We start from the raw sequence: 72089 nt of genomic DNA on the forward strand, positions 1-72089 counted from the left end.
AATTATATATGTGTGTGTATTATCGCTGAGAATGAACACTTTTTGTGGGCATATAAATATTGTTTAGTTATTTTCACAAGTACCTCTTAAATATAGTGATGATTCGCACTTTGCCCTCAGATTCGCACTTTGCATGGCTTATTTTGCCCGTTTAACATTAAAAATGTAGTCCACACTACTAATATTTCAAATAATCTCACTTTACACTTTCCATTCAACTCTTAGTCTTCCTCCATACTACTAATGTAGTAAGTAAAAAGAAATATATATATATATATATATATATATTCTCAGCTTATGAAGTTGATTTTCCATTTTTCACGAATAATGAGTATTTCTAAAATATATATTACTCGTTTAGTAGTTTACTTTTTGCAATTTTTGAAATATATATTTATGTATTATCACTTGACGGCTAGAATTTAATTTCATCAATTAATTTTTCTTGTTCCAAAATTTTTAATTAAGATAAATAAATCATATACTCTTATAATTTATGCAATCTCAGTTAACAAGAAAAACTTAATTGATGAATTGATGGAGATTTTAGCCGAGCTCTAGTTGAATTTCCTATTTTCTTTGGATTAATAAGACTAGAATAATGCTAGTAACACCAAGTCTAATTTCAATTCTTATGTACTAATTAATGTGACATGTGAAATGTCATTTTTACATTAGTATATATTTAAAACATTGTTACGTCAATTAATAATAAGAGATTGCATCTACAATAAAAGGATAAAAGAATGATGGTACACATCAATTATAATTTAAGCTAGTATCCTTAGCATTATTCATATATAATGCTTATATATATATATATAAAAGAGCTTAGAGTATCATTTTTTTGTTTGGCAGAAGGCATTCAGTGTTATTTAGTCATTGAAAATACGTAAATCTTCGAATAACTTGATGGAGACTATCATCTAAACCCACCTTTTAAATTTCAACACTTTGGGATCGTTTATTTTGTTGATTCAAGTTTTTAATTCGAGTTGAGATGTGACTTTATGTTAGAACTTTTTACTGTAGCAAAAAAGTTAGATGTGATTATTTCTGAGAGTTTTTTTAAGTAGCAAAACTCGAATTCTAAACTTTAATCAGTAAAATGAACGGGGCCAAGTCGTTATTAAACAAATTCAAAATAATATTTTGAGAATAAATTACTTTTTAATAGAAATAAAGAGAAACTCGCTAACTAACTAACCTGCACAAAGATCACGGCAATTGGCCATACATATTTCCGCAGGTGATGATAGTTCTGAGTCTCAAATTTAGGACCGGTTTGGTTCGCGCATTTAAACTCATAATTCTTTTTCTGCTACAGTGTTTTCTCTTATAAAAAAATGCTTGCTAATGAATTCTCTCACAAAATTGAAATTCATACTCAAAATCACTAACTTATATCCATAAACCAAATGGACCCCTTAAAAGCTTTAAGTGAACCTTCTATTTAGAGAAAATTGTTGAACTTACTTTTAGAGTATGGACCTAGATTTTTAGCATTTACTATTGATTTATATCATTTTAACTAATATAATTATTTAACTAAAAAATATTAACCAAGAGTAACGAATAAAAAACCGTACTTGCACTATCTCCGTTCCCTTCCATTTATGAATGGTTTTACTTCTACAAACTTGGAATCAATGGGGAAAGTTGAGGTGTGTTCATTTTGGGCAAATTGGCCTTCCCTCTGTCCTCTCCTCTGGCCGTAATGCTCGGGCCTTTGCATTCTAAAATGGGTGAAAAAGGGAAATGAGAAATAGGGAAATAGGCCAAGACTTGAAATGAATTAAAATTAATAGGCTAATAGTTTACATAAGTTAATAAATAGGCCAAATTACTGTTTTCGCCCATAACTTGTATGGTTATGAACCATAACTTGACAAGTTATTGTCCATAACTTGTTTGGCTATGAACCATAACTTGACAAGTTTGTCCATAACTTATCTGGTTATGAACCATAACTTGACAAGTTATGCCCTATTAATTTCTATAACTAAAAATTGGCATATATACTTTCTTAAGCTTTTCATATTGGCATATTTTCTACTATTTCCAAAAAGGAAAATAGACCAATTTGAGAGGGGAATAAAAATAGGCACTTTACAAGAATACCATAGATTTTAGATTTAGATTAAAATATGTTAGGAGACATAAACTATTATAGAAAATATTACAATCAAAAGACACTTAAAAATCGTAAAATTTATAAGAATTACAAATATATACATGAAAAATCACAAAACGTCTTACAAAATCTAAAATACTAAATCAAATACGCAAAAGCACAAACATAATTTTGGTCAAAACACAATACTTAAATGATATCATTGTGGTATATTTTGTAATAGTTTAAATACTCATGACAAAAGTCAATTCAACCTTAAAAATCATGGCATATTACCTAAATATCTCAATAAAAATTGATAGGTCTAAGTTTTCAAAGAGTTAATAAGGATCCGTTCAGTTCATTGATTTGAGTTTTTAATTCAAGTTGAGATGTGACTTTATGTGAGAGCTTTTTACTATAGTAAAAAAGTTAAATGTGACTATTTTTTAAAAAATTTTACTGTAGCAAAACTCGAATTGGTGAAATGAACGGATAAGTCAATTTTGTGTAAATCCAAATTTACAGCCAATGAAAATTCCGAAAGTGCCGCTACATATAAATTAACCGTTTAGTTCGCTGATTCGAGTTTTTAATTCGAGTTGAGATGTGATTTTATGTGAGAGCTTTTTACTGTAGCAAAAAAGTTAGATGTGATTGTTTGTGAGAGCTTTTTACTGTAGCAAAACTCGAATTCTAAACTCGAATCAACGAAATGAACGGGGCCTAAAATATTGAAATGAAATAACCAAAATTCTTCCCAAAAAAATTCAAATTCTCTCTTTTTCCTCGATCTGTTCTCTCGCCCTCCCTCGCATTTTCTCTCTCTTCATCTCTTGTTGTCGACAGCGTTCCAGCGTTGTCGCAAAAGTTTGCAACATTGGCCGACGTCATCGTGACAGTCTTATTGGCTCATCAGATTTGTCGTCGCAATCTATTGAGACAACTCATGAAATTCCCTTGGCTAGAGCTGCGAAGGACGCTGATGGAGATTGCACGACCGATTTGCGAATATGGGAGAAGGCAACGGTAGATCTGTCGTGACATCTTGGAGATCACGGTCGCGATTGTTCAAGGCCGATGACAAGGCTAGTAAAGAGGTTGACGACGAGGTTAACAAAGAGAGACAATGGACGATAGAGAAAGAGCAGGGAGAGAAGAGGTATAAGGAAGAAAGGTCAAGAAGAGAGTGGGCTGAAGACAGAGAAATTGAAAAAAAAAAAAAAAAAAAAAAAAAAAAAAGATGGAAAACATAAAAAGGGTAAAATTATAAATTTTAATATTGAAAATTTAAAACAGCCTCTTAATTTCTAATAATTAGTAAATAGGCTATTTATTTGCATTCAAACAAATAGGCTATTTATTTCAACGGTTTTATAAACTAGCTTATTTACTATAATTTCTCTTATATAATTAGAAAAAAATACATGTTTTGTCATTATTTTAGACTATCTAAATATTTGTGCCGTTTTAAATATAAATTTGTGCCACATTATTTTTTATGTTAATTATGTCACTTCCATGACATAGATGTTAGTTAGCATTTTACTGAGTGACATTTTTAGTTTTCTCCTTTTTAATTAATTATGTGAAAAACACATAATTTATTTATTATTTATGTCATTCTAAATCATTAAATGATATTATGATCTTTTATTTTTTTATTAATTAAATGATAATTATTTATTTTTATAAAATAAATAATATTTTTTTAACAATCTTAATTAGTATTTCTAATTTTTCCCTACTATCGTATGGCAAGGGAAATTATATTAAGACCCGTAAATATATAAAGGCACTGCATTTTTTTAGGAAAAGACAAAAAAATGACGTTAACAGCATCTCTCTATTATCATGAACCGCATCTCTCCCCTTACTCCATTACCAGTAACCGCATCTCATTCCTTTTATTTTATTATGTAAATATTTTGTTTTATAATTGCCCATTTAAGACGATGAGAAAAATCAATTTTAGACTACAGAGCTCTCTCTCTCTTTTTTGTGTGGAAGTAAAGTGACGTTTTCTTCACCGTCACGTTTCTCATTGCTATCCTTTGTTTCTCTCTTTGACTTTGTTTTGTGTTTAAGCTTTCTTTCAATATTTTGGGAATTCTTTTTCTTTCAATGCTTGTGCTTCTTCATTTATGATAAAAATAAATAAATAAAAACACAAAAACCCAGATGTGCGAGTTCCGTCAAAATCGGGCACGTTTGTATTTTTGTAAGTTCCATAAAGTGGTCCTTTTTGTCTTTTTTGTTGATTGTGGTAGATGTCTTAATAGATGATTGGGGTGCAAATAAAATTTTAAATTAATTTTAAAAATTTTTCTTGAATTATGATCCTTATAATATTTTATTTTTAAAATTTTAAAACACAATATTCATTTCTCTTAAATTTTATTTCGTTAACAAGTTTTCTCTTTCTGTTAGAATGAGTGACAGAATTACTACGTGTCACTTATTTATTGAAATTTGAAAGTGCAATTATGCTTATACATTCCTAATCAGATTAGATCTCATGAATTAATCGATAGAATTCACTATCTTCATTTTCAAAAACCAGTTCTTTTTTTTGCTCACCTCGTTCATCCATTGCATTGCTTAAATGCCTTGAATAGCATGCTCTCTAATGGCTTGCTTAAATGAGGTTGTAGTTGGAAATTGTAAACCTGTTTTTAATGCAACATCCTTTGATGATCTAAAAACAGGTAAATTGGGCATTCTCTTTTGGACCCTGTTTTTTTTTTAGCCTTACCACCCACTATTGATGCTTCATTTTCTTAATCTTCTTCATTTTCCTCAACCACTACACGCTCATCATCACCAAACACTGAACCATTTTCCTTCTTTCTCTCTAGCCCTTGCAATGTTTGTTCAACTATCACCTATATCAATTTCATCTTCGGACTGTGTAAATTCAGAATCATCAAACCTAACACAACCAATTCAGAATCATCACTTATATCAATTTACAATGAAGATTGATTTTGTTTATCTGATTTTTCTTTTTGGGAGAAAACTTCTAACCCTAACGCAACCAACATAATCGACAGAATAGATTAATCCTTTTTTTATTTAAGCATTTAAGTTTTTTAATCTCTTTTTTAATAACTTGAGGTTTTTGTATCCGTCACTTATTATAACTGAAGGGGAAAACTTGTTAATGGAACAAAGTTCAGAGGGAAGGATGTTACGTTTTAAAATTCAGGGGGCAAAGTGTTACAAGGGTCATAGTTCAGGAGGAATTTTAAAAATTAATACTAAAATTTTTCATATAGTAAACAGAGGTGCAAGTTCGACCCGCCCCAGATCCGGTGGTCCAAATAGAATTTTCAGCCTAAACATGTCGTCTTGATATTTTGACATGGTCAGCCGTAAAGGAAGAGGAGAAGGCTTGACCCGACCCTTAAGGTCGACGAGTTAAGATAAGATCAAGCACGCATGAACATTTTCAAGGGAATATTATTTAAAAAGGTTTATGTGGGTGAGGATAAACCAAGTCCGAGCAAAAGATACATGTTTCAGGTCAACCTGTTTGATTCGATCTAAATTCGCACCTCTAATTCCAAAGCTCATGATTAGAAACATCAAACTTACATAACATACCATTAAAAATTCAACAGCTTTATATTTATATTGTCTGTTTTGATTTTAAAAAGATATTATGATGGAATATAAAAGATAAGCAACTCAACAATATTATCAAAATAGAAACATATACAAGTTTGATCATTTTGTGCAATTATTTCTCCCTTTTATTGCATACTCGTTTTAATTGGATTCAAGAGTAATTGGTCATTTTTTGAGTTTTTTTGGCACGAGTTTTGTAAAATTAAGAAAATAACCATTTTTTTAATTATTTTAGTTTATTATTAATTGACTTGATAGTTATGACTAATTAATTCAATAGTTTTTCTTTTTGCTAATTGATTAACTTATGGTTTATCAATATTATTTAGTAATCAACTAATATCAATCAAGAAATTATGGATTTATTGGTGATAAATTATCAGATAATTAATTATAAATCAGTTTATTACTCAATGAATATGGTTTATTATTGATTAACTACAAAAAAAAATTGCCTAAAAAATAAAAAGTGAAAAAAAGTTGGGTTATACCCGTTCATTTCACCGATTTGAGTTTAAAATTTGAGTTTTATTACAGTTTAACACTCTAAAAAATAGTCACATCTAACTTTTTTGGTACAGTAAAAAGTTCTCACACAAAGTCACATTTCAACTCGAATCAGCAAACTAAACGGGCCCATATTATAAAAAGTGGCCAAAACATGACAATTTGCCTAATGTTCCTGTTGTGTGGGAAAATGTGACGGACATGTGGAAGAACGATGATATGACACGTGGCCTTAACCATTCCCCGCAAAGCAACAACCCTCGACGTCTAGGGGCTCCCTCCCAGTCCGTTACAAAAAGCCAAGTACGAAGTCCAACCTAAGGCGTCGATTATATCTGGCGTCGACAGGTCGTACCGTCGACCTTTAGACATAGAAATCCCTCGATCGTAGAATCAACCGCCAAGAAGGACAAGCGGGTTAAGCAACACTGGCGACGAGGGGAATGCTCTTTGGGAAAAAACCTAACATGGCAATTTGCGTACAGAAGTGGGGGATGTCTACAAAGCATGCATTAATTGCGAACCCTTAAATCGCCCCACAAGGGACAGAAAAGGGTTACAGGAATGCACAGAATCGTAATAGAAGACTAATTGGCTAAGTGAACAGTACTCCAAGTGATTAGTGGGCTACGACTGAGCCTAGAAAGGGAGAGCACTTAAGTGCTTCTACCTACGAAGGAAATCAACCCAGCAAAGGAAGCTCCCAATATAAAAAGGGCAAGACCCCATACAGGAAAGGGGTTAAAATCCAAGAGAGGAAAAAGAGTTAGAGAGAACAATTGATGTAAATTGTAATCCTCTCAAAAGAAATATACAACCATAGTAGATGTAGCTCTGATTCTATACAGTGAACCACTATAAAATCTCTTGTCTTCTTTATTTACGTACATCTAACGCACAACACACCTCTCCAATAAATTCTTACACACATTCAACACCAAGGACGGTAATCCAACGGGAGACCCAGAGGTAACCCGGCCTGTTTTTGTTGACGAGAAATCACCGTCAACAATTAGCAACTCCACTAGGGAGCGAAAGTGTTTGACCCCCAACAACATAGTTAGCAAGCACGCCTCCAAGAAAGAGAATTGAGGCCATCAACCGAGGCAGCCAGACGGACGAAAACCGCCACCCATCCAAGGAATAACAGGATGGAAGAAGATCCACGCCCGGTCAGAAACGAAGTCCCACTCCCAGACGCGCCACGGGCGGATCCTGTGCAGATGCAGGCCCAACTAACCACTCTAACCGAGTTGGTGCATGGGCTAATGACCGTTGTTGAGCGCTTGGATGGAAGGAACTCTATGTCGCCGTTAGAAGACGCCCCAAGGCCGCTGGCACCTGCCATAGCTGAAAACTCAAACCCCGGTGACCGCCCACATATCCAAGAGGGAACCGGGGATAGCGAGAATCACCGGGGCCCTCATAGGCCTCGACCTTCCCAATCCTCCAGCAGTCGTTTAAGGGCCGCCGGACTCCGGGCTCCCGAGGATCGGATACCGAGAGGCCCGGGAAATCCTGAGGTACTGCCCCAGAATCCAGGGGGAAACCTACCAGGAGACTCAGGGTTAGTACAGGCGGGCGGCCAGGCAAGGGGCGGACCCAACGTTCAAAGGGCAAAGGCGTCGAGGGTAGCTGGCTTGGCCATCTCAACAGAAGAAGCGCGCGCCATCATGGAGCGTATGGCCAGCCTGGAGCAAAAACTCACAGGGGACGTGGCAGGCCTGAAGAAGAACATAGGGCGAGTGGCTGAGGTGGTAAACGTCGACATCACACCTAGTCGTACACATGACCATCCATTTACCGAAGAAATAATGGCGCCCCCTCTCCCCGACAAATATAGGTCACCGTCGACCCCACCATATGATGGTCGAGGGGATCCCGACGATCATTTGGAGATGTATACAGGGTACATGCTCTTACACGGGTATGCTGAGAAAATTATGTGCCGAGCTTTTCAGAACCATTTAACGGATTCTGCCCAAAGATGGTTTCGGACGCTGAGGCCAAATTCTATCTCAAGCTGGGAAGAGTTTAAGGAAGCATTTTCCCTCCAATTCATAGGGGTTAAAAAATACGTCCCCCCGAAGCAGAATCTGACGGCGATATACTAAAAGCCGAACGAGTCATTAAGGGAATGGCTTGCAAGATACGGGGAAGCTGTCGCCGCCACGATCGATATAACAGACAGAGAGGCCTTGATGGGGGCATTATCTAGCATGAAGAAAATTACCCCCTTCAAAAGAGAGCTGAACCGAAAACCCCCGTCCAGCTACAAGGAATTTCTTACGCGAGCGCAAGGATACATCAACGCCGAGGAGGCAGACGCAAACGACCCCGAACACAGGTCCAACAAAAACAAAGGGACCGAACAAGGGTCGACGCCAGCAAAGCAGGATAGGAAGAAGCGTCGAGGCGGAGGATGCGGAGACAAGCAGACAGCTGCGACGTCGAGTGCTCCAGAAGCCAAGAAGCCAAGGCAAGAGGAGAACCGTAAGCATCAGATGTTTCAAAGGTACGATTCCTACCACGAACTAACAGTAAGAGTCGATGAGGAATCAGGTCGGCCGCGGAAATCTGCTGCGCCGCCCGGAGCCAATGAGGACAGATCCCAACCGGAGGAACCAGAAGAAATTCTGCAGGTTCCACGGCGATGTCGGCCACCACACCAACGATTGCGCCGACCTCAAGGATGAAATTGAGAGGGTAATCCACGAGGGGAGGCTACAGGAATTCAAAGCCGAACGGAGACCTCGAAACGATGGCCATGGTGGGCAGAATGACGGCCGACGCCGAGAGGAGAACCAACGTCCCGAGGACCGAGAACCCGTCGGCGTCATACGAACTGTCCTCGGCTTGTACGCAAAAATACTTTTGCTTAAAATTTAATGTGTGCTCGCAAGTGTACGAATCACGAAGTAATAATGATCCGAGAATCGAGTATAAACTTGATGCGTATTAATTTTGTATATTAAATTTCCGCAAGCGTACGGTGTCAAGTTTTGAGTATAAGGTGAGTGAGTATCATCTCCACAGGGATTGGGTTTAGAATTGCCATCAAGTACCGCAATTATTGTAACTTAACTTTATCTAGGCAACCTAATAAAATGACAATTAAGAAAATAAAACAAAATAAATATGAAAATAAGAAAATAAAGTATATATACACAAATGGTCTAGGGACTTGATTTCGCTTTATTATTCCTATGTTCATCCTATTATGTAATCGCTAATCGATTCCATTCAATTCATTAATCAAGGCTCTAATATCATCTCGCAACCTCTCCCGAGTGCCTCACAAGAAATTGTATTTAAATACCCAAAACAATATCCCTATTCGAAATGAATATTTAAACACAAATTAAGCTTCACCTTTAGAATTAAAAAATAGGAATATTGATCACCTCCCAGCCTCACAACGACCTAAATCCTAATTTGATTATCTAAGTGTTGATCTCCTCCCGGTCTCACAACAACCTAGACTATGCTTCTCAAATCTAGATAAAGAACTCAATCTCTCCCGAGCATCAAATTCGCAATCTAAAAATCATCTAACTCATTGTACAAATAAAGTAAAAGAATTAAGCATAGAGAAACATAAATGAATTGAAAATTAAATTAAATTAACAATCAACAAAATATTCAAAACATAGTTCAAATAAAACAACATCAAGTCCTAGATTTAATGTCTAGCTCAACATGGAAAAATAGATGAAAGAAGATAAAACCCAATATCCATTGAAGAGCTTACAAGGACCTCCAAGATGAAGGATTTCGGCCTCCTTTTGATGTTTTCTTCAGATTTCCGGGCTCTTGATTTCAAATGGCATCTCTTTCCTTTTATACTACAACATTTCGGAGCTAGGGATTTAGTCGCGCGCTGCAGCCCGCGTAAAAACGCGCTGCGGCGCGCATTTTTGGAAGAGGGATTTCACTCGCAGGGGGCTGAGATGCGCTGCAGCGCCTTTGGGTGCGCTGCAGCGCGTATGACACATTCCTGGGCACTTTTGGCGTGCTGCAGCGCCCCTTGGACACGCTGCATCCGTGTCCAGCCTCTGGGCACGTTTTGGGCGCGTTGCATCCCCTCTGGTGCGCTGCAACACGCATTTTTAAAGCTGGGCACGTTTGGGTGCGCTGCAGCCCACTTTGGTGCGCTGCAGTCTGCGTTTCCCTTGCTCTCTGGACTTATTTGCATTCCTTTGCGCGCTGTAGCCCAAAAGGGTACGCTGCAGCCCGCTTTTTTGCATTCCAAGCCTCCTATTTTGTGCCTTAAAATCCTCTTTTGCCTCCTCTTGCCATTGATTCACAAGTTGGGCAAATATTCTTCTTTGCTTCATGCAAAATCATCTAAGTTCGCATTTATTTATAACTCCTATAAAAAAACACACAAAAGACATTAAACTAACAAAAATGCTTGAAAACTTACAAATATTCAAGCTTAAAAGTACTTGATTTGTTGGTAGAAATACCCGTCATCAAGTATCGTCCACTGGGATTATTAATTAGGAAGAACTAAGTATCACTCTTTATCTAAACCGATTTTATCTAGACAATATGAAATTAAGGGATTGAAACTAAATTAAATAACTAAACTAGACTAAAAAATGCAAACAACGGATGCGAAGGTGATTTGGATTGAAAGGATCTCTATATTTAAAATGGGCTAGGGGCGATTCGACTTCACCTAATTATGCTATATTTATCTAAATCCGTCACTTGTCGATGTATTATATTCAATCCTAAATCATGGGTACTAAGATAATCTCACTCCCTCTCTCGAGCGCTAAGTGAAATAATATGCTAAATCGATTAAACTAATATCCCTATTAATTTTACCAATTATGCATTCATTAAGTTAAGTCCATATTCGATCTCCTAAAGTTATACTAGCCTCCCGACTCAATATCTCTTTAGGTTGCGTCTCTTAATTCTCAACGTATAAAATTAACTCTCCCGAGCCTAATTTCATACATCTAGGGTCTCTAATCAAATGGGTAATTAAATTAGAAATTAAGCACAAGAGACACAAAAGATTGGAATATAAAACATTCAACAAGCAAACATACTTTCAAAATATAACTTTCATTAAATTAGATCAAACCCCCCTAGCATGAGGAAATTAGCTATCCATATTCGAAATTAAATCCACAATTACAAAATACCAAAGATCCATAGTTTAAGCAGAAAATTAAACAAACAATTCAAGAAATACAAAGGGAGAAAGTAATGAAGAACTCCTGTTGGAATATCTCCTCCAAAGCCTTCAAACTGCCTTGAATCCCCTTGAAAATCTCAGAAATCCTTGGTTACAGCTGCTTTTCTTCAGACCTAGGACTCCAGCCGTGTCTCTGGTTCAATTCTCCACTCTCCGTGTCCAACCCTCTTCCAGCAACTTTCTTTTCCTTTTATATCACCTCCCGAATGTGCACAACTCTCCAAATTCAAGATAGGCGCGCTGCAGCCCATGGATGTGCGCTGCAGCGCACGTTATTAGGATTCCAAGATGCACGCCTAAGCCCACGAAAGTGCGCTGCAGCGCGCGCCTCAATTTCCTGGCAGATTCTAGGATGTGCGCCTAAGCGCGCCTTGAACTGCGCCTAAGCGCTCGATGGCTGGCTGGCAGGCGTGCTGCAGCGCTCTTTGGGGCGCTGCAGCCTGAAGCTGGAGTGCTCTCTGGATTCTTTCACTAGAAGTCTCAGGCTGTAGCTTGCTTCTCATGCGCTGCAGCCCGCACAAAATGGAGATTTTCATGGACTTCTTTATCTTTTTCACTTGATTTTCTCCACTTTGCAAATCCTACAAAATAGATTAACGTAAACATAAAACTAGTGACAAATTAACTGAAATATGCTTAAAAACTACAATATATGACGGGGATAAATTGATGAAAAATCAACTTATCAAATACCCCCACACTTAAGCTTTTGCTAGTCTCGAGCAAAACAATGTAAACAAAAGAATGAAAATAACTAAAACACAAAAGGCAATGCTAACAAATCTAAACCTAACACAAAACGAAACAAAATAAAACAAACAAAACAAAACACAAATAAAGAGTGAGTGTTCCACATATCCCGATGATCATTCTTTGGTCCTCAACATCCCCTAAAATCTCGAGTTCTTATGCAAGGCGATCCCTTGTGATGTTCTAGAATTTCAACATGTTGGATGCACATAAAAACACTCAAGTCCCCTGCCTCACACTCAACCATCCGGTACCCGGATTCACTTATTCAACTTAGAAATCCATGTTTAAGTACTTAAAGCTTAGGATTCCATAGGCCCAACTTAGTTCCGCTCTCCACTAATGTAGGCTAAACTAGTTTTTGAGATACTCAAAAGCCTCCTCGGGATCCTTTTGGAGAAACTCACCATTCCACATCATCTCCACAAATTGGCGCTCTCGAATCGTGAGTCCTTCGTAGAAATAACTGACGAGGCGCCAACTTTCGTAACCATGGTGAGGACACTGATTTAACAGATCCTTGAACCGTTCCCAAACTTGATACATAGTTTCATGGTCCTTCTGGGTAAAGGTCGAGATCTGTCGCTTCAGACCATTGGTCTTATGGTGAGGAAAATACTTGTTGAAAAAGGTTGTCGTCATTTCTTCCCAACTTCCAATAGACCTAGGTCGCAGAGAATACAACCAGCTTTTAGCCTTGTCCTTCAAAGAGAAAGGAAAGAATTTCAATCGCACAGAGTCCGCGGCTTCAGCTCGGTTGTGAAAAGTGGCCACCACTTCTTCAAACTCCCTTATATGCACGTATGGATTCTCGCTCTCTAACCCATGAAAGGTCGGCAAGAGTTGGATCATGCCCGGCTTGAAATCCAAATTCGGCATATTAGGGGGAAACATTATGCATGATGGTGTGGTCGTACGTGTAGGGTGAAGATAATCGTTCAACGTCTTCTACTGGACCTCCTCGTTTTGAGCCATCGCGAACGGATTTGCAACTGCTAATGAGGCTGGGGTCGAAAGAGGACTAGACGTGTGGGAAGAAACTTCACTAGGGTTTTCCGGTCTTCTTACGAATCTCCCTAAGTCGTCTCTATAACGATTCATTCACTTTACAACATTTCACTTTTTTTATTTTTTTTATTTTTTATTTTTTAAAACAAAGAAAACAATAATGTAGAATCGCGAATCGCAACCCCCAAGAGTGCTCCCAGGAAAGATTGGTGGGGCGAGGCCTCCTTAAAAACCAACCTCTTAGACAAAGCAATGTTCCCAGGAAAGACTGGTGGCGTAGAACGCTAACAGGAACCAGCCTCCTAGACAGAACTCCCTTAGTTTGTACTTTCCAACGTTTTCACAAAATTGCTTGAAAAATTTATGAAGTTTTATGACGTATTTTATGACGTGTTTTATGAAATGTTAAATGTTAGATATTAGTACCCTAAGTTAATATTATTCTAAAACCTAAGGTTATACAAATTATGACAAATTAAGAGTCCTAATTTAATGTCTAACTTGGTCACCTAAAAGTCACAACCTAAAAATTAATAAATTTAATTCTAGTTATGAAAGGAAAAATAAATGCAAATTAAAAGAAGAATAACAACAAAAATGAAAGCTAGCAAACTAATTAAAAGTAAATAAATAAATAAAAATGAATGTTATATTTAAAAGAATGGGTAAAGTCACGGAAATGTTAAATGGAAACTAAAGAGAACTATAAAACAAAACCAAAATAAAAGAAAACGGAATGGACAAGAGTTATTAACAAAAGAAACAGAAGAATGCAAAAAGAAAATGTACAAAATAAAAGTTATATAACAAAACTTAAAAGAAACTGACAAAACTTAAAGACTCAACAACACGTTTTAAAATCTAATAAACTAAAGAAATAGATGACACAACATAAAGTGTTACAAAAGTCAAAGACAACCAATTACGGACACAACTAAGCAAATAAAACAAAGATGTTGTAAAAAGGTTTTTTTTTTTTTTTTTTTACAACCAGCAAAACAAAACCCAACAATTCTAATCAATAAAAAACGTAATAATAAATATGGTAAAGCTGACCAAAAAAAAAAAAGTAACTGTCAAACCAAAAAAAAAAAAAAAAGTCAGACAACAAAATTAGGTTATTCAACGTTTTTTTTTTTTTTTTCAATGAATAAATAAAAAAATAATAATAATAAATAAAAAGAAAACCTAGCACACTTAGGAAGAAAACTTAGCAAACTACAGGGAGCGGAAAACTGACTACAAGCTTTATACGACAAAGTAAATGTTTTTTTTTTTTTTTTTTTTTTTTTGAAACGTGCCAAACAAAAAAAATAAAAATAAATAAATAAAACACGAATAGTATCTACCTCTTTGGCTAATTATCTACTGAACAATCTTATTAACACACCTCCCCGGCAACGGCGTCAAAATTTGATTACGCCCAAGCGTGTACAAAAACAAGCGGTTAATTGTAGTACAATTTGAACGGTCGATCCCACGAGGAGGTGTTAAATTGAACAAGAAATGACTAGCAAATAAAAAGCGTTAGGAAAGTAAGCAATCAAACAAAGGAAAGGAATGAGTGCTTTTGATGATTTTTTAAACAATTTAAAATGGAAAAAATTCAATAATAAAAAGTGGTAAGGCTTTGAGAATCCTCCGTATGCTTTGTTCACCTATTTGGATTTTGATTCATAAATTGACTCAATTGAAAGTTTCACATCCCAAACAATCAATCGGAAAATAAATATTTGAAGAACATATGAATTAAAAATGTATTCGAGTAAATAAAATTCTAACGTTTAGAATTAAAAAAAATTATCTTATGAGAAATCTAAGAGCGACAATATACCGTTGGTAATATTGCAGTAAAAGACTACTCATAAAACAATACCTATCAATATATAATATAATGCAACAATCACATAAAAAGAGCTTGACTAGATTTATATGAAAGTTAACAATAAAATATATTGATAAGAGGAAGCAATATGATAAAAGAAAATTATTTACTCGAATATATAGAACTTACAAATCATTGGAGAATCAAAATCCAAACAAGTTCACTACACATATAGGATCATCTCCAACCTCACCTAAATACTCTAGCCTAGCTTGCACATAATTCCCATAAAATTCTAAAAAGAAAGTATGAGAATAAGAACAAGAAAACAAAAAAAAATGTGTGAGAATTTAGGCTCTAAAATCAACAACTTAAACACTTTGACATGCCCCTATTTATAGAGTTTCTGGGCCATGTCAAAGGTTACAATCAATAACCAACCAAAAACAAACGTTCTAAAATTAATTGAAATTTACAAATGATTAATTGGGATGATAAAAATTAAAACTTAATGAGAAAGGAAACCATTAGAAACAGTTTGAGGCTGAAAAAGAAGAACAAGCATTGCACTCCTCAGCTGGCTCAACGGACACAAACGGCAACAAAAAGGAAGAGCAAAAGGCTAGGACACGTGGCGCATAGAGATTCATGGTGAGGAGTAATTTGCCAACAGCTGGATCCCACCGAACACGTGGCGCATGCTGGTTGGCGAGCTGCTGGAACGCGGGACCCATGCGGAGAGAAAAAGAAATCCGAGTAACGCGCGCGTGGAGGAAACTCGCCCGGGGGAAGGAACCGTGTGCGCCAAGTGCGCTTGCTGGCGTGGGGAAGCAACAGCGGAGCAGCTGGGGCCCGCGCCTGGTTCGTGCAGTCCGTGACACGTGGCATATGGGATGGGCTCGCGGCTTCTCGGCTCGGCTCGGCTGGATGATGGGCTGATGCACTGCTGTCTTTCTGGGCCGAATTTGGGCTTTTCTTGGGCTCAACTTTTGGGTTTTGCTTAGTAAACTAGCCCAAATCCAATTATTTTCTTCAAAAACCTGAAAAATAAAATAAATCCAATTAAAATTAAATCCTCTAAATTTAGGAATATTTGAAATTAAAATCACAAATTTGATAAAATAATTTGACAATTATGAACATTAAAAGTGTAAATTTGTGCACTTATCAATCCTCCTCCGTTGTCGAGGGGACCCTTGCGGCTTTCTTTTTTCTCGGCGCCTGAGAAGAAGAGCTGGCTTTCTCCTTTCCCTTAGAAGGAGGTTGTTGGCTCGGCGGGGGCTGCTGGCTTGACCCGGACAGCTGACTGCCGGGAAGCTGAATCCTCAAATATGCCATTTCTACAGAAACGACGAGACAAAGATATAGTCAGCGTTTGGAAAACGAAAGCCATGATAAAAAAGGGCGTCGAAAGCATAAATTACCTTCGTCGCTTAAATGAAAGTATTTGCGGACGGCGTCTAGATCAGCGGGGTCTGGGAGATCAAGGATTAACCCGGCACTTCGAAGATTGGCCTGGGTCAGGAGGGTGTTAATATGACGAACCTCAGACAGGAACGAAAAGGCCTCTCGATCATCGCCAAGCTGTTCCCAGAAAATTTTAGCCGGTCCTGACTGACTGAAATATAAAAAGATTGTCGGCGTAAGAAAGAAGAAAGCAAAGTAAGGTGAAAGAAAGGAAATCGAAGCCTCACCCATATTCCCAAACGACGCCTGCACCTTCCTTTGGCGGGGCAAGCAGTCGTCGGGATGAAAATTGAACGGGCCGCGTATCATAAAAAATATGAGTTTCCACCCATGTGACGACGAGGGAATGCCCAGAATTAACTTGCCAAATCTGGGCTGAGATCTCATGTGTCCGCTCAGAAAATACCACCCTTCGCACTTGGCAACATGGCACAGCCTGTACATGAATCTAAACTCATCCAGAGGAAGATCCATGTCAAACTGTTGGTGCCATAGGATCCAGGCGCCAGCGAAGTAGTACCAAAAATTTGGTGCCAGTTGGGCGGGGGAAATGCCGTAAAAGTGGCAGTAATCCTTTACGAAGGGATGAACCGAAAGGGTCATCCCCGCAGTAACGGCCCTGGTGTAAACATGGAGGAATCCGGTCGGGGGCATACTAGTCCTGAAATGCATGTCTGGGAAGAGGTATTCGAACCACCTCCCGTCGATGCATCCTTCCTTTACCACCCCGGATGATATCTTTATTCCGGACCCTCGACGCCACGGAGTCAGCTGTGAAGGAAGGCCGATCCGGGTCTCCACTTGTAGTGGCCAGCGGGGCATCCACCAGAGAAGCGGCGACACCACATACGCTGCCACCTGTAAAAGGCCTCCTGTCGACGTCTTCGTCGATCATTTGGTAGACGCTGTCATAAGTATCACTACCGTCGTCGCCAAGGCCGACCGCATGTCCCTCGACTTCCCGCAACAGCGAGTCGCAGTCTGACGAGGAAGATGACCATGAGATCTCCGCCATAGAAGGGGAGTCTGGACGGACGACAGAGGGATCCTCTCGACTGGGAGAGTTTTGGGCCATTATTTTGATGATTAAAAAGACAAGGAGCTGAGTTAAAACCCTAACGTCGAGAGGAAGAAAAGGATGGCTATTCTAAACGATGACTACTCAAACGCCTCAACTTGACGTTGACCATTCATATAAGAATGATAACGGTGAGTGTTCATGGTACCCCTAGTTCCCCAGAACCCAGGAACCAGAAGTGCGTAGACAACCAAAAGACAGAAAAAGAACTATCCTATGCGGAAAAATAAAACGGAGTAAGTCTCCCTAACCTCTACATTCCACGTATTTTCATACATACATGATTCAACAAGGAAAAACCCATGAGAAACAGAGCAAGCAGAGGATGACGGGGTTTACCGGTATGAAGATTTTCGGGTAGAATCGGGGATTAAATGCGGCTTCACAAAACGCCTGGAAAAGCGAGGAGTACGAGTTAGTGTTTTGCAGAAAAAGATTCCGGCGGAGCAAGCGGCAGTTCAGTAAATGCGGGGAGTGTTTGTGTTTTTAAGAAAAAATGGTTTTTGGGTTTCAAAAAAGGTATTTAAAGAGACAGAAGTCCTCGACCCCTGACCGTTGGATGAAGTTCTTAAAATCTAACGGCAAGGGAATCCCACCCAGATCTGACGATGACAAACAAGGGCGGGAAAAGGAAGAGTCACGATCCGAAGGCTCACATTCATCCTTTCGAAATAGAGCCTCACGTCAGCACAAGAAATTGGCCGACACGACAGTTGCGTCCCTCAAGGAAATCCGAAGCATCCAGGCCATCATTGCGGACGGAGGCTCAAGACCGGTTTCCCACACCCGAAGCATGGAAGTACGACCGAACCTAAGCTCGATGCCGCCTAAAAGGAGCCCTCGACCTGGGAGGTGGCTGTTGTGTGAGAAAATGTGACAGACACGTGAAAGAACGATGATATGACACGTGGCCTTAACCACTCCCCGTAAAGTAACAACCCTCGACGTTTGGGGGCTCCCTCCCAGTCCGTTACAAAAAGCCAAGTACGAAGTCCAACCTAAGGCGTCGATTATTTCTGGCGTCGACAGGTCGTACCGTCAACCTTTAGACATAGAAATCCCTCGATCGTAGAATCAACCGCCAAGAAGGACAAGTGGGTTAAGCAACACTAGCGATGAGGGGATTGCTCTTTGGGAAAAAACTTGACATGGCAAGTTGTGTACAAAAGTGGGGGATGTCTGCAAAGCAGGCATTAATTGCGAACCCTTAAACCGCCCCACAGGGGACAGAAAAGGGTTACAGGAACGCATAGAGCCGTAATAGAAGACTAATTGGCTGAGTGAACAGTACCCTAAGTGATTAGTGGGCTACGACTGAGTCTAAAAAGGGAGAGTACTTGAGTGCTTCTACCTACGAAGGAAATCAACCCAGCGAAGGAAGCTCCCAATATAAAAAGGGCAAGACCCCATACAGGAAAGGGGTTGAAATCCAAGAGAGGAAAAAGAGTTAGAGAGAACAATTGATGTAAATTGTAATCCTCTCAAAAGAAATATACAACCACAGTGGATGTAGCTCTGATTCTATAGAGTGAACCACTATAAAATCTCTTGTCTTCTTTATTTGCATACTTCTTTGATTAACGCACAACACACCTCTCCAATAAATTCTTACACACATTCAACACCAAGACCGGTAATCCAACGAGAAACCCAGAGGTAACCCAGCCTATTTTTGTTGATGAAAAATCACCGTCAACAGTTCCCTCAATTATATTATAATAAACTCAAGTATGCAAATGGCATTCCACCTATACATTGTATGTAATAGATTTTTGTTTTTTGTTTTTTTATAAACATTGTATATAATAGATTTAGACTTTAAATGACGGTACAAGATCTGCATACTTTTTATTTTTATATGATTTTATACAAATTTAAGGGACAAAATACTTGGCATATCGATATGTTAGCGTACCGGAGAATTTTTTTTTTTTTTCTTTTTGCTTATAGAGAGGTCCCTTTTTTTAATGGACTACAAATTTATCTTCTAGTAACTATAATTAAAAATAAATGAGATTTTCTGATACACTTGGCGTACCGGTAGGTCAAGTTTTTTTAACCATTAGATTTGCCTACTTTTTGACTTTTACGTGATTTTATGCAGATCCGACGGATAAAAAACTTAACCCATTAGTATGTTGGCGTACCAGAGAAGATCCATAAAAATAATTTAAACTTTAAAATAAAAAATAATTACTATCTAATCACGTTTAGAGTAACTTAAGAGTAAATAATTATAAGATAAATACAATCTATTTAATTAAATATATAAATTATCCTTGTAGTGTGCACGTTAGGGGTGAACAAAAACCCAACAACGTGACGAACCTGATTAACCCACCAAACCCAACCAATTTTAACATGAACCCGATCAAGAATTCAACCCAACCCACCCAACACGACTATTAATTGAGTGGATTTCGGTTGGGTTTTTCTTAACTAAATTAACCCGAACTCACTCAATTTATTTATCTATATAAATAAATATTTTTCTACCTCATAATATATAGTTTTTGTCTCATATTTTATATATTATAGTTTATGTTGTATAAGTTTTTATTATTGTTTGTCTGTTAGTTTATAACTTATATATTTGAACTTATTTTGTATATATTTTATTTTTATGTTGGTTTATAATTTATATGATAATTTTGAACCTTTTTAAGGTTTATATTATGATGAACGTTAGTTTTTTTATAGTAAAATTCTATTTTGGGTTGAAAATTTGTTTTATTTATTTATGATTTTTTTACATTCAATCCGATCAACCCACCTAATCCATCTAAATTTTAATTAGGTGAGTTAATTTTAAACTTTAAATTAATTAGATGGATTAAATTTGAAATCAACTTACCTAAACTTAAGTCTCGTTTATTTCATTAATTTGAGTTTTTAATTTTAGATAATTACAGTTAAAAGTTCTTAGAATATGTCATATTTAACTTTTTCTATTACAGTTAAAAACTCTAAAAATTATAGCATATCAATTTAAATTGAAAACTCGAATCCACATAGCGAAAAAAGTCTTAGGAGACGTTTGGTTCATGAATTAAAATCATGAGATTAGAATTATTTTTAATTTACATGTATTTTTTATAAAAAAAAAATACTATAACAAACTATAAATTATGATTCAAATTATGATGTGAATTCTCTTATCAAACGTCTCCTTAATTGATTGGGTTGATAAATCTAAAAAACCACCTAACCCACGAGGCCTTTATAAAAATAACTCTTTTGAAAAGTTTTATTAGTAAAATAATTTTTTAAAAATTTTTATTTACAAAATGACCTCATTTTATAAAAAATGAGTAAATATCTTTCTTTATAAAAAATAAAAAAAGTCATTTTATTAATTTCACTCTCTTGAAAAGCCATTCTAATATATTGCCCCTCACCCACGCGATGTTCACCCTTAGTGCACGTTACAGAGAGTCAAAGAAGACCGAATTACTGTAAAAAATAGATCGTAAGGCAACAGAGTGAGCGGATCGGAAAGAGATGATTTTGACGAGAGAAAGAGCGCTTCTGCTTTTTGAATCGTAGCCATGGACGCTTTCTCTGGATCTCTTCCGAGAACCTCAAGAGCTAAAGACAAGAGAATGGCGTCTGCTCCTGTGGTTCGCTTCCCGATCATCTTCTTCGTCAGAGTTTTGGGGTTCATAGTCGCCGCTCTGGTCCTCTTCTGGACCAACCATTTTCGTGGAGGATTGGCTCTCATTTCCGACAACAAAGATCTCATCTTCAATGTATCTTCTCTCTCCTCTTCTAATCCTATGTTTTTTTATTGATTTTTTAAGTATAACGTTGGTATTCTGAATCCATTTGCTTTTATGGTTGGTGGATTTTGCTCAATTCAGCTTCTTGTTATTTCTTTGCTCTGAATTTCTTGTAAACAACCCGTTTGGTTTGTAAGGTTGAATCAAGATTTAAATTTTTGTGGGAGAAAATACTGTGGCGGAAAGGTTTCAATTGTATTTCATTATTGGTTTCATTTGTTCTTCTAATATTATGAGTACCGTCATTGCTTGAATATGAGTACTAGTTAATATTGAGGTCTGAATTATGATAACTTGGGGCTTTTATTTGTTTATCCTAAATTGTACTGTAATATACTTTCAATTCAGTTAATTTATTTCTTTTTCTCTAATTGCTAGGAGAGCTTTTTTTATTTTCGATTTTTTTTAACTGTAAAACCGTAGTGTGGTTAGTTTGCAAATTGTCAGTCCTTGTTTCTTTCTTAATTTCTTTGGTTTCTGTTGATCTTTTGGCTTTTAGCTGAGTGCCACATTGGAGGCCTTGGTGTTCTGCAGTTTGTCAAATCAAAAACCATTTGTTTCCTTAGTAGTTCGTCTCTCTTTGGCGAATTTGGAATTTTGTTTAAGTTTCTTTGGGGGTGAGAGTTTTATCAAGCTTTTGTAATATCTTTATTTATAGTATAATTTCTTCGCCGTCTCTGCCTGTGGACGTAGGCTAAAAGCCAAATCATGTAAATCGCTATGTTATTTTAGATTTCTGTTTTTCTAATTTTTCCTCGGCTTTAATGTCATTATTGTTTGTCTTGCAGGTGCATCCAGTGTTAATGGTGATTGGTCTAGTACTTTTAAATGGAGAAGGTAAATGTCTTTCCTCAATTGTTTGCGTATTCAATTGTATTTGGAATTCCTATTTGTATTTAATAAACAGAAATCTTGTTAAATATTCCGTCCAATTTGCGTAGAAAACTTTTAATGTGGTATGAAGTCTTAAAAGTTGGTTTGCCATGTATTCTTCAATCTTATGGAGTTTAATTGTCCAATCTCATGTGGGAGGTGTAGAATGTCTTGTCCTCGTTTTGTATTCTTCAATCTTATCAAAGCACACTTTTAATCAAATTGGAGTATGATTCAAGTGCTTTCCCAGTTCCAAAGTTGTAGTCTGCGGGACTGTATTGATAAACGTTTGAACTAAATTTTGGTGGATTACAAATTAGCTTACTTGCACTTTATCTGTCCTTGCTGGTAAAATTGCAAAACTGATAATCACAAGGATGTTCTGTGTCTCTGAGACCTTGCCAACCGTATTTCGAATAAAATCTTGTGATTATTTTGAAAAGCTATCGCAGAAATTATTGATAAGCTAGGCATGCCTAGTTGCCTATGAAAAATGAGTAACCGATTTGAAGCATCTCAATTGTTTCGCCATGATGGTAAGTTCAAATTTCTGACGTTGACTGACTTTGGATTGGTGCAGCCATGCTAGCATACAAGACCATATCGGGAACAAAAAGCTTTAAAAAGTTGGTTCATCTTGGCCTGCAATTCCTCGCTTTCTGCTTGAGCATTATCGGTGTATGGGCTGCTCTGAAATTCCACAATGACAAAGGAATCGACAACTTTTACAGCCTGCACTCTTGGTTGGGTCTAGCCTGCCTGTTTCTATTTGGCATCCAGGTGACTCCTTATCATTTTTCTCTAGTTTACAATTACTTCAAAGTTTTCATTGAAAAGTTAGTTTCTACATTTGCCCTTGTGGAACGTAAAACTCTTTTTCCTCTGATTTGGCACAGTGGGCTGCTGGATTTGTGACTTTTTGGAATCCAGGCGGTACAGCAAGTAACCGGGCTTCTTTGCTGCCATGGCATGTGTTCTTTGGTGTTTATATCTATGCCCTTGCCATTGCTACTGTGACCACTGGGATTCTAGAGAAAGCAACATTTCTGCAAACCAACAAAGTAATATCACGCTATTCAACAGAGGCTCTGTTGGTGAACTCTCTCGGTGTATTGGTTGTTGCACTTGGCGGATTTGTTATTCTTGCACTCGTAACTTCTACCAACGATAAAGTTGATAACGTCAGAGAAGCTACAGAATAAGCAGACACCAAAGTGTCAGTGGGGTTTTTAAATCTTATTTGCCCATTGGAGTTGTAATGTAAGCTCGTCTGAGGATGATCGCAATTTTCTATACATATTCATAGGCAAAAGAGACTAGTTCCTTTATCATTGTCTGCTATCGCTCTCGTTTTGCTTGAATTGGCTATAACTCCGTTATCGTTCATCTGCTATCTCTCTCTCTCTCTCTCTCTCTCTCTCTCTCTCTCTCTCTCTCTCTCTCTCGTTATAACATTACCTTCCATGGTTATTTTAGAACATGGGGTTAAGATTATGCACATGTGAACCACAATAATTTCACAATTTGAACAAGAAATTGAACATGTAGCTTTTATTTTAGCATCTATTTATTTATTAGTCTTACCCAAAATCATTTCCAAGCTCGTATACGTGCCTGAACTTTATAAATAAAGGAACAACTTTAAGGTTGTCGTTTAACATAGTTTTGATTCCACAATGACAAGAACTTACCAAGATTTCAATCACAAGGGTTGGTCCCGTCATTTCTAGATTTGATAGTAAAAATATCCTGTCGTATCGCTAGTTAGAATTTTAGGCAAATGAAGATGGTTTATGAGAATCTATCATGCAGTGAGATCAATTCTCATACTTAAGCAATACGGATCTCTTGGATCAAAATTTGTCGGCAAAACATATATGTCCCCAATTCAGAGAAGCAAAAGAAGGAAAAAGAAAATGGTTACAAAATTCAGGAATCCGTCACTAAATCTGCCCGGAAAGGCGAAAATATCGCTCTCTTCACTGAGTCAGGTGAAAAATCAAATTTCAGAACATCAAAAACTTGCCGAGGCAAGTAGCTCTTATTCCAAAATGGTGAAGAACTAGAGAAGAAAACAAGCAACAAAAACTTCTCTAGCTTTATTGTTCTAAGTTGCTAATACTGATTTCTCAGCATGCACACAAGTTTGGATAGGCCTCCGTGGTCCATATCCCAACTACTTATATCCACAAGTGTTCTCTTCTGTATTCACGAACAATGACGGGCACACTCGTTGGTGGCACCTGAAAGAAACAAAGGTGGAGAAATATAACCTTTGTGGATATATTATAACTTAGTTGCAAATGAGTAAAATTAAAAAAATTAAAAAAATTAAAAATTCAACATAAAAAAGGCATCATTAATAAAGATAAACAAAAGGAACGCGACCATCTCTCTCAATCATGGTGTGCTTCTCATAACAATTTAAAAGAATGAATTTGAAGTAACAAATTATTTACCATGCCATAATCCGTGATTATCATTGAAATGTAGTCCGAAGGTGTAGCATCATAGCTGCCAATAAAAAATTAACAAGGCTGCTTCATCAATAGGGTAAAACGAAAATTTATGACATACAAATTGCTAGAATCATCTTCTGTGAAAAAAAAAAAAAAAAAAAAAAAAAAATTCTAGAATTATCAACGCTTACATCAGATTCAGAAGTTGTAACTTTTCGCTACTGGCCAAGTGATCAAAACTGTTAAGATCCACTCTACCAGGAACCTTTGAGATGGCATCTGGATCACCTGCAAGAAATGGAACAGTTACCTGAGGCACCAAGCAACCAGAGAATGAAAAGACATAACATAAATCTATTACTTCCAGAAGCGCATACCAAGCTCATTAGAGCATATTGAGTCAAGCTGCACCCTTTCATGAAACTTATATGCCTCACAACACACTAAGACTGGTACACGTAACGCATGCGCAACCATAGCAACGCACGCCGTTCCAACTCTTGAATATACTGTTCCATTGCACAAAACTGATGAAGCACCCAGAAAAACTCGAGTAACTTCATGCATGATATAAGATACAGCATTTATGTGAGTGTAAGTACAATTAAGGCCCTTTCCCACCAACCTACGAAGTAAGAGTTGGCCTTCAAGTTTTGGACGAGAGTCCACTATCACAACTCGAAACTGTTTGCCAAGTTCATGAGCATGCAATAGTATCATCTCAACTGCAGAGGAGGACCCATATGTGAGAAGAACATCACCATCTCTGATTTTGGTGACAGCATGTTTAACTATCACCTTGTCCGCAAGAATGATTTTCTCACTTATGAAACGATCTATATCTGACTGGAGCAATGCTTTTGCTTCCGATTCAGATAGAGTAAGAGGAAGCTTCGCAATGCGGCTTTTGAGAAACCTAATTGCATTCCCCATGCTGATTGAAAGGGGCCTGCACTCTATAAGAAAAGATACATAACTACTTATTTTTGCAGTCAAATCTCTACAAAGGTTTTTCTTAGGTGGCGTTAAATAGTCTTTGATGGCCTCTCGAAATGCTTGAAGCATTGCAATGCAACGAGCATTGCCACCAGATACATCTCCTGACAAATACTGCAATCCAACCTGGCACCAATATGGAAGGTAAAATTACAAAAGCGTAAGAAATGCTTTAGTTTCTACACGATGGTCTCAAAGACCTACTAAGAACACAATAGTCATGAAGTTCATCTAGCTAATACTATAAACTCAAAAGAAGTTAATATGTTATTCCATATTAACCAACTTCCAACTTTCAAGCATGCATCTCAAACTACAAAGTAAAAAGTTAACGAGATACCTTGTAAACAGCAGGATGTACGTGATCTAATTGGTAAAACTTTGATTCAAGATCAGGAAGCTGAGTTCCATGTTCATATTGAGGCAAATGCCTGAACAACTCGACTCTGTTCCTCGCCTCAGTTTGGTTCACCACTGCACGTCTTTTTGCCTTGTCCACACGGCTCTTATCATCATATTGCATGCGTGGTTGAGGAACTTCTTTCTTTCTATCCTTTTCTGCCAGCCGATCACCAACCTTCTTGTCAGAAGCTGCAACTGAAACGCTGTCATTCTTTTGTGAAGCCGTCTTCGTGCCTTTAACTGGTTTTACGTTCACTGAAGTAACTGCTGACGAACCACCACCAAGTAACTTGCTTCCTTCAGCTGAGGATACAAGGCAGTTAAAAAGATACGCAAAAGTCAAAACTTAACTTCATCAGTTGTACTGAATATGATCGGCCAAGTAACCTATTTCACTCTCAGGATAGTGATAAAACAGCAGAATAGGCATGTGCACCTTTTGCAGCAGCTTTTGCAGCTCGTTGAGCCTCTTGAAGGGCTCGCCTTTCAGCTTTTGTGGTTTTCTCTTTTGCTGGCTTTAAATTTGCAGTTCTATTATTTTGCATTTCTACCGATGCTCCTCCAGCTTTTTCTACATATTTGGGCCATAAATTGATGAATTTCCAAAGTTTTTCACAATCAATAAAGAATTAAGAAGGATATCAATGGTAGCAAGCATAATTCCCATTCTCACCCCCCTAAATTTCCAATTTTTCATGGGTTTTCAAACTTTGCATGTAAGAAACAATAAAAAGATATACATTTTCTCTCCAAAATATGCCAAAGCAGAGAAAAGAGAAGATAATATTCGTCAAAGAGATAGATTTTCGTCGTTTAATTAGCAATCTCTTCTCACAAAAAGGCATGCGTAAGCCAAAACCATCAGAAAGTTTTACTAATTGTTCAAAGCAGTTAATACTTCACGCCTAAATATTCAAAGCAACCAGGAAAACGAAAAAAAAAAGAAGAGAAAAAAGAAAAGCATGCTTACCAGCAATAACAGGAGGCATATTGACAACAGACACCGTCGTCAACTCACTCGCCGGGACGCTACTAGCCTTCAGGGCCGTCAAATCAAATCCTCCGCCAGGAAACGACGACGAGGCGGACGCCCTGAACGAACCGCCCCTGACTGCTCGACCAGGCGACAGAGCTACGACATCGTCCGAGGACTCTCCGTAGCCTCCCACCGCCGTCATGCTAGCAAACGACGACGACGCCGTCGGAGACGTGGCCGGAGCGAAGAAATCCGACGGGTTGTAGCTGCTGCCGGAGGGGATGGATTCCCGCCGGAGAGGCGAAGCGGGGTGATGAACCAAGGGAATCGGGCGGCTGTCGCTCGACTGCCGCGGCGGAGGGATCATCACCGGGGAGAGCGAGTTACCGGACGGGGAGATGTCGGCCGCCGGAGGGGAAGGCGACGAGGATGTCGAAATCGGGTCGGTCTGACCCGAATTGGCCCTGTCGGGCGGGGCGAAGAAGCCTACATGGCGAACCTTGGGATCGATGACCGTGCGCGGAGTCCGGCGAGAATCCATGGCGGAGGACAAGGAAGAAATGACTGGATTTGGGAAGTTTGAGAGGACAGTGGTTAGGGTTTGGAAGGAATGAGGAGCGACATTCGAGAATCCGAAGCTCCTTGGGGGACTGATTGGTTGGCAGGAAAATATTAAAGTTGCATTTTGCGGGTTTTCTCGGAATATTTTAGTGGGTTTGGACTTGATGGCTAAAGAGAGAAATAGAGAAATTATCAAAAAAAGAAGAGAGAGAGAGAGAGAGAGAGAGTAGAGCAACTAAAAAACCAGAGAACCAACCTTAAAGAAAAGGAACAAACAGTAAGACTGCAGCTTTTTGTCTTTTTCCTTTTTTTCTTCTCCTTCCAAATTTCGATCGTTAATTTATCTCATTCTGTTTTTATTTATTTATTTTTTGAATTTCAGTGTTTAGTGAGACTAATAAATCTCAGCTATATCATAACACTCAATAGCATGCTGTCAAGAGAGGGAAACTGGAAGTGTGACCGATAATTAAGGGGGAACAAATAAGAAATTTGTTAAATGACTACCTAATAAAATGAATTTAGCAAAATCACCTTTAATTTTTACGTTAAATGATCATTTGACCGTGCAGTGTAAAAAGTGATTGTGTGGGATGGTTCTGAAGTTATTTTGCAAATTAAATTTTCAAACATTATTTTGCTAATAAAACTTCATTGTTAAGTCATTGTTATGAAGAGTATGGAAAAAAATCTAATCGTCTGCTAAGAAGAAGAAAAAACGTTTATAAGTTGATGCTTAATAGAAAAATAGATTTTTTTTTACGGTGAAGTGTGCTATTTTACTAAATTAGTGAATAACACTTATTTAGGCCTGACAATTTGTATTGCCAAATTGTGTTTATGTCGCGTCATGCTTTTCAATTAATACTATAATTCTTGACACGAATCCGGTATATTTAACAGTTACATCAGAAGGGTTGACAAGAACACAACACGGCTAATCCGTTTACTAAATGAGTTATTACCATGTCGTATTAACCTGAAATACATTACAACCCATATACTGAAATATATTTTTAAAGCTAAAAAAAAAACTTAAAAGTAATTAGAAAAACCAACAACGTAACAAAATAGTAAACTTGAAACAACAAAACGAAGTACTAAAACAATAAACAATAATCATACACAAGAAAACAAGATTAATTTTTACATATCTTTAGAAAATATGTTATAAATGGGTTCATAATGTATCATATTTATTATATGACTACCTAATAAAATGAATTTAGCAAAATCACCTTTAATTTTTACGTTAAATGGTCATTTTGCCGCGCAGTGTAAAAAGTGATTGTGTGGGATGGTTCTCAAGTTATTTTGCAAATTAAATTTTCAAACATTATTTTGCTAATAAAACTTCTTTGTTAAGTCATTTTGATGAAGAGTTTGGAAAAAAATCTAATCGTGTGCTAAGAAGAAAAAAAAAACGTTTATAAGTTGATGCTAATAGAAAAATGAATTTTTTTTTACGGTGAAGTGTGTTATTTTACTAAACTGGTGAATAACACTTGTTTAGGCCTGACAATTTGTATTGCCGAGTTGTGTTTATGTCCCGTCATGCTTTTCAATTAACATTACAATCCTTGACACGAATTTGGCATATTTAACAATTTTATCAGAAGGGTTGTAACCCGTTTACTAAACGAGTTATTACCGTGTCGTGTTAACCTGAAATACATTACACTCCATATAGTGAAATCCATATTTAAAGCTAAGAAAAAAAAAAACTTAAAAGAAATTAGAAAAACCAACAGCGTAACAAAATAGTAAACTTGAAACAACAAAACAAAGTACTAAAACAATAAACAACAATCAGGCACAAGAAAACAAGATTAATTTTTACATATCTTTAGAAAATATGTTATAAATGGGTTCATAATGTATCGTATTTGTGTCAAGTGTCAACTGAGTTATGACACGTTTAATAAATGAGTTATTGCGGGTTAATTTCGTGTTGGAGGGTTCATGTTATGTTAACCCTTTATTTAATCATGTTTGGCGGGTTCAACCCGTCTTGACGCAAACCAATTTAAGGCAAACCAAAACCCTTTAACTTCGTGTGGATTTTAAGTTGTGTTATCGTGTTATAGCTCAAATTGCCAGCCCTACAGTTGTTAAGCATGCTTCATCGATGGAAACAATTGTTTTTGACAGGTGGATTAGTTTTTGAACCATTAGATCTATGCAATTCCATATTTAAAATTTACTGTGCGTCACAATAGGGCTAGCAATTTGGGTTACGACATGAAACCCGCACGAAATTAGAGGGTTTGGGTTTTCTTTAAATAGGTCTAGGTAAAAAAAGGTTAAACCCGCCAGACACGATTAAATAAAGGGTCAAAACGACAGAATCTTCTAACACGTAATTAACCCGAAATAACCCGTTTAATAAACGTGTCATAAAGAGGTTGATACAAACACAACACATTTTTAACCCATTTAATATATGTTTTATTTAGATATGTATAAATTTTTTTTTTAAGAAAAAAAAGGGGATACATAAGGAAGGTTCTAGGATTTCCTTACATTTTTATGAAATTTCTCTTTTAGTTTACTGTTTTGCTATATTTTTGATATTTTTGATTTTTTAATATTTTTTTATCATTAAGAGTTGAATTTCAACATACATGTAGTAAACATGTTTGTAGGTTGACACGACATGCTATTAACATGTTTAATAAACAGATTGGTCGTATCGTGTTCATGTCAACCCTGTAATAAAAGAGTCGTGTTTGAGTTTTTTATTCTGACACGATTATTAAATGGGTCGTGTTCATGTCAAGAGTTACATGACATGATACGAACCCAACACGACAACACAAATTGCCACTCCTAATTATACAGAACTGCTCATAATGCAGATCTAACCTTTAAAAATTAATTTAACCATAAGAACACAGTTGCCACGAGTGAAGTATAATAACATGCTCCCCGTGAAGACAAAAAAGAAAAAGGGGTGTTAGGTTTGGAAGAAAGAAAAGATCAAGTAATGTGAGAAGATCGAAAATGATAAAGATAATTGATCATCATGGACTATAAGAAAAAGTAGAAAGAGAAGTTTTGTGCCTAATTTTTAACAGTGAAGTGGGGGTTTATGGTATCTCGAAACGTGGAATGTGGGTCTTGCTCTTTATTTATCATCCGGTAACGAAAGGAACAACAGTGGGGTTAGGAGAAGTTGTGACTTCTTTTCTGCCATTATTAACCACAGAGCCCATTGACGATGACAGGCCAATTCTTTTTTGCAATTTTGTTGGGATGTGCACGTGTTTCGTGAATTTCAATCGTTCTTGTGCCGTTTTACATGATTGTCTTTATTGACGACTCCTTTATCTTTCCTACCATAAACAGTTTGCTGCAACTACCATAGACTTTAGTGCTATGAAGTTTCAACATCAACATTTATCCCAACATATTTTCTTAATCTATAGCTACAAAAGTTTGATTTCATAATCGGACAACATAATCGTAGTTTTCCTTAACATGAACTGGTTTAACTTGACATGTTTTGGGGCTCATCACATTCACATTGGACGTATATGGGAAGAAATTAGATGGTAACAAAAGCCTGCTGTAACGAAAACAAGGTTCCATGACACACTAGTTTAATCTCCTGGAAAATACATGTCTAGATGATAGCGACATCTGAAAAGCTTAATGTGTAATTATGGATCCATGGAGAACAATCAAAAACTGATTGAATACTTTTTAATGCAATGACAAAAAGTATTGAATTAAATAAAACTTGGGCAGACTGGACCCTTTGAAATGCCAAGGCGAACTTCCATACCATGATGCATGTCCAGAGGCAGGAAGGTTTCAGAGTCACGCGGATCTGCAAAACACATCATTTAAGACATTAAGAAGATAACATAATCCAACATTTTCATTAAAGTAAAGAGTATACATGAGTGAAAAATATTTTCCAACTGCATAAGGGTGAAACTAGGGAATATTAGACGATGTAAGCTTGAAAGTGACAAGCCAATGGTTATAGTGGAAATAACTCGTTTGTTCAAACTACCTAGAGAAAGGAACAAAATGTAACTCTATCAATCTCTTAATGCCTGATTTGGCAGCTCCTAAGTGGAGGGAAATAACAGAAATCCAAACAGAAATTTTAAATCTCAGTCCATCTCGTTTGAAGTTTGAACATGGAAAAATGAAGTGAATCTAGAGCTCTATTCAATCTCACGAAGAGGTAGGGCATTTGGTCTACCCATAAACTTTAGCTACTAAGGGAATATAGTGAATGAGCAGAAAATACTAATAATAATAAAATTAAATTAAAAAAAAAAAACTTCCGGCAAATTTATGAGGAAAAAGATGTGAACAAGAGTATCTCAGTACTATAAACATTAAACTTCAGCGAAATTTTTCAAGGAAAGATCAACCTGCAAAGGAAATAACATTATGTAAGTTCAAGGACAATAGTTATTTACCATTCAGATAATCCTCAAAACCAAAGTCATCCAAGGTTCCAGTCAGCGCCTCCAGACCAAGCATTGAAGAAGAAATTGCTCCAGGAGGTCTCTGAAATCTGTAATTCATTTTGAATATATACAAAATAATCTCAAAATATGGAATGGCCTAGAACAACCAAAGCATTTGTGTCTAACAAAGCTGAGCTGGTGGCACCAGAAAACATGAGATAACCCATTATTCCTCATCTTGCAATCAAAGGAGCATATTCCCAAGAAAAGGCAATTTAAACGAGTACGCAATCAGCTATCTCAATCAGGCATAAAAACCCTAGAAGGCCAGGACCATAAAACAGGTCCTAAAATTACTTCTTAAATGCTTAAAAACCATGTCAATAGCTGGTTACTAAGAAAGAGTATTTCAAGTTGGCATTTTCAGAAGTTTCTATCTTCTAAAGAACATATCCTCTATATGAAGTGAAGCACAGTTGAGTGAGAGGTTTCCACTTACAACGCTACCAATATCCCGTAAAAGAAAGACAGCTACACACTTCCATAACAGCTATAAAAATACCATAAAAGAAACACGGCTACACACTTCCCAAAGGGCAAACCTTTTGACTTTCAATTCAGCACAATATAGTTTTTATCTGAAATCCACGATTTCCACTAATTTCTGTATTATGACTTCCAGCCAAGGCCCTAGGTACACAGATAGACACTTAGCCAAAGCAGAGCACTTGAAAGTTAACACCCCGTACGTAGTGCCAAATTCTAAATTTGTTCTCCCTAACATTAGATGTAAGAGATAAGACCGAGATTTGAGTTATCCAAATCATCCAGTTCAATCCTAAATTTTTCATTCCAGTATTTAGCTAATTGCTTCCTAAATGATAGCAAGGATATCTAATTGTTCCAGCTCCAAACTTTGAGCTAATTCCTAAATTTTTTTTGAGTTCCTCTAGTTTGCTAATTGCTTCCTGAAAGGAAAGCAGAAATCTTTCATAGGATTTATACTAGATGCCAGCACTGACTCTAGACATTATAATACCTTACACTCAGCAATACCAAGCATCAAAAGCGTACAGTCTCCTTTCGAGCAAGTCAATTGAAGGACAAACATCTACAAGGTTTCCGCATAATACGATAAAGAACTAATCATCAATAATCTCACGAATCACGATAAGGGTCTCTCAAAAAAAAAAATCTAATAATCATACAAGGTTAAGACAAACGCCTAATACTTAACCTAGGTTAAGAAAAACCAGCGTACCGTGAAAGAATTTGCCTGTCAAGGTCCATCTTCAACGGGAAAGCACTTCCATATGTGTTTCTAAGGATTTTCCTCTTCATCTCCTCCTGTGTCCTCCTCGTCTAATGCGCCGAAAGATAGTCAGAATCATAAACATTTCACAGCTCTTAAAATCAACTGAGAAAACAAAATAAACCTAAAACAAAGTGATTCTTTAAAGAAAACAATTTTCCATCGAAGAGTTCGTTTAGAGCATCAGCACAAACAGACATATCATCAAAACCATATAATCAGTTCAAAACCCCAAGAAAATTACCCTAACTGAGGCGAGACTCACATTCTCAGCTTAAACAGCGAAAGATACTAACTAAGAAACCGACTTTCCACTAGATTTTACCGCAAAATTTTCTCGGAAACCAAACAGAGCGCGAACAACATAAAAGCTAAGGTTTTGAGATAGGAATTACAGATTGGTAAGCTGATTCGAGGGGATGAGATCCAACGATGTCGCTCTTGACGCCGTTGAGGCCGAAGCGAAGCGCGTCGTTCTGAACCCCTCCGATCTCGTGCGCAATGGTCTTCGGCGCCTCCATTTTTTCCCTCTCTGCTCCTTCTTCGTCTTCGCTTCTTCCGACGGGATTCTCTCAGAAAACTTTATGAGCAAGGCAAGATCAGATGTGTGAAATCGATTGAGGTACGAATCGTAGCGTTTTGATGAACATAAATGGGTCAGAGAAAAGATTATAAAGCCGAAAGCGCATGATACGACGTCGGTTCTTTTTTTTTTTTTTTTTTTTTTTTTTTTTTTTTTTTTTTTTTTTTTTTCTCTTTCTCTTTCTTTTTTCTTTTTCCTGAATGGGCTCAGCTTGGAGGACTTAGGGAGTGGGTTATCAACCTGAATAAGCCCGGTTTAATGGGCTACGTACAAGGGTGATTTACACACGTAACAAAATTTGAATATCAAAATTTATATTTAACAAAAATTTTTTAAATATTACAAGAATAGCAAAATTTAATATCATTTTTATATCACTAAAATAATTACTATATCATTATATGGTATAAAATATGATATTATTATGATAATTACTATGTCATTTTGCTATATTTACAATATTTTGAGAATTTTGCTAAATTTCAACTCTAAGTTGTGAAATTTTGCCGTGTAATTAGTTGAAAGGGGCAAAAAAGTATTTACACAAAGCGATTAATTTTAAACTCTTTGTTGAGAATATGTTTTCAATTTAACATTATTATTAATTTATCTATTTTTGTGATTATTGAAATAATATTATTCTGGATTAACTTTTTTTTTATATGGGTGGTTATGAATTTGTATAACTGATTTTATGAGTAGTTAGTGACATTTTACTTATAATATAGGAAAAAAAAACTTAAAAATATTTTACAAGTAAAACAATTAATATCATTAAAATAATTAATACATAATATTGCTATAAAACAAGAGTATCTTTGTAATACTATTAAGTATTATGTAATTTTTGTAATTACTCAAATATTTTAAAATCATAACCATATTCAACCATCCACTCTTATAATTTTGGTATGTGCTGTAATTTTTACGAAAAAATTGCACTGCATAGCATATTTGCATGAATAGAAATTGAAATAGAGTATTTTTTAAAAAATGTCACTTTTCATACTATATAAAAAGGTAAAACTATTATAATAATTAATTTTTTCTGATGGTAAAATATTCTAAATTTTATTATATTTTAACATGACTAATAAGATTATATTATATGTCTAAGGACCGGTTTAGTTCATTGATTTAAATTTTTAATTTGAGTTGAGATATGACTTTTACGTTAGATGTGAGTACTTTTTACTGTAGTAAAAAAATTAAATGTGATTATTTCTAAGAGCTTTTTATTATAATAAAATTAAAATTTTAAATTTAAATCGGTAAAATAAACGAAACTTAAATATCTGATGGGCAAGCTTTCTATCCGATCCATTTGGTGTCAATCATTGACACAACTCTTGTGCTGCTGTGCACCACAACAACGATGCCTAAAGCCTAAACCTATGGGCCGAATCCCCAAGTAGACAATCCCTAAGTATTCAAGCAAGTTGCCAAAGGGTATTCCTAAAACTAGTAAGTTTTCTATAAAAGTCATATAATTAAATTCAAATTTGTTAAAACTGATATTCTTCTAATTCACTCGAAAAAAAGGGTAAATTATGTATGGTATTATTTTTCTTAAGATGGTATTTCTCTAATTCACCTGAGAAAAAGGTATAAATTAGACTGAATGTATCACTTTTAAATTATAGTTATTCACATATATTGTCTTTACATGTTAGTTAGGCTTAAATCTTTTCATATAATTGGCATACTTGAATAAAACGACTTTTTACCTAGAAAAATACCTCTTTTCTAAAAGTGTTATTCTTCTATGTTACACTAGATACTAGATAGGGGGAAACAGAGAATATATAATTAGAAAATGTGTACTTTAACTTCTTTTTTTAGCAAATTAAAGGTAGACCAGCTGAATACAAATGAAATTTACAACCATGCTTAAATAGAGAGAAGCAAAGAAAATAGATCACTGGGGATAAAGAGAACATCCCTCGATGATCATAAGTAGTGACATGGGCATCGGCAAAGGGTAGAGCCAAACCAAATAAGTCATGCGACGGAGGCGTACATCAAAATTATAGAAAAAATGGACTGAACTTTTTATGAGGTGGTCTCGTGGCTCTGTTCATTTCACCGATTCGAGTTTTGTTACAGTAAAAAATTCTTAAAAATAGTGACATTTAACTTTTTTATTAGAATAAAAAGTTCTCACATAAAGTCACATTTCAACTCGAATTAAAAATTTAAATCAGCGAAAAATTTTAGAGGCAACAAACTACAAATTTCATAAAATTTTATATAATTTTTTAAAGTAAATTTCAGGTGAGATGGATGTCCACCCTCGATTATAGGTGACTCCATTCATGAACAGGGTCGAAAGAGCCCAAATGTATCCAACCTGTGGACGAAGCGCGAATAAAAATCTGGTACCACTAAATAAACTACAAGATGTTGCACTCAGTTTGTAGGCGTATATACCGTTTCACATCTCAAATTATAATTATAATTTTTGTATATAAAAGAAAATACTGTGATAAAAAAATTAAATTTAAATTTTTATTAAAAAACACAATAAAAAAACTTGAGTCGTGAAAAATAACAAAGTTATAATGTTTGGCATTTGTTCCTTGAACAAGATTATGAGTCAACATTCTTCTTTATAGAAAAAACCTTGACATTTGCAAAAAAAAAAAAAAATGCTACACTGATCAATCAAACCATAATTACGCGATTTGAAGCTCCAGGCTTGACATTAATAATGCATATATGTGTCAGTACTTCTATTTCTGCTTTGTCTATAAGAAAGCTTCATTTTTTTTTAATTTTTTTTAACTTTCTTTAGGTAGATCTGATAATATTAATTTATAATCCTTAAATTTAATTAAAATTATATTTAGTTATATATAAGATATATAATTTTTAATATAAATATAACGGTTAAAAAATAAAAAAATTATTTATTTTATTCTGTTCCTAAAAAAAAACTCATTTTTTTTACCGCCTATGAAAACTAACTAATGACAACTTCATAGTAATTGACCTACTAGAGTACAATGCCAGCTCTTACACCCCTAGTGAGAGCTATTAAAAAATTGCTCAGTCCAAAAATGTCAAAAATTATTCAAGAACGACAAAAGAATACGGTACGCATTCATTACAACTGTAGAGGTCATTGTTTCATATCTCTAGGCTCATTCATACACTCTTTGCAAACCATACACGTCCCATTTGTCGGGTTATTAATTTTATACCCAATTTTTTTTTATATTTTTATAATAGAATATGAAAACAATACACTATTAGTAAAGTTATATTTTTGAACCGTTATCAGAAAATATCTCTTATCGTATTTTTTATTTTAATATCATTTTAATTAGATTCAATGATTAAAACATATACTGTCGGTATGAAGTTTTATAATGTGTTTGGTATGCATGAAAAGTGGAAGAAAAAAAAATATTGGAGGGATTTTTGGATAGAAATTAAGAAGTTAGCTTGTTTGGTAGAAAGAAAATTGGAAAAAAAAAGAAAAATTAAATGAAAATTTTTATTAGCATGTCCCATCATATTCAATCCATCTAAAAATGAGTGAATTTTAAGAAAAGAAAATACAGATAACTACACAAATAAAGTCAAATTGTTGAGTTGTCCTCATTTGTCATCTAAAATTGTCCTCATTTAGACAAAAAAGTAATTACACTAATAATAATTTTCTCATCCCTTTAGTTTCAATTCCTATACCAAACAAAGGAAAATAAATTTAAGAGACGTTTAGTTCATGGATTAGAACAATGTGATTAGAATTATTTTTAATTTACGTGTATTTTTTATGAGAAAAAATACTGTAACGAACTACGAACTATAATTCAAATCAGGAAACAAATCTAGGTACCAAACAACCTCTCATTTTGTTTCTTTTGTATCATACCAAATAAGTTAAGAAAAAATTAAAATTTTTTCTATCTTTTTAATTTTCTATGTATTATAATTTTTCTTTCTCTCTCATTTTCTTTCCTTTTTATCAAACAGAGTGTTAGTGTAGAAGTTTTTTAAAAAAATTTTTTTTTGCCCTTAATTAGTAGAGTATATACCCGCTGACTGCTGGTAATAATAAAAAAAAATTTTTTGCCCTTAATTAGTAGAGTATATACCCGCTGACTGCTGGTAATAAAGTACTATCTACTCGTAAGTCTAAGTCTAACCCTAAGCGATCACATCTCTTAATACCATCTCGGATACACAACATACTCTCTCCATGCACTTTGTTTTTTAATGCAACTCATACGTACAAAAGTTTCCCTTACCGATGTAATTTGAAAAAAAAAAAAAAAAAAAAAGAAAGAAAAGAAACTTTGGACAAAATAATATTTACCGGTCCAAAGTGAGAGAATAAAAAGAGAAAAAAAAAAGTAGGGTTTGTAGATATATGATACTGGATTGGTGGATTTTCTTTTCTGGAGCATGGTCAAATCAGGAAATTAAAAGCTAGGAAGATTTTCACTGGGTATTATATTAGATTCTCCGTAGTATTTGCAGGAATTTTATATTGGATATTCTGCAGAGCCTCACTGATCTCCAACTGACACACTAAATTACTGATTACTGTAGCCGCCATTAATTTCCTTTCTATTTCCCTCTAACAACTCACAAGCCAGCAAAAATCCACTTCTACGACAATGTATATTTTGCTCTTTGAGTGACCGTTTTCCGTATATTCCTAGCTACCACAAATGAGCAAGTGCAAATTTCAAAAGAACCCCCACGAAAAAGAAAGTTCACTTCTCTCTCTCTCTCTCTCTCTTTCTCTCTCTTCTTTCTCTGTTTGAGAATTTTAAGTGTATGTGGCTTCTGCAAAGTAAGTACCAATTTTAGCTTTCTCAGCTCGTTTTCTTTTCTCATGCATATATATATATATATATGTATATATCTCTGTGTGATTATATATTATTCGTTGTTTGATGAAATGTCTCCATCTCGTACCTTTTTAGGGTGTGTAATGAACATTCATGTTTTTTTTTTCCTTCTGAGCTATAGAATTAGTGTAACTGTGTAGATTTCTGTTTGTGTATTAAAGGTCGCCGGTCTAGGCCAGACAATGTCGTTTCAGTAACGTAAATCACGGGCAATTTGGTCCCTCTCCTTCGCATGCAGAGAATTTTTATACATTTTGGCAGCTGGGAAATTTGAAAACCAGAAAAGAAAGTTAGAAAAATTAATCATAATGTCATAACTAACCATGTTTTGCTGCCTAATTAAACTTTGCTCTTAATATACATACGTTTTTTTTTTATTTCTTTATTTTTATTTTCTCTTTCAGGAGGAGTGTTTATTATGATTTATTTCTCTTCTCTTGGGGCGATCATGAAGATGAGTTACTTATTGAGGAGAGGGAGAGTCCGAGGAAGTTATGAAATATGGAAAGTTGACGCGAAAGACAAGTGACAACAAATCTGGACGCACACGTTTTGATAATCTGAAAGAGTCCACTGGTAAGATTTGAAAGCTTGACCATACCCAGCAGGCTTCATTATGATATGATATGTCTGATGGGTCCCACGTTAATCTTTTCAGTTTCATCCTTTTCTTATTGTTGGTTTTCTCACTTTTTGTTGAAAAGTTTTTAGGCTACAATATATAGACGCACGTACGTACTATAATTATGACAGTCACAAGGGAAAGCTAATGAGGGAAAAAAAAAAAAAAAGGAAAAGAAGAAGAAAAAAAATTATAAGGTGTTAAAAAGATGTATCAATTGAACACAATATCCGGAAAAGTTGTTTGAGAAATTGCAAGTAGCGGACAGGCATATATACTATTTGTACTAAAAGTAGAATGTACCTTCTTTAAAAATTTGATTTTTTTTGGCAATGTGTCAAATATACATAAAATTAAGAATGCTAGTAACAAATTGTATTGTATTGACTATTAACTAGTGTATTTGTACTGCCTAAAAAACGCGTATAAGGCAGTACGTATTAGAGAAAACTAAAGTTATAAATGCATGTTAATGTCGGATAGAAAGTTTTCCCGTGTATTGTTGCTTTCTCTTTCCTTAAGTACATCACATCACAATGCAGATTTTCACCCTCTTTTTTTTTTCCAATGCACGTGGGACAGCCTATAGTGTGTTGGCTGGTCTATATATAATTGATGTGGATAAATTGGAAAGGAAAATAAAATTATATTTCAAAATTTGTTTCTTAGAGTTACAGCTCTCTGGTGCTACTGTATGGATATTGCGGCTGTTTAGGGAAACATGGTTCACAGAATCACGTATCGTATTACAGTAATATTACTGTTAAATGATCTGTTGGCACCAAAATTTTGCAATTTTCATTTTTCGGTATATGTTTGTATTATATATATATACTTATATATGTGCTTGTATATATATATATTATTTAGCACATAAATAAATAGATGAGAAAATTACAGATTTTATCTCTTTAAATATCTAACTTATTAAAAGTATGTATTTTAAAAAAATTTACCTCCTGATTAGTTCTAACTAATCTAAAAAGTAGAAATATATAGACTAATGTTAAATGGTCGAAATAAAAAAGGCTACATTTTAAGAGGTATTTTTAAAAATTAGCCTAGATCGGCTTATATACACTTTGTAGGGTTTGCTCCCTACAGAACTTGTAATCACTTGTAGTTATTGAAATTTTTAGATGTCTCTCTGCTGACTATAACCAACATAATAACTAATGAAGGCTGTTTCGATGTAGATAGTACCTTGTGCCCTATTATAAGCTTATGAAATAACTAAAACACCGTATCAATGCTAAGGAAAGTACTAGGCTAATATATGTATGTGCATTTGTATATATCTCTGCCTTTTCATATCAAGTTGAGCTTCCTAAAAAGAGGCATGTATATATAGGCATGCTCGTCAATCCCAGATTTTAACTAAACATAGTCTATATAGGATTTTACTCTTTCCAAAGCCAAGTTTTTGAACATAAGAACAAGCAAAATGGTGAATATTTCTGTGGTCTCATATATATATATATATATATATATCCACTAGCTAACCAGCCAGATATCATAATCACAATAACTAAAGGTCTTGATAACAAAAAGAGCAAAAAAAAAAAAAAAAAACTAAAGGTCTTAAAATAGGAAACACAACCTATAGCAGACCAGCAGACATAGTTAAAGAAATAGTGAAATTAATTTAAAGAAAATAAGAAGAGGTCCTCACAAAGTTAAGTTTTTATATGCATGCTTGATCGCATATATCTGATACATTATAGGTTATATAAAAGAAACCAAAAGGCACAGTAGCCACAAGCCAAAACAAAAACAGAAACCAAATAAAAAAATGAAAAAGAGAACAACCGGCTGATCTACTATATCTCTATCAAAGATCGATACATTATAGGTTATAGTAGCCTCATGCATGCGTTATTAAAATAACACAAAATTAACTTGTTTAATAACAATAGTAACACAAAACAATCTATGCAAAATTTCACCCTTTTCTAATAATCTAGCTATAGAAAGTATCACTATGGAATTGATCACACAACTAATAGAAATATGTATCAAACTAGTTTAAAGCTGTGTGTTTAATTGTACTCTTATTCTTATTACATGAAGAGTTGTATATATGAAAATCCTTATGAATTAGTTTTTCTTAGTTTCTGTCAGCTAAAACTCGGAGTTCAGTTCTTTAACAAAACACATGAACAAAATAAAACCTTAGACTAATTACTGCTAAATAGATGAAGACACACATACTCTTTCTCGTTTTTAGTTAATGATCTGCAGGAAGAATGTGACGAGAAGCGTCATATCTACCAAAATTCTAATAAGTAACCTTGAAAACACATCATTATCATCTTTCTTTCTTTTGAAAATCTTCAAATATTTGGTACTGTATATTCAACATATTACTTACAACCACCTTTCTATCACCAAGCAACAAATCTGCACCAATATACTTATCGCCATTTATTCATCAATACCATATATAAATACATGTAGAATCAGTTATATGTTATTACAAAAAACACAAAATTTTTGAAAATAGAATAGTTTCCAGAGTCGTATATACAAACAGTATCTTTATCGGAAAGTTGTTAACTAATTTCTTCAATGTTATTGTTCCCAACTAGCCTTGACTGTTGTTAGTCTCCTTTTCATTAATACTTACACAGCAAGCAGACTATTATAGAATTATTTATATATCCTTATTTTATTCACCAGAAAATCCTCTGAAAATTTCAGTACTTAAGAGAATGATATGACAGAAAGTCAGTAATATTGCAAGGAAGGAAGGAAAAATGCCATGACATGTCTTTTTGTTAAAGGAGGCAAGTACGGTTAAGATATTCATACTTTTGGAATGAACAATTATTTTTACTTCTGGATAACATGCTTACAATTTACTTGATAAGAGGGAAAAGTAGACGGAGCAATAGGGTTCAGAAGAACAAATTAATCAGAATCTATGATTGTTTTGTCGGAAAGATAAAAGGAGGGAATGAATAGGTAAAGGATTCAAATTCTTCCAAATAATTCCAACTAAGTTTGGAGAGATTTCTGAAGGAAACTATATACACTTAATTTTGGAAAGTAACTACTTCAGTACCTTTTATTATTGAAGGAAACTAAACCAACCAGGCATAAATGGTATCTTGAACAAGAGAAACGACTTCTCTCCATTTTTCTCTCCCTTCGACCACGCAAATGTTCAAAAGGTTGACATCTAAATACAAAATGTACGCATAGATCAAAACTTCCTATTTTTTTTTTTATTTTTATTTTTATTTTTTTTTTTTTTTTTTTCATACAATCTTAAGCTTATATTTACAGGAGACAGAGATCTAGACACTTAAGAGAGAACAATACTTATAAGTTGTATGTTGAAGCTATTACAAGTTCATGATCCGGAGTGCATAAAGTAAGTTTTCCAGACTATATATAGTCAAGTTATTCTTAAATGATTTTGGGATAAGACAATTACATGCTAAATTTATAAATAAGAAAAACAATATTTTGGTAATTACCTTTGCATTAGAGTTAACAGCTGAACAGAAAAGAATAAATATAGTGTGGTGTAACCACAGCAGACTTGCTCATGTTCTATTCTGTTTGTTTCTGGTTTTACTGTTGGAGAGCATGTAAATGTATGTCTCTAATATTATACACACACACACACACAATATTGTATACGTACTACATCTCTCATGTGTCTCAATTCAATAATGAAACGCAAAAACATGAGGATCACAACGTATACCACAAATTAATTAAATGGCAACAAGCTCATTGTATTACCTTACAAGCTTCAACAGGTCAAAGCAATTGGTAAGAATGACATAGCTTTTTAGTCTATCAGTTAGTGGCTATATAACACAATTTTGTGTCAAATTGGACATTTACTTATGTTCTTGGCTACAGAAAATATACTTCAGGTTGATAGTTATAATCCCGATTACCAAAAACAGTCATAATTAGTTATGATATATCATTTGTAGTACTAGGAACACTAGAGTAATTTTCAGTCCGTACGAAGAGCAGGAAACTTCAAAAATAAAAATTAAATACTAAAGTTTTAGCTCGCATTTGATGCATATAGGAGTTTCGAATTATTAATAAGTATTAGCCATATCAAATCTGAGCTTGAGTTTGGATTTTTTTTTTAATTGTTAGGCTTAAGTACTTTTTGAACTCCCTAACATTGTCAAGATTGAATTTCATGACGCATTCTGCATATGGCTTACATCGTTTTAGTTTCTCAACTTGAATGCTATTTCCCAAGGAAATTACTAATTATTATACGTACACCAAAGGTTTCAAATATTAAAAACTTCTATATGAGTGTGTTGACGTCATAATGTATTTTGACATGATGTGAAAATATCATATTGATTAGACTCCAAAAACTTTAATTTCTTTAGTGTAGCCACATTACACGACTGGTTTTAGAAGTTTCCTGCTATCTGTTCATGAATAATCCTCATCAAATTATCAATCAACTTTTAGTTAACAGGAAATATCTCTCATCTGCAACCAAAATTCTCAATTAAACTTATATACTCTTTTAATTAGACAAATTGGCATATATAGTTGTTTGGTTTTGTTTTGTTTTTTATGTGTGTGCTTTTGTTTTTTTTTTTTTTTTCCTGCAGAAAACCTCAAACTTATACCATTTTCTGAAAATTCATCTTTCAAGCCAAGTTGTCATATATACGCATCATGACCAAGTAAAGAGAACTCAAGAAAAAGGGGGAATAAAATTCCAGAGAAATTAGATATAAGTACTTCAAAGCATCCAAAAACAGTGGAGATCATTAATCAATACTTCAAAATGCATATAATTAAGCTAGCGTTCAAATTAAAGTACTAACTACTACTTGTCCAATACATATAAATTAAGCTCAAAACATAACAAAGGAATGATGATATCTTACGCATCTTCATCATGAGTACTCACTAGCTAGCTTTAGAAGTAGAGACATTGAATATATTCCCTTCGAACCTTGTGTATCTGATCATGAATCTCCCCTCTCAAGTCTTGGCCACAGATTTGATCTTCTTCTGCAAATATTGATCATTGTTTGATGCTGAAATCACTATACAGATGTGAAAAGTGATGACCAACAATATATATACATATATATATATATATATTCCCTTCGAACCTTGTGTATCTGATCATGAATCTCCCCTCTCAAGTCTTGGCCACAGATTTGATCTTCTTCTGCAAATATTGATCATTGTTTGATGCTGAAATCACTATACAGATGTGAAAAGTGATGACCAACAATATATATACATATATATATATATATATGTATCTATATAAAGTAAAAATATAACGCCGAGTCTTGACAAAAGAGTACAATATGCGGTTTGGACACCTTACAGCTTTGAAAGATTCACGTCGGCAAGCAAAAGCTGGACGAGTGTGGAGAGGCCGTACTGATATTGTTGCTGTTGTTGTTGTCCCAATTTTGAGTCAATAATAAGCTTGGAGAAGAGTAGATCATAGCGCTGTTCGAAGATTCACCTTTTGAGATCCCACAAAACTGTCCCTGATGGTGATCATAAGTACCGCTAGAAATCAAAGGAAACTTCAACTTGTTCCTCTTGATCATCACAACACTAGGCTCTTCTTGATCATCATCATCATCATCTTTACGAGCATTAGACCTCATCCGAAAAAGGCCAGCTTCTTTCTCCTGGCTAATTTCCCCGACCAAGTTTGGGGATCTTAGAGTTTGATCTTGATCAAGGTGGCTCGTTACTGTTCTGAAGAGTTGGTTCGAGATCTGAGAGCTCCAACCTGCGCATTTTCCCATATTATAATTCGACCTAATTTTATTACTATTATAACTACTAGTGCAATAGTTGTGCTTCTTTTCTTTGGTTCTTGCCCTTGCCCTCGCCCGCGCCTTTGCCCTCGCCTCCTTCGCGAGGAGACTCATCAAAGCCGACTCGCTCAACGTCTCCATATCGATTTTCTCTTCTAGGCACTTTCTTTTTGGAGCTAATAACACGCCGTCTTCTTCTTCTTCTTCTTCTTCTTCTTCTTCTTCTTCTTCTTCTTCTTCTTCTTCTTCTTCTTCTTCTTCTTCTTCTTCTTCTTCTTCTTCTTCTTCTTCTTCTTCTTCTTCTTCTTCTTCTTCCTCTTCTTCTAGGTTATTATGATCATCTTTATCTTCTGGAGAAACATTGTGCTCGGCAGCGACTTCGTTGAATTCACACTGGTCTGAGTTAGCTGCGGAAGACAATAAAGCAGTACTCTTGGTCATAACATGGCCGTGATGATCATGGGTTCTGAGCTTACTCCTAGAGAGCTCTTTGATGGCTTTCTTGGACTTGGTGAGAAGCCATTCCAGGGTCTTGCTGGCCTTGTCAAACCCTAGCATGTCATGGAGGTCGAAGAACTCGCGGGCGATGTCGATCGAGAGCCTCACCCGGCGATCTCTAAGCCCCTGCGCGGTGTAAATCTTGCTGTGCCGGTCCTTCTTGGTCGGCTTCTTTGGGAGGCCGAAATTATTTGGATCAGTGAAGATCACATCTTGCTTAGTGGTGGTAGTGGTAGTTGTACTGGTCATGGTGTTGGCCGTACAGTTCGAAACTTTAACCGGGGAAAATTGATGTCCTCAAGAAAGAGGGAGACTAATAATGGGACAGAGTTACGGGAGATATATATATATAAATTTCTGGTTAGAACTTGATTACCTGGTTCAACCATTGAACGAGTACTTACATAGTAATAAGTCCTCTCTACACCTTGTTTCTTTGATATTTTTGTAACTTTTTTTTAAATAATTTCCTTTTTTTCGTTTAGTATTTTGACACTTGGCTTTACTAGTTAAATAATTTTGTTATACTTTCTCGAATAATTAGCCTTTGTATCTTGATGTTATCCTTGGGGTTAATGTTACGTACAAAAATGGATACGTGTTAATTGTTATGACTTTTGATTACATGAAACGGTACAGAATAGTATGTGGGTTTGTGCAACATAATGTGGAAGCAGCGTAAGCAAATGAGGGAGTGATCATGACTAACCAAAACAAATTCAGGAGATTGATGGGAATCCTTTCAACTTTTAGACCCGTTAATTTTCACACATAAGAGAGGGAGAAAGAAAGATAAAAATAAAAATAAAACCTTTAGACCCTTTTATTTTCTTTTTATGAAAAGACTCGTTAATTAAATAATAATATATTTTCGACCAAGAGAGAGAAAGACTGACTAGCTTTTAGGCTTTCAATGTGTGGTGGCCAATACTAATGGAGGGTCTATGTATAGGTTGGCCATTTTAGAGAGATACATAGTGGGCTAAATCAAGCACTTAGCTAGGTTTTGCCGAAGACCGTGTGTATTATGTGGGTGTCTATTCTATTATATTGCATGTACAATAGATGATCAGCAAATTACAAACAGTACTACTACCTAGTAGCTACTCCTCCACCAATTCAACCTTGCACACGTGACTTGTCCAAAACCAAAACCAACTCCCACAAACACAAATCCAGAACAAAATTAGTGGGCATTAAAATATACTATTTTATATTAGAAGGGTGGTTTTGCCTTTTTGACTGGCCCATGCATATAATATATAATTATATATACATACATAGATATATACACAATGTCGCTATCACCATAAAGAACACGTTTATCGCCATCAGCAGTGATGACTTGCTGTGTTTGGCCTGCAAGTTTTACGACAGAGAAAAGGAAAAACCGGGGGATCAGCTTTGTTTTGTACAGTAAAAACCAAAGGTTTTTGATTCCTTTTGACGGAAGTGTTCAGTGATATCTTGAATCTTGAACAAACTTCTATGTGCAGTACTACTAATATGTCTTTAAAGCATTATAGTGTTTATGTGTGTAGTACTACTACTACTAAATAAACAGAAGCTCAATATATAATGTGTGGCTAGTTTAAATTTGGAATTATAATTTATTGCAAGTAGATCACTTCTAACTAACTTCTATATTTGTACATGTTAATAATATATACGAAGTGCATTGTATATGCAGAATACGAATTGGACTTGAAATGACAAGGATAGAACATCTATAAAAGGTAATATATAGCAGCACTTACCCACCGTTCTGAACTTTCCCAATCACATGCACATTTGGTTTTTGTATTTTTGAGTATTGATTTTTTTACCCTCTTTGTTGCTGAAAATTACAAGCTTGATATTCTATATATGAGCAAATTACTACTGCAAGGTTTGAATAAATTCTCGCACTTTTCTTCTTAGAGTACTACGTTTTATAATTGAATATATTTAAAATAGGTTTATACAATAAATTTGCAATAACTTTCAGCAAAATCAAAATGCAGAAATTTGCTTGGATCATTTACAAAGGGCATGCAGGTTAGTAGAAAGAAAATGTTTTTCTTCTATCACTTACAGGCTTGTTATATATATATATATATGTATATATATATATATGTATATATAAATTTTGTTGCATAGAAAATACAAACACGTATATGTATATATATTTATAATATATTTATATATTTTTTCGGCTGAATTATAATTTACTTATATAGTACATGCATATCAAATACCATGACGCTAGTAAGATTTTTTTTTTTTTTTTTTTGAATTCAGTGCGTGGAGATTTGAATTTTACACCTTATTGTGTAGTTAGGTGTGAAATTGTTGCTATCCATGCTTGCAGCCACAACGTCTAGTAAGATTTCGAATACATATGCAACGCGCACACACACACACACACATATATAATACGCGAAAGTCAGATATATAGAAAAATTTTACTAATCATGCTAAAATATAGCCAAAAAAAAAAAGAAAAAAGAAAATTTTATAAACTATAAAAAATTAACATCATTAAAGCAAAGTAATTTTATAGTATAAAACATGAATATCACTTTGTAATTTTTCCATTATTAAAATATTCAAAAAATTTGCGAGATCTCAACTCCATTATCTAGTTAATTAGCTACATAGTGTACTTTTTACAATTTTATTAGCAATCAATCTCTTTCCAAGCTGTCTAAGACCGAGTCCTTTCTGTAATTCTTTGAAATCGTTGAATTGTTATTCTTTTCCCTCTCTTCTATCTTAAATACTTGTTAGCTTGGTGTTAAATATTTGACAGAATTTATAAAAATTAGGGATCAAAATTGGAGACATATAAAGTTTAGGGGCTAAAACGATACAAAAAAAATAAAAGTTTTAACTGTTTCTAATTTTAATTATACAAATTCTATCAAATTTTAACACCTAATAAATGAAAAGACCGAAACTGAAATAAAATAAAATTTCAAGGACTAATTGTGTCAGACGTTTGAAAAGTCATAGATTAAAGAGGAATTGAGATAAACTTCAGGGACTATTTGTGTAATTAACCCGTAAAAAGATCAGTATAGGAAAATAATATCTCCAGTCAATTATAATTAATTTATGGACCGACAGCCCTAGCAAAAGAATCCACTTTTAAATTTTTGCACGCAGTTTTCGTCATTCATTAAAGGTCGAATGCTATGGAATACAGGTCTTCATGTGCGGAAATCAAACAAAATACAAGAAAAGAAAACAAATAGCACAACATGAAAAGTCCACTTCTTTTTTTCTTTTGTAGTGTATGTTTTTTCATCTTATGATCATTATTATTACGACACAAAGCGTCTTAACCCCTGATGCCCGGTCCGGTCCCCCCGCGCACACAACAAAAGAAACATGGTTACAATTTGCTAAGTGACATATGAAAAAATTCTAATTATTTAGGTGTTAGTTTTAACGTTGTTTTCAATATCATCAACATCGTCTGAAATATCTATGTACGAAGAAAGATGCACATCACCAATTTATCATAAAATAATGCCATTATAAGGTGGGGGTTGAAGTGCATTATGCATACAAGCCACAAATGAAAGGATGGCCTCAAATTATTCGGCGATGATAATTTCTGTTTCTATACTGTGTGGCTATAGAAGAACACTATTTCTGATGTACTGGGTTATACTTTTTTTTCCCCCCCTTTTTCTATGCACTGTGACAATTTGTTATAAGCGGCCTTTTGCAATCATAGTCATGTGTTGTCTGCAATTCTCTACTGCTGGTTTATTAATATATCTGTGTGTGTCTATATGTTTAGATGTATGCATGTATTTATAATGGCAAAATAATAATTGTTCGAAAACAATAGATTCGAAACCATTCAAGACAGAATTAATAATAATGTGCCTGTCCACATGTAACATGCATGTTATCCTACCCTACCTTGATGATAAATTGTGACATTACACACACACACACATATAATATATATATCGTTGAGAAAAGTGCATATGTGTTGTCTCATATAAAAAATAGGTAGAGATGTGAAATGTTTTATATACATAGAAGGACTCAAGACTCAATAGGTTAACCTTTTGGGTTAAATTGGGCTCCTGAAGTGTGTTGGGTTAGTTTCGTATGTGGAGTCTCCCCAACAAATGGTATCAGAGTCGGTGGTTGGTTCGGGTTAAGCGATCACACTCGGTTGTAGTTACAGGTGCAGATGGTGGAGCATTTGGTGGGCTTACATGGTTTCGGCTCTCTTTCTCATGCTCGAGTTGGCTCCCGCTTGCATGTGTCGGCTACTTAAAACTTTAGTTCAGGAGGAGCTCGGTGAACACACACATGAGGGGGAGATTGTTGAGAAAAGTGCACGTGTGTTGTCCCACATGGAAAGTGGGTGGAGATGTGAAATGATTTATATACATGGAAGGACTCAAGACTCAATAGGATAACCTTATGGGCCAAGTTGGGCTTCTAAAATGTGTTGTGTCAGTTTTGCATGTGGAGTCTCACTTCTTGTTCGGACCATGGGCCCCACCAAAAGGGATTGAGGTTCCAATTCAAAAGGTTAGCCTAGTGAGTGGAATAACCCACTCCCTTATAAATTCGTCATAGCTCCCATTTGTTCTAATGTGGGACTTTGTTTGCACCTCTAACAATCCCCCTTCTAATGAAGTACCATGGCCCCCCTTCGAACGATAACTCATTCCGTCTATTGGATACTCCATCGCACCTCCATTACATTACATGAAGATCTTACTAGCGTGTGCTCTCCATCGCATATCTTCGCGTTTCATGGTATGCACAACAACCTCGAGGTCTCCCCGCGTCTCTAAAGAGAAGGTCCGCCTCGAGTGTTAACGGATTTTTTTCCACCATCGCGACGTGGGGCCCACACTTTCATTTGGCACATCAGATTCATCTCGTGCATACACTTGGTAATATTTAGGTCTCAGCTCTGATACCACTTGTTCGGATCCTAGGCTCTATCATAAGGGATTGGGGTTTTAACTCAAAAGGTTAACCTAATGAGTGGAGTAGCCCACTCCCTCATAAGTCTATCATAGCTCCCATTTATTTCAATGTGGAGCTTTATTCGCACCTCTAACACATATATACACACACACGCTCTTCTTATTAAGTTGATGTTTGTCTGAGGATAAAGTGAAGAGTCATCAAGATGCTAAAGATCACATCTTGAAACACGTAGATACTATCCTCTTCCTCTTTCTTCCGCTTTCTCTTCCTTCTTCCTCCTCCTCCTGCTTCTTCTTCTTCTTCTTCTTCAGTATGCGTTTGGGATAAACAAAATGAAATATATAACAAAGAAAAAGAAATTGATCTATAAAAATTTGAAAAAGAAAATTTTGGCCTATAAATATCTTTGAGACATATGCATGAGATTAAAACGTCCCAGAACAAATAAAATTACTCATTTGACCATATATATGCTTGATCAGGAGAATAATTACTATCTATGTACCATTACATTAGCACGCTAATATGAACATTATACCTATTCTATTTAGACTATATTCAAGTCCAAAATGCAAACTAAAAAAAAAAAAAGGGTAGCAATTTTTTAGAACACGTGTATACATACAGGACACATTTTTAGGGATGGCAATGGGGTTGCACAGAGAGGGTATGCTTCCTCTATCCTCATATCTATTCCCGTTTTTCTCTTTATAATTTAAGACGGGATTAGAGTTGGAGAATCCCTTCCGAGAGAACTATTTCTATACTCTACCTATTTGTCTATTAAGAGTTAAAAAATGCTTGCAACATTAATATCAAATCTCAAAGAAAATTCTATTAAATTAATTAAAAAATACAGTAATATAACTACTAACATCTCATACAAATAAATTGAAATTTTAATGCTAAATTAGTGTAATAACAAACCAAAGTTTCAAAACTAAATCCAAACTCGGAACATATGTAACAGTACATGTAATTGGCACCCAATTACCTTTAAATTGGGGGCCAATTCTCACCTCCATACGCGTCTCCACCCCATATATCCATACCCGTCTTATTAGAGTGTGGATAGCATAGCCGTTATAGGTAAGGATGCCATCCCTACACTTTTTCATAACAATCGTAAACATAGAGGACGCAATTAATTTTCTTGTAGTTACAAATCCAAGAAGCAAATCAAAGAGGCATACTATAATATATATATATATATATATATATATATATATATATAGACACACACAGAGGATGTCCGTTGATATTTGTTGATGATGTTACAGTTAAAGAAAATATATATATTGCCTAGGAAAAAAAAATAGTATTGTAGGCAATAATTGAACTCCATGACAATACCACTCAAACCTGATCATACTTGTCAGTCAAGTCGTTTTACTGCCAATAAATGATGAATCTTTCTCAGCAGTACCGGAAACTTCTTTTTTTACCGAATTAACACGAGAAAAAACTCTTCCTTCTCATTAGAGAAACACAGCAATATTGTAGAATTGCTAGTGCCTAGTAGTACTTTTTTGTCCTTTTCCCGATTGGTGAAACCATAAATTCGATCTGATATTTCAATCAAAACTCCAATTGCTCCTGATCACAAGGTCACTGATTCTGATGATCATGATTCCCCCTCTACTCAATATGAAGCTTAAAAAAGTACGTCTATATAGTCCTTCCCTTATTATTTCTTTCCTTTATTTTGTTTTGATCGTATAGCCTACTTCTGTTTTTACACAGGTACAGGCAAGAAGCATCATTATGTGAATAATTTGCCTGTTTGCGTATTAGGTTCAATTTTCATTTCATGAGTGGTCCATGATTATATACATACATACATATATATATATATATATATATATATACATACATACACACACACACATCGATTGTTTTCCACCATATATGTACTTCAGACTTGCTTTATTTTTCTTCTTAATTTTGACGATATTGTATAGTAGTTATTTAGTGATTGAAGAAAATTTAATATTTAGTCTCTCCATCCTCTTATTCATCTAACTTTCGTTTTTAATTCTTAGGCCCCGTTCATTTCACTGATTAGAGTTTAGAATTCGAGTTTAATTACAGTAAAAAGTTCTCAAAAATCGCATTTAAATTTTTTACTACAATAAAAAACTATCACATCTCAACTCGAATAAAAAACTTGAACCAGTGAACTAAACGAACTCTTAATTTAACTAATAACTAACGCACTTTACTTAAGGTAAGTAACTTAGAGAACCACTAGAAGTATATATCAAGCCTTTACAATAAGTTATAACCAGTTATATATATCTATATATATGCATGTACATCTTATCCACAAATGCATCATGTCATGTCACAACCAACATGTGTGCACATATATGTAAACAAAATTTCAATCAGACAGATTGATCCTGACTTGGGATGTTTTATTTTTCCCCCCTTTTCCGATAAAAGATGTTTATAAATACATAATATAATATGTCCATTCACAACAATTTGAGTACTGCTTTTAAAAATGGACGTTTTAAAGTCCTATCCTTATCATTTCTTTTCTTTGTTTTGTTTTGGTGCTATGGCATTATCATGTGAATGATTGCCTGTTTGTTTATTGGGTTCAATTTTATCATCGGGGTCCATAATCATTTATAATCCTCGTCGCCTTCCATTGCGTCCAAATTATATCGAATCTAAACCTTCTGGCTATAAGCACGGAAGAAATGGCACATCATATTATATATACATATACAACACTAATCACACACTTATCAGGAAAAGAAACACTAATTACACCAGTAGCAATTAACATTTGACGATATATTTTAATTAACGACGGATTTTTAGGATTTCTATGGATTTCTGAAATTTTTCACAGTTTTCTCAGGAAAATGAGACAAATTCCCTTTAGAGTTTACATATCTAGATTTTAACCTTTTTACTTTTAATTAATATAATTTTTAGTCAAATAACTATATTAGTAAAAAAAAAAATTAAAATCTAACTTCTTAGAAGTACGTTCAACATTTTTCTCTTTTAGTTATGTCTAAAAAACTACAAAAAGATATTAATTAAGAGTAAAAAATAATTAAAATCTAAACACCTACACTCTAATTAAAAGTACGTTCAACATGTTTCTCTCTTAGTTATGTCCAAAAAACTAGATTAATTAAAAGTCGATCAAGATACGATGTCGGTTTATGAAAAATAATGTCATGAAATCTTCAACTGCCCTCACCTAAGTCTTGAAATTTTCTATAGAAAGTGAAAAAAGAAAAGTATCGATCGGCCCGAGCATGTCATTACACCAACGTTGTCAGTTGTCATCCGTTTCCTATGCAATAATCTCCAGTTGTGACTTTGTTATCCTTTGCTATGCTAGCCGCTCCTGTCGTCATTGTTTGTCACCTTCATATCATTCGCCGTTCTTCTCCTATAGTTGCTGTCACCGCCACTGCCATTATGAGCCCTCCTCACAGTTAATAATGATTTTTTTGAAAATTTTCTCGGAATTTGGTTATCTTGTTAGTGTTTAGTTAAGTCTATAGTTTATGAGGATTTTTTTGTTTAGGATTATAAAATAAAGAAAAGAACGTCAAGATTTTAAGATTTGGAATATTCGGTATTATAAGATTAGTGTTAATGTTAGTTTGATATTTTTAAGATTATGATTTATTTTAGGTTTCTTTTTATAAATATATTTTTAAGGGGAAAAAAATCAAATTTAGGAGCAGTACAGTTGAATACTTAGGATTAGAATTAGAAAAGAAAAGCCATTTGAGATTTTGCATTAGAATTAAAAGAAAAAAAAAATTTAGGCTTATGCTGCGTAATTTCTTTGTTTATAAAAATAATTTAGCGCTAGAATTAGTAATGCTATAACAATTTGTTAATTTATAATGTGTTACTAATTAGTAATAATATAATGGAATTTTGATGTATTTGATTTTGCTTTAGTGTGTGTGTGTGTGTGTGTGTATATATTATAAAAAGTACTTGAGTGTTAACGCTTTATGCATGGTTAATTTTAGATATTATATATCTTTGTTCTTTCATAATGTGTTTGTGTGAGAATTTGAAATCGATTTTAACACATTTTTATGGGATACACAGTCGAAATTAATGTCAAATATAAAAGAGTTATGGATGCTATGTCATCCTCTTCTAACGGTAGAAATATTGGAGAACTAACAAATTCAATCCGGATAATGATGGGAGACGAAGAGCAATGTTAATAAAACAAACTGCCAAAGTAGGGTCTAAGGGACAAAAACTTAATGTCAAGTTTAGCTGTAAGTCCAACTGATTGGAGAAGAAGGCAATGAGTTGTAAAATTATATATGGTAGTAAACATCAAAACTTGAAAATCACTGATTTGTTAAAGAATAAAATTATTGTTGGCCCACTTCCTAATAGCTTAAGCTTTTGAGATGGATTGGTAAATTAACATGGTATCAGAGAGGGAGGTCATGAGTTTAAATCCCTATAATTGCACTCTTTATCCCCATTTAAATTGTTATCATGTGTTGGGTCTTTAATATATCTCGAGTTTTAATATTCACGTGTTGAGCTTTTCAATTAATTTACCCACACGATTGCCCATTGTTTAGTCCATACGTGAGAGGAAGTGCTAAAGTATAAAGTTATTATTGGCTCACCTCCTAATAACTTAAGCTTTTGAGACAAGCCAGGATCTAAAAGAGCGATCCTGGTGTTGGATGATATTTGCAAGTTTCACTGTGTTGAAACAATAAAATGACTCAAATGATACCTACCTCCAAGATAACTAGGTGTTTTGAAAGTGACATATACATAACCTTTATACAAGAACGAAAAAATAATCATAGGGTCCTTCGTTTCGCTTTGAGTTGGGGACTTAAGTTGAAAAGTAAATTTACATTAAAGAAAATAATATTGTAGAAAAAAAATTTGAATTTTAAATTTTGTAAAAGAAAATACTGTAGTAAAAAATTTAAATTGTGAATCAAATGGTGAAACGAACGATGCCTTAAAGTTTAGGAACTCTCCAACGAAGCCAAGAGAAATTTTACCAAAAGCATATAGAAGTTTGAGCGGATAGTCCAAAATGCATTTATCATTATCATAGAATTATTTGCTATATCCGATATAACTTGTTCTTCTTATAGATAATAAGGTACTAATCAACCAATATAACTTCTACCCCACTAACTAATTTTGCTTATGCAATTTGTACTTAATTATAGATACACATCAAGGCGAAGGCCTCTCTCTGCAATTTTTTAAGAGAAAAGTTAGTATTATTCTTTTTAGAGAAGTGACCAAATTGAGTCCTTATATCGACAACTTAATATATGGATGAAAGTACGTAGATATCTGAAGAGTATCAATATGTACAATAATTTTTTAGGGTTTCAAGGCTTGAATTTGAAAGAAGAACGTTGAAGGAAATCAATAAACCCTAAGAAAAAAGACAGAAAGTTGCCAGTGACACCTAAAGCCGGAGTTTTTAAAATTAGATAGAAAAAACATATACAATTAGAAAAGCTAGGAATCCATATCTCTGACTGATTTGTATCCACAAGCCATTATGAGCAATCTGATCAGTGACCCCCTGTAGCCAACGTATTCTAGCTTTAGGCTTTGAAGTTTGAAGTGGAAATACCCAAATAGAAAGTCCAACTTAACACACTTCAGAATACAATTAGGTACATTAAAAGCAGGTGTAGAAAGAAAATTCTCTTTTCTTTTAAAGAAGTTCAGAATGAACCAATGAAAAAAGCCAAAAGAAAAAAAAAAGGATGGAGAGAGAGAGAGAGAGAGAGAGAGAAATTCAGGGTTGATTCTCAAAAAGCACAAAGAAAAAAAAGGAAAAAAAAAAAAAAGGATCAGAGCTAAAGATTAATGATCACCCCATCTCCTAGTCCTATAACCATGTATATATGCAAAGCTAGCCTGGGAATGAGCATGCTTTGTACTCCACCACCGCCTGCACAGTAGCCCTCACTTTATAGTTGCTAGAATTCATCAAAAGAATGAAGAGATTGTTTATGTGGCAGAGAATCCACAGTGAAGTACTACATTAGTTGCTATATAATATGAGATTTTGTTCTTGGAGCATAGTCGGTGTGTAATTTCATGATGTCAGATTCGGTGAAAATAATATTAAATTAAATACATATATAATATAAAGTACATTTTGATAAAGGTCGTACATTAAATATTGTGATATAAAGTGGGTATTATTTCATGTCCTACTAAAGAATTTCATTTTATTAGGGAGTTGTTTTCATTAATGCCTCATAAAAAGTAAGGATCTTTTTTCCGAATGTCACCTGATTTTTAAAATCCTATGTCACACCTCCGATATAGAAAATTGTTCAAATGCCCCCTCTATCTATAATCCTAACGGATTTTTGACTTTAAATGCCATTAAAAATTAACAAAAACATTAAATCCTGATTGGATGGAACCTAACACACTTGAAACCAAAATAAAACAATCCTCTCATGCCTATGACCCGACGTTGTCGTCAATAGCGCCACTTTCAAGATCTGTTGTTGCACACCTCTGAATTGGCCTCCCGCATGAGCTAACATCAAGCTCGACAGTGACTCAAATATTCGACACGACATGCCACACCAAGCTGCCTTAGAGGAATACGAGAGGGGCGTTTTGAGTGGTTTTTCATAGATTAAGGGGTCTTTTGGACAGTTTTAAAAAATCGGGAGAAATTTTGAAAAACGATCCATATTTTAGGGGGCATTATGAAACTAATCTTTCTTTTAAAGATTGGTAGATAAATAAGAAAAAAATAGTATAAAAGAGTCTTAGACAATCCCAATTAAGTTGACACCCACTAAAGTTTCGCCTCACTATAAAAAATTAAAATTTAGTCATTGTTGAAAGACTTATGCACCATAGCTTCGGTGTGGTGCCCATGATTGTACATATCATATTCATTGATGACAGATGCAATCGTGCTAAATCCTTCGAGACAATAATTTCGTGACAATAACTTTCATTGATGAATAATATTTTGCCATTGGAGAAATATTTTGCGCGACAATTTATGTCGCTGAATTGTTTTGCCAGAAAAAATGGGTGGGAGGATCGTGCTATGATTGTTCAGTTCCTTTAGTGATGATACTTGTCGTACTCGTTGCTGAATGGTTTTGCGACAAAACTTATTGTTGCTAAAAAGGTGTTTTCGACTACTAGATGGCTTGCTGCATCTTATGGCACTTAACTTGTTTCAATAACGATATTCTCGTCACCAATTGTAGGCTTTAGCGATGACAGGATTTCGTGGTAGAAAGGTCTCTTCGCTAAAAATTAATAATTGACATGTTTAAGTAGTTTGGATTGTTTTTTGTCTTTCAATAACCAAGGCCCCGTTTGTTTTGCGGGTTTAAATTGGTGGATTTAAACTTTTGAATTTGAACCTTAGGTTTAAACCTATACATAGATTTTTTATAGTTTGAACTGGAGTTTGATAGTGTAAAATTTAAGTAATAAATAAAGTTTGAACTAACATTTAGTTTCCTTATTAGAATTATGGGTTTCTAAAAAAAATGTGACTAAAAGAAAACTTTGAGCAATTTTGTGAACAGTACTTTATGTTAAAACCTTGAGAACTGAGGGGAAAGGGGGATAAGTTTCTCTTCAACCTTCAATTTTGAATTCAAATAAACCCTAAACCCAGATTCATACACAAAATGTGATGCATCTAAACAAGAGTTTGAACTCATCATTCTAAACCCTCCAAACAAATAGGGGCAAAATTGGACTAGTGCACAATGAGCTATGTTGTCCGTAACTTGATTCATCTATATATATATATATATATATGTGTATGTATGTATGCATGTATATGCCAATATATATATATGGGGCTAGTAGAGAACATCCTATGCGCAACCCAGATGAGCATGGCATTCAGCAAAAAAAAAAAAAAAAATATATATATATATATAGTGGCTATATGGCACTGAGTTTTATAGAGCCTCGGACTTTGCCGCTACATATCTATTTATATTATATCTATCCATAGCTCTTTGCTGATCGCTAATATATAGCTATCTATCTATTTCAGCGATCCTGACAAACTTCAAAGCCTTGTGTGTGGCTCTTCCCATCACGCAATCAAACGTACGTGGTCTGCCTCAAGGTGAGGTCCCAAATAAGTTTTGCCCCCAAAGTCCCGCACATAATTAATATGCTGATATGATTGGCATTGCCATACAAGAAATCTCTTCCACTATCTATCAGGTAGTTTCTTCGGCATTTTCCGATGAGTAATTGGGCCTTTTTGTGAATTTTTGTTTTTTTTCAAATCCGTGACCATACAAAAGCTTTCTTTCACGCATTTCTTCAGCCATGTTGCGGACGTTCTTTATTATAATGTGTTGGCTCATATATATATATATATATATGAGCTCAGTTCATGGCCAAGTTTATATCAATTTTGTGCAGTATACTTCTCATGTTTATTAGGCATCGCACAAAAGAACAAGATCTTTAATTTGTACAAGTTGCAGTGATCACCGGTCCATTAGGGATTTGAACACCTAAGAAACAAATTTCGTCTTGACTTTGAGGGAAGAGAGAAATTAATAATTAATATAAAAGAAAAATTAACTACCATAGAAACAAGATCTTGATGCGCAGTGCGGATGATGGTTCTTGTAGTCACATTTCACGATGTTCTAATATAGCTGCCCACGCATTAGTAAAGTTATCATTTTCGTTAAGAGAATATCGCTATTAGTTAGAAAAATTTCCTAATTGTATTATTTCTATTGTAAGTGCCGAAATAGCCGTTAATAATTACTACATTCCATTTTATCTTAAAAAATATTAACTACTATAAAAACATAACCATTAAAAACTCGTCTATTATATTTAATAAATAACCTAGTTCATATATATATATATATAAATACTCTTTTGATAAATGGAATAAAATCTTAGAACACGACCAATTGACGGAACCTGAATTAAATTTAAGGTGCATTTAGTTGCCGTACCGAAATGATAATGGAAATTCTTATATTGCACCTTCATGTCTCCTCAAAATGCAAAATTAATATATCTATCGATTTTCAACAATCAACCAATATTCTGCTACAAATACGTATAAGATTAAGATATAACTAGCAACGATCAGTATTACTATAAACTGCATAACAATTAATACCACGTCTAGATTTCGTTGAATAAAATCGGTGGCAATAGATTTTAGACCAACAATATTATAGTAGTCTGAGCTACCGGATACCGGATACCGGCCGTATACAAGCAGCCAATATTTAATTGATCAACATGGTTTATTTGAACCCAAGCCCACCCCAACAGTACTTTAATATAAAGATAAGCTAGTATATGCATCTCATTATTTTGCGGGTTCAGATTACAGCACAAATTTTTATTACAGTATTTATATATACATGTAACTTTAAATTTAATTTTTTTTAATAATTTTTTAATATAAATTTATTTTTCAATTTAAATTGTCACTCAAATTTACAAAAAAATCGATGCAAATTTTTCAAATAATAAACGACAGATAATTTTCAATGCCACATAATTCTGTAGATGTGTTGCCGTAGGGCAGACCAAGCCTGATCGTGCGTCAGCTTTTTGTAGCATGCGCTTAGCAACGTTTATGTACATGATATATACAACTTCTGTTATTAATTCCACAAGTTTTTAATTTGCTAATGTGGTTAGCAACTTTTATAGTTGCCGACTTGTTGGGATTTTTTTTTTTTTTTTTTTTTGTGGTTTTAAAGTAAGAAGATTCTCTAATACATCACTTTTAATCATTAAATTTACATATTTTTTTAATTTTTACATAAATTTAATAATTAAAAATTTTAATATATCAATATGTTCACGTATCAAGAAAAATTTCCTTGAAGCAATGATCAATAATTGCAGGTGTTTAAAGTAAAAGTTTCTGAAGTCAAACGTCACTATAACACAACGTATACTGCAAACTCTTCGCCCATATATATTGATGGTGACCAAAAAAACAGAGATGGAAGTACAGATTACAGGTAATAAACGTCTCGAACAGTAGATTTCTGTGGCAAGTATATATGTCATGACATCAGTGTGTGACCAAGTTTTGGTCAATATAATCGATTTTCTTTGTCCACTCCATATGTTTAATCTGAGTACAAAAGTCAGTGAAGTCAATATGCATCTTGTTAATTAATTACCTTTTTAACATATAATATTATATATGGGGTACTTTCTTTGATCATTGATGATTCGAATTGAATCAACAAGTCCCTGTTGTTAAGTACTTATTTGTTAGGACTTGCGCATGCTGATCGTTCTTAATTTTCTTCTCATTGTTGTCAATCCATATTACGTAAGATATATATATATATATATATACATATATGTATGTATGTGTGTGTGTGTATATATGTCTAGTTGATTCCTGACATGCAAGTCGATGCAAAATTCTCACTAAAAGAAAGAGAGAGAAAAAAAAAACCTCGCTTATGTATTTGGAGCTTTGAACACATTAATAATCATCAATCTACAACTAATGAAGAGTTTGGTTTTGTTGGATTAATCATAGTCTTTGAGGTTTAAAGGAAAACAACTTTTGTCTATGTCGTTGCGTAGGTTGGACATCTGAGAGCTTAGTAGTATTAGGGCTCAAATTTGTTCTCGGATTTTTTACGTACTTTATATGGATTGTCCTCTGCACTTACAGTTGTATTGTGTTAATCCTAATTTGAAAAAATGGAGATTATTCACGAGGGACTAACCAGGATTCGAGATTGCATTTGCAATCCGTACGTGTTCTATTGTCCGAAGTACTATTTGCATATATATTGATATTACTATAGAGTGAGATTGATTTTGTATATTTGTTTCTAATTCCAAAATCCCTATTGTTCATTAGGCCCAATTGATCATATCAATGTAAAGTCACTTTAAATAGATACGAGGCCTTAACCACAGGTCAGTCTGGATGCAAGTTTCGCAAATTGCAAGCATTTAATTAGATTTGTCGCAACTGAAAGGACCGGTAGGAACCGGACTCGATCTGCATGTGCTGGAAATTTTGCTCCATAGCACTGGGCTTTCGTCATATCTTATATTATATGTATTTGTGGCTGCTTCGATTAATGGATTTGAATAAAGATTGATCTAATTTCATTAAGGGGGCGTTTGGTAGAGGAATTCGTTTCCTGATTCGAATCATGATTCGTGGTTCGCTACAGTATTTTCTCTCATAAAAAATACACGTAAATCGAAAATAGTTCGAATCACATAGTTTGAATGCTCCAACCAAACGAACCCTAAATTTTTTTTAAAAAAAGATACTGACAAATTTAAACTTATGAGACAAATAAAAGCTCGATGATTTAGATTTAGCTCGGGGAAAATTTGATTCTATACATGATGTGATGATCATTACAAAAATATACATACGTAATTGGCCAAGTGAGAAATGGTAATTTATGGGACGGGATCCGTGGGTGGACCCAGACCCAGACCCAGACCCGTCCTGATATATATATATATATATATATATATATTGTGTACATGTATTGAATGTCGGCAGACAAGTGCATTGATCCTTTCAACAAAATTGTATCTATAACATAAACAATATATAAAAATGCCAATAATTCTACTGTTCATCCACACTGTTTCGACTAAACTGTGTAGTTTTTAATCTAAATCCACCCTCTTGAACAGTACTGTGACTGTTCAAGCATTGTTCACGTTTTCTTTTTATGTTTTTTTTTTCTTTTCATTGTCTCCTTTTTCTTTTGTTTTTTTTTTCCTCAAAATTTTATATTTTTTTTGTTGTTCGCCTTTTTTCTAATTTTTTCTTTCATTTACTTAAATTATTTTTTTTTACAAATATTATCTTATATTTCTTTCTGATGGTGTCATAAAACTTATCCATTCTTTTATTTTATAGAAAAATTTATTTTTTAATCCTTCAAAAAAAATTATTTTTTCCCTAAAAAGTTTATTTTTTTTTATTCCTTCACAACTTCATTTTTTTTTTAAAAAAAAATTCAGAGATCTTATTTTAAATTTTATATGTTTTTAATAATAATATGATAATTAAAACTTAATATCAGGATTACTCTCACGTAGATAGCACATAAAATCGAACAAGTAATTATCAAAAAGCTAATACAATTAAGAAACATATACAGTTCGCACATAACACAACTGGAGCAAATCAATCAATATGGATAATCATGTAGTTACAATTCAATATAGTAGCGTACGCCTAAATCTACACCACCACCCAATCTTGAGGTCTAAAAATTTATAAAAGCAAAATAAGTAAGGGGATTCTCTGTTATATCTAATGTATTAGTATGTCTAATTTTTTAAATTTTTACGTGATTTTATGTAAATTTAACGAATAAAAATTTTAATTCACATATAAAAAAAAATCCTAAAAAAGAAACGTTGACTAAGGAAAAACTTATAATTGGGTGAAAAGAAATCGAAACGTCCCTTCCAACTTTTCATTTCTTTTTTTTTTTTTTTTTTCAACACGTTTTTCATCGTAGTTCTCTCTTTCACTATATATCTTTTCATATTTTCTTCTTCTTGCGTTTGTGTTGTCATCCTTCTTTTTACACAGTAATGGCCTAAAAGAAGGGTCTCTTCATGTCACCATAATGCTTCCATGACTACGAACAGCGATAATTATTGTGATGAGGAGTTGAGGACCTTATTGCAGGCTTGCACAAAGCCAGCGATAAATATTGCATTTATAGGAGTTCAGGGAAAAAAAAAAAAAAAAAAGAAAAGGAAAAAGCAGCTAGAATTACATTACATGACGCGATTCTCAACTCTTATGTTTGTTAGAGATTGTAGAGCTCTATAAAAGCTTGTTAGGGTCAAAATAAGTATCATGATCATTATATGTGGATTTAGCAAATGGAGAAACAAGTCGACTGGAATCAACAAGCCGTGAAATCGACTCAGAGACAGCGACAACCGGAGACGACTGACAACAGGAGACCCGTCAGACCAATAAATTGAGAAAGAGGGTTCCTTGACCACAAAGTCCAATCAGGCCAAATTTCACATTAAAAGCGCAAATCAAATCAATATTATTGAGGAGGAAAGATACCGTGAAGTAAATAAGGAAACAAAGAATGACAAAAGTTAACCAGAGAAAAAAGAAAACTGCCCATTCTCCAGTCGACAACATGACAATTTAAGTGAAAAAAAATTAAGAAGATCATCTCCTATAAAAAAGAATAAAAATAATGAATTAGATATTCTGAATTCTTCATATCACGCTCACTCTTTCTTTCTAAATTCTCTCTTTCGTTCTCTCCTATTCTCATTCTTCACCGTAATTGTACCTTTTTGTAAGATATAGTGCAATTCTTAAGACTTTATAATGGACATAGCATTCACATTGAAGGTGAATAGTTATTCATTTTTTTTGCACTTTACGTTTTTATTCTAAACGCTCTATCGACTCAAATCAACTCTGATCAAATCACTAACACGATCGACACACGAGAGCGGTCATTAACCCTTTAAATAAATTTAATCGTAGATACCTCTACAAAGCTTACACAATTATAATTGTTTCTATATATTGTGTTGCATACTATACTCACGAATTTACCTGGGTTACGTAACTAATTTTACATTAATTTCCTCATATATTTATGTGATTTATCTAATGGCCCCACACATAGGTAAGACAATAATAGTAAGAGAGAGAGTGAACTTAAAAAAATAGTAGTTGAAGTAGTTTAAGATAATTCATTCGCATCATTTCCTCCTCAAAGTTTCCGACTCTATCACTTATGTAATTTTTTTTCTTTTTCACAATCATTACCAAATTCTAACTAAAATAAGATTTTGGATGTGCCTTTTTTTTCTGTATATAATTTTATTTGGCATAATATATTTCAAGAGTGGTAAATACCAATAATCTATTAATTACAATCGCTTTCTTAGAAAATGATCAGACAATGGTGTAGTGGAGCCATTTGAGTTGGTGATGATCATGATGATGATGATGATGATGATGGAGCAGCGATATAAGTGGGACTGCGAGTGTCGTTCCTGAGGAGGTTGAGGTTTCTGAACTACTGCACGTGGGCATGATAAGGCTGCCATTTTGACCAATAAAAACTCTGTCGGCTCCTCTGTATCATGAGATGGCAACTACTCATTGGTCCTAAACGGAATGTAATTAAAAACATTACACTGTTTTTTCTACCTTTCACACTAGCTATATCAACTGTTTGTTTTCTTTTTTCCTTTCTCCAAAATTTTTTTAACTTTTTTTTCACTAAAATCTTATTCATTTTATCTATTCGAGTTTAGAATTTAAATTTTATTATAATAAAAAATTCTTAAAAATAATCACATCTAATTTTTTTACTACAGTAAAAAGTTTTCACATAAAGTCGCATCTTAACTCGAATTAAAAACTCGAATTAACGAACTAAACGAGACTTTCTCCGGCAAAATCTTTCTATTCATAGAGTATTGTTAAATTTAATTAAAATCACATTAAATCAACAAAATATACAAAATAAATAATTTGTGATACAGATTTAGGGACTGAAATTAAAAAATAAAAATACTAACAATTCAATTTTGGGAGAAAAAGGAAAATAGGTCAAGACTTGAAATGAATTAAAATTAATAGGCCAATAGTTTATATAAGTTAATAAATAGGCCAAATTACTGTTTTTGTCTGGTTATGAACGATAACTCGACAAGTTATTCACGATTTTTGTCCATAACTTGTCTGGCTATGGACCATAATTTGACAAGTTTGTCCATAATTTATCTGATTATGAACTATAACTTGACAAGTTATGGCATATTAATTTCTATAACTAAAAATTAACCTATATATTTTCTTAAACTTTTCATATTGGTCTATTTTTTACTATTTCCGTTCAATTTTTTTGATCTTATCACAAAGACTCTTTTTTTTTTTTTCGTTTCTTTTTTAGCTAACTAGAGGACAGAGAAGCAAACGGGGCAAGACTCACAACTTTCGGAATTGGACAAGTCTATCATGATTACACACTCGTTTGCACGTGCAAAAGAGTTAAAAAATACTTAGTGGAATATCATCAATATTCATCATTCACAAGTCTCAAAGTACTGTTCTTGGCTTCTTTTGTCCCATGGAGCGCCGAAAATGTTTACCACTGCCTCACTGTTTATGTTCTGCGGTAGTGTCGTCTGATAAAATGTAAATGGTCCCGGTCCACCTCGACGGCTTGACCCTCTTTATGTTATTGCAGACGATGAACTGTAATTATCTTGAAAGTAAGAGCTAGAGAGAGACGGATCAAGGGAAAAATGGTGAATGTTGTCGAGAGATTGAAAAGGGTTAATATCGGGTAAGAAGAACAGCTATTTTGCCTTGTTGATAAGGACTATTATTTTAATCGATGTAATAGATTTTTAACATTGACATGTGAATTTTGAGTAGTTTTACATCCCACACCATAAATTTTTAATCTGTAAATTCACGGACTTTAACCGTTGAAAAATTAATCTAAACAATTAAAACATATATAAATTTGATGAAAAATATGTACGAGAAAACACTGTAATAAAAAATTTAAATTTAAATTTTTATAAAAAAAACACTATAAAAAATATTAAATTGTAATTTGAATTGTAAAAAGAATAAACCCTTTTTTTCAGCATATTAGGTTGCTTACATATAATTCATTTTGCATGCAGTCGGCTTAGAATTTTGAAAACGTGAAAAGAAAAAGATAATAAAAAACATACAGAAAAGATAAACAAGAACAACCGGAACGTCGCATGAGCAAATCTGATTTTTTTTTTTTTTTGGCATCTTAAAACTTCTCTTACTTCGAATACAGAATGCATACTCATTTAATTAATTTTAAGCAACTAATTTTAAAGATCATTTAATTATTTATTTTTTACTTTTAAAGTGAAATGAAATGCAGGTTTGGAATTGTTTATTGTTTTTTAAAATATTTTTGCACGTTTTTTAAGATATAAGAATAAAAAAGGTCTTCAAATCATGTTTGGGTAACAAATACTTTAAAAACAATAATGAATATTAAAACAAAAAAATAATGAAAATGATTTTTGTTAAAACCACGTTTGGGTAACAAATGCTTTGAAAATAATAATAAATATTAAAATAAAAAATAATGAAAATGATTTTTGTTAAGAAAATAAAAAATGGTTAAATTTTTTTTTCCCATTTTCATTTTTATTTTCTAAGCTAGTTACAACTTAGGCCTCGTTCGTTTTACTGATTCGAGTTTAGAATTTGAATTTTACTACAGTAAAAAGCTCTCACAAACAGTCACATCTAACTTTTTTACTACAGTAAAAGGCTCTCACATAAAATCACATATCAACTCGAATCAACGAAACGAACGAGGCCACATATTCTTTTAAATACACCCGAATACAATTTCACCTTTTTTTTTTATCTAAAATAATGTCTAAAAAAAATAACCAAACATAATTTCAGAAACAATCTCAACATCATTCTTAAAAAGTTCTCATTTTCATTTTCATATAAAAATAAAAACATTTTGAAAACACTACTAAATGTGCATGAAGTTTGGAAATGCCTAAAATAAATCTTGAGTCTTTCCAATCTTAATTTAATTTTCAAAACAGAACTATTGTAGTAAATAGTAGATTTATGAAACTAAATTAAATAAATAATATATTCTAAAATATTTAAAGTAAATAGTTGTAAAAACTTTTTTTATGACATAAATTTTCATTTACGACTGGTAAAAATATTTTTTTACAACGTGAATTTTTAATTTTATTTATGACTCGTAGAAAGATTTTTTTACCCTGTTAAATTTTTATTTACGACTGGTAAAAAAAAACTCACAACGTGAATTTTTAATTTACTTCTATTTATTTTAAATAATTTTAAATTTTACTATTTACTTTAATTATTTACTGTGAATATGCTGTTTAATTACTTCGTCCTCCTTTTTTAAAAATGCACATACAAAATAAGAACCCATCTAAACATGCTCTTAAATTTACATGCACACACATGCAGTAAAAAACTCTTAAAAATAATTATATTTAATTTTTTATTACAGTAAAAAAATTTTACATAAAATTACGGGCCGTTCAGTTCGCTAATTTGAGTTTTTAATTTGAGTTTTTAATTTGAGTTGAAATATGATGTTGTGTGAGAGTTTTTTACTATTGTAAAAAAATTAAATGTGACTATTTTTAAAAACTTTTTATTATAATAAAATTTAAATTTTAAACTTAAATCAGTAAAAAAAACTGACTACATCTTAATTTGAATCAATAAGGGACCTCATTTTCTCATGCGATGAAGATGGAAAAATCATGATTTCCAAATGAAACTAAAAACTGTCCAATCAACGGGTACAACTCGCATGTGATCACCAATACTTTTTCATCAAACTGCAGTTCGTAGCTGAAATGACAAGACCACAACAAACTTATAGAGCCTACACAAACGACAATCATTAGCCATGTTGCAACCCACACGATCATGCCATCATCCATCTCCACTTTCTTCCGGGAATATCTCCCCCCTCCATTAATTTTAACTCTACCCTCTCTCGTTTGTTCCTTCTTATCCTCAGCTACTTTAAAATTCTTTACCTGACTAAATTCTATCGTCATAATTGGATCATTCTTTAATTACCTTTGTAACTTCATGGTAATAATTAATTAGAAAGAATTAGTAATGCAGAAAGAAAATAATAACTAGAAATAATTCTTTGTTTCTCCATACCTGTAGTTTAATATTATCATGAGTCAATCCATGGTAATTGTAAGATTATTGCCAAACTTACATGCCTTTCTTTCGCAATGTGTAGTTTAATTATCATGAATCAATCCATGGTAATTGTAAGATTATTGCCAAACTTACATGCCTTTCTTTCGCAATGTTTCCCATTGGGGGGGATGCAGCTATTTTAAGCAATCTAATAAGTAGCAAAATGAAGTGAGAGAGAGAGAGAGAGAGAAATTGAAAACAAACATTTTATATTGAAGTCCATCCGTGTACAATATAAAGTTAATATATATGGGACCCCAGATTAAAAAAAAAAAAAAAAAAAAAAAAAAAGATTACCAATATTTGCCAATTAACAAATATCTCTCCTTGCTATTTACACTTCGATCTAGAAAACCCCCAGCTTAAGGGAATACACAGAGTAGGAAGAGATCAAAATGATCAACGATAACAAAAAAAAAAAAAAAAAAAAAACAATCTACACTAGTTTAGTTTGCTTCAAGTCGACATGATGAGTAGTACTGATGGAGTTACTCTAGTCATGCCAGCAGAGAAGCATGACTACGCATCTCCTGATAATGTAAAGCCTTCCTTTCTGTTGCCTAAGATACCCTCCCAGCTTTCTGCATGAGGCTTTCCTTTTCGACTTCTCGCCCATCACTCTTGCGTTGCAGCTCATCTTCATCGTTTAAGTATATATATGTGTGTGTGTGTGTGTAACTATATATATATATATATATATATATATGTGCTGTGGAGGAGAGAGAGAGATTATATAGAAGAGACAAAGAACTGGCAAAATATAATATGGGAACAGAGAGAGGTTTTTGTGTTTTGAAGGATGGATGGTCGTATGGAGTGGAAGGGGGTTTCGTATAAATAGAGAGGAAAGTGGTCCAAAGCAAAAGCACCAAAATTTTTACAAAACGCAATCCTAGGCCCCTACCACAACCATCATGGATTACGTTACACGTATCCACGCCCCCAAATCCCATTTCTTTATTTATTAAAATTATAAGAGAAAACAATAACTGAATCTTAAAAAATGTATATTATAAGAGACGTAATATATATTGTCAATAATTTTTTATTTTTAACTATTAAATCTGTATTAAAAATTATATGTTACGCATGTTTTTTCATTTAATGTGATTTTAACCGATTCTCAGCAACTAACCATACAAATTGAGAAGATCCCATATTATTATTACACTAGCAAAACAAGTGATTAGTAAGGAAACTACGTTCTTGATTTATATTATCGATTGAAAGTTATACTAGCTAGTGTCATTAGTATTATTGGGAAAATGAAAATGTTCTCTTTTTCTTTTCCTTTTTATATGTGCTTATAAGTACGTCCTCCTTCAAACCAACAGCATTTATTTGGGTATCAACCACCAAGGCTATTGTCGGCCATTACTAATGAAGAATGAGAGAATGGGGAAGACATAGAAAACTAGTTTTGCAGACATTTGGGCAAACTGGGAAATTGGCATGCCATGTCTTGCATTGTAATATCTTTGGAGGTACATTCATGCATACACATTTTCCCAATGATGACTTTTTGCAGCCTTTGAAGCTCTTCTGCTTCAACGTGATTTTTTCTGGAATTGTACGATGATATATTAATACTGTAATTGTTTTATCGTATTATATGTAGTTTCAAAGATAAGCTATATATATACAGATTGCCCATATATTTGAATGAGCCAAATTGAACGCGGAATGTGTCAGAAAATTTGGATTATTTTGACCCAGAATGAGCTTTTTTCTTGCACTGCACAAAATGGATAATACTATTGTATGTCTTTATGGGCACTACCAAAAGCAAGAAAGATAACACTGTCGATCCTTGGCACTTTTTAATGTGAGAATTGTTTACTAAGCAGGCGCTGTGTGTAGAACCAATCATATTGGATGTTCAGAATTACAAATGGGAAATCAGAGAATAAACAAACTCAGCTAGAGTGACAGTACAGTTGTCCAGACATTAATATAATATTGAAGCTCAAAACTCAAGGTTTAATTTGCAATGGAATCTGGATGGCTTCCTCAAATACCCAACAAGATTTGAAAGTAATTACTTCGTTGTTTAGCCTAAGACGAAGCATAATCCCACATGTTTTGTCTCGTGCTCCTCGCGAATCGCTTAATTAGGGCATCACCAACAGCAAAAAAAAAATGTCAACTCAGCAAGACATGAACCTGTATTAATTTGATAAAAAGTTGTCAATTAAACATTTTGCTAAATACTCATATCTTCTTGATTTTTTTAAGCAGCAGATTTTGCAACTGGATTAGCTAGTTCAAAATTAGGTAGAACTAATATGTATTTAATTTCTAGCACGAGTTTATGAACATCTTGAATCGCAAGTAATTATTACACCACCATCGGTCTACTTATCTATTACTTTATAGGTTTCTACTATAACGTACCTATCTATAATGCATGTTTCAAAATGTTAGATCATTTAGTCATAAAAAAGTCATATAATACTGACAAAAAAAGAATACAGATCTAACGGTTTTAATTAAGCAACAAAGCCTATACATCGTAATTTATACCGTAGAAATTTGTCCATGACTTTAATCCAAAAATTGTATACATATGTCTATACTATTAGGCCACCACCTCCAAATGTAGAATCGTTTTCACACAAAAAGTCTTTTCTAATCATGGGGGTTTGGCCCATCTGAGCTTGCAAGGACATGAATTTTCGGTGTGGGTTTCCTCTACTCCAATTTTATTACGCAATGACCAAAGGAAAAGGCCAAAAAAAAATAAGTAGGGTCCAGTACTACACCATTATTAACAACCAAAAAAACCCATCCACAGATACAGTTTGACTAAAGGGAGACATCAATAACCATTAAAAATGTTATCAAGCCTCAAAAACGACTATTTTAGATTAATTGGTTTTACTCTAAAACACTTACAAAGTAATTGGTTCTCCTCCATATATGTGTCTGTGTGTATTATATAAATAACAAAAGATGACAGTTTTTCTCAGCACCAAGAAGACATGCCTGCGTGAAAACCTCGTGAGAAACATGGTCGCTGCCTTTCTCACACTAAACAATAACCAATAATTTTTGCATGGTGTTCTTGTTTTTGGGAGCCTCTTGTCCTTAGATGTGTCGCCATTTTTTTTATTACCATATTAATAAATAGACCTATGCATGTATGTACCGATATAAATATTTATATATCATAAGTTGTGGACAATGAAAGACCAAATAAAAGAGAATCTTGTTGCTTAGGACTGGATGATCATATCTTTGTCTTGAATTAATCAAAGATTGTGTGTGTCCGTGTGATATCTTCAAGTTGTACGGTTCACTGTATTAAGTCGTCATGAGTGGATTTTTCAACTCCTATAATCTCAATTAGGATTTTGTGTTTGTGCTTAATTAACTAATTAACGCGGCCGGTTTAAGATGCCGTACGTGTTGTGTATATATTGGTTCGATGCATGCAGTAATAATTAAGTGAGTTATATTAATGCCGAGATCTTTCTCTTCTTTTTTTTTTCTCCCTCTTGTGTGTTTTTTAGGAGGCAAGAGAAGCCGTACTTAATGTACCACAAGAAATGCAGAATAAAAGTTACTATCCGTTCACTTCGCTGATTCGAGTTTG

The 72089-nt window shown here is 34.2% G+C and overlaps 6 protein-coding genes and 1 non-coding gene across 7 annotated transcripts; 2 read left to right on the top strand and 5 right to left on the bottom strand.

The window, feature by feature from the left end:
* The first annotated feature begins 12702 nt into the window (after positions 1–12702).
* Positions 12703–12809, top strand: LOC112091867. The gene has a single exon (XR_002902335.1). It is a non-coding gene; the product is annotated as a small nucleolar RNA R71 (small nucleolar RNA).
* Positions 12810–21000: 8191 nt separating this feature from the next.
* LOC21392491 (probable transmembrane ascorbate ferrireductase 2) lies at positions 21001–23636 on the top strand. Its single transcript, XM_010099538.2, has 4 exons — positions 21001–21342; positions 22161–22209; positions 22826–23025; positions 23142–23636. Exons 1-4 carry the CDS (start codon positions 21142–21144, stop codon positions 23445–23447), a joined length of 756 nt encoding a protein of 251 aa, XP_010097840.1. The 5' UTR covers positions 21001–21141; the 3' UTR covers positions 23448–23636.
* Positions 23637–24162: 526 nt separating this feature from the next.
* On the bottom strand, positions 24163–27967 carry LOC21392492 (translation initiation factor eIF-2B subunit delta). Its single transcript, XM_024166536.1, has 7 exons — positions 27073–27967; positions 26539–26673; positions 26041–26405; positions 25082–25826; positions 24896–24992; positions 24705–24759; positions 24163–24488 (listed from the first exon to the last, which is right to left on the bottom strand). The coding sequence occupies exons 1-7, from the start codon at positions 27617–27619 to the stop codon at positions 24426–24428; spliced, it is 2007 nt and encodes a 668-aa protein (XP_024022304.1). The 5' UTR covers positions 27620–27967; the 3' UTR covers positions 24163–24425.
* Positions 27968–31180: 3213 nt separating this feature from the next.
* On the bottom strand, positions 31181–34038 carry LOC112091863 (cyclin-B1-2-like). Its single transcript, XM_024166546.1, has 4 exons — positions 33777–34038; positions 33331–33431; positions 32079–32176; positions 31181–31471 (listed from the first exon to the last, which is right to left on the bottom strand). Exons 1-4 carry the CDS (start codon positions 33900–33902, stop codon positions 31371–31373), a joined length of 426 nt encoding a protein of 141 aa, XP_024022314.1. The 5' UTR covers positions 33903–34038; the 3' UTR covers positions 31181–31370.
* Positions 34039–44564: 10526 nt separating this feature from the next.
* Positions 44565–45445, bottom strand: LOC21392493. The gene is made up of 2 exons (XM_010099540.2): positions 44796–45445; positions 44565–44630 (listed from the first exon to the last, which is right to left on the bottom strand). The coding sequence occupies exon 1, from the start codon at positions 45382–45384 to the stop codon at positions 44809–44811; it is 576 nt and encodes a 191-aa protein (XP_010097842.2). The 5' UTR covers positions 45385–45445; the 3' UTR covers positions 44565–44630; positions 44796–44808.
* Positions 45446–45519: 74 nt separating this feature from the next.
* LOC112091866 (transcription factor CYCLOIDEA-like) lies at positions 45520–45996 on the bottom strand (the record flags this gene model as incomplete). Its single annotated transcript, XM_024166551.1, has 1 exon — positions 45520–45996. A coding segment is annotated over exon 1 (471 nt), but the record flags the coding sequence as incomplete, so codon positions are not given.
* A 22733-nt stretch (positions 45997–68729) lies between these two features.
* On the bottom strand, positions 68730–69280 carry LOC112091865. The gene has a single exon (XM_024166548.1). The coding sequence runs from the start codon at positions 69135–69137 to the stop codon at positions 68988–68990; it is 150 nt and encodes a 49-aa protein (XP_024022316.1). The 5' UTR covers positions 69138–69280; the 3' UTR covers positions 68730–68987.
* Positions 69281–72089: the final 2809 nt, after the last annotated feature.

Source organism: Morus notabilis, unplaced genomic scaffold (genome assembly GCF_000414095.1).
Source record: "Morus notabilis unplaced genomic scaffold, ASM41409v2 Scaffold1108, whole genome shotgun sequence".
NCBI classification, from domain to species: domain Eukaryota; kingdom Viridiplantae; phylum Streptophyta; class Magnoliopsida; order Rosales; family Moraceae; genus Morus; species Morus notabilis.

Bases quoted from the DNA above. Each gene is read 5' to 3' on its own strand.
- LOC21392493 (XM_010099540.2), bottom strand. From the start codon at position 45,384: ATGGAGACGTTGAGCGAGTCGGCTTTGATGAGTCTCCTCGCGAAGGAG.
- LOC112091865 (XM_024166548.1), bottom strand. From the start codon at position 69,137: ATGAAGATGAGCTGCAACGCAAGAGTGATGGGCGAGAAGTCGAAAAGG.
- LOC21392491 (XM_010099538.2), top strand. From the start codon at position 21,142: ATGGACGCTTTCTCTGGATCTCTTCCGAGAACCTCAAGAGCTAAAGAC. The intron at 21,343-22,160 runs GTATCTTCTCTC...TTTGTCTTGCAG, and splicing joins ACAAAGATCTCATCTTCAAT to GTGCATCCAGTGTTAATGGT. The intron at 23,026-23,141 runs GTGACTCCTTAT...GATTTGGCACAG, and splicing joins TGTTTCTATTTGGCATCCAG to TGGGCTGCTGGATTTGTGAC.
- LOC21392492 (XM_024166536.1), bottom strand. From the start codon at position 27,619: ATGGATTCTCGCCGGACTCCGCGCACGGTCATCGATCCCAAGGTTCGC. The intron at 25,827-26,040 runs GTATCTCGTTAA...TATTGGTGCCAG, and splicing joins TACATCCTGCTGTTTACAAG to GTTGGATTGCAGTATTTGTC. The intron at 24,760-24,895 runs GTAAGCGTTGAT...TTTTATTGGCAG, and splicing joins TTACAACTTCTGAATCTGAT to CTATGATGCTACACCTTCGG.
- LOC112091863 (XM_024166546.1), bottom strand. From the start codon at position 33,902: ATGGAGGCGCCGAAGACCATTGCGCACGAGATCGGAGGGGTTCAGAAC. The intron at 32,177-33,330 runs GTACGCTGGTTT...AATGAATTACAG, and splicing joins GACAGGCAAATTCTTTCACG to ATTTCAGAGACCTCCTGGAG. The intron at 31,472-32,078 runs GTAAATAACTAT...TGTGTTTTGCAG, and splicing joins TTTTGAGGATTATCTGAATG to ATCCGCGTGACTCTGAAACC.